This window comes from Cornus florida, unplaced genomic scaffold (assembly GCF_030987335.1).
Source record: "Cornus florida cultivar Cherokee Brave unplaced genomic scaffold, ASM3098733v1 CherokeeBrave_3.0.0_Hap2_Chr03, whole genome shotgun sequence".
NCBI classification, from domain to species: Eukaryota; Viridiplantae; Streptophyta; class Magnoliopsida; order Cornales; family Cornaceae; genus Cornus; species Cornus florida.
Window position 1 is genome coordinate 800,867 of NW_026775573.1, and position 69,834 is coordinate 870,700.

Below are 69,834 nucleotides of genomic sequence, written 5' to 3' on the forward strand. Positions count from 1 at the left end.
GGGGTTGATTAAATATTCATTTTTTATTAAGGTAAAAACTATTTTATTTACGCAAATATGTGTTCAAGACAAGTACTTTACTAGTTTTAAGTAATACTGTAAAGAAAGGAATATAATGATATTTTAATGTACAACTATATAACAAAATTAAGTTGTCTGGAGCTTCAAAGTATGTAAAAATTTGATTTGCGGTGTTAATAGTCACTCACTCACTCACTCTCCACACTATGAAAAAGGGTATAGTATAAAATTATAGTTCTGCTTTAAGAACCAGCTATTGCTTCAGGTTTTATGTCTTCATACCATTTTCTCTTGCAGGGTCCCAAACCCAGATAATGTTCTTGTTGTAGACACTCCTTCAGGGGTTTTCTCTACCAGAAGCTTGCTTCAAAAGAAGAATCATGCACAGTGTTTTAGGGGTTCAAGACTAGATTCATCTAAGAGAACAGAACTTGCTGGTTCATCAACTGATCCTAATGAGTGCGAACCACGCTCTGCTGCAAGGTGCCGCATCTTTAAAAGATCAAACAACAAGGTAATCTACTATTGCACCTTGCGCATATACAAACATCTTTTTGTTGGATATTTTTTAACTTCTTTTTCTATGTACGTCAAAAAGTTTGCATTTCGTTCTTTGTGAAGGAGAAGAATATTCTAATTGTCTCCTCAGATTAGCTTTATTTAGTGGTACAATTTATTTTTTATTTTTTTCTGTTTGTTTTCCTGTTTCTATAGAGGGCTGGAGAAAGGCCAATATTCCACCGACTGATGGGGCCAAGTCATCATTCCTTAGATGCGATAGATTGCTTAAGCTCATACGAAGTAATTTTATGTTTGTATTTTTTTATTTGTTTTTTATATACTTCCAAAACATGTTCTTTTTAGGATAAATAAATATGTTATTTTTTGCCCCCTACAGGAAGTTGAATATCCAAAGACTTTTTCTACATTCAAGGAAAGACTTAACCACTTGCAGGCAAATATCTTTCTCTATGAGCAATGATTACTGCCTTCCTGATAGAATTTTCTCATATATCAGTGTTCTTTCATTTCCTCAGAGAACGGAAAATAATCGGGTTTGTTTTGGTAAATCTGGAATACATGGATGGGGCCTTTTTGCACGCCGGAACATTCAAGAAGGAGAAATGGTACTTCTCGATACCATGAAATAGTCTCCTATAGTCCTCCTCGTTTTTTAAACCCATAATATTTTAAAAGTATTTCAAAGATAGCCCCTTACAACTTGCATATTTTGAGACAAAATATAATATTTTTGTCACTTTTCCATCTGTTTGATATGTCCCTTTTTTCCTGCCATTCTTTGAAATATTAGTTCCTTAAAGAACTACTATTAGGCTGGATTTTGAGTGAAAGAATTCTTCCAAAAGGCCATTATTCACGTTTTCATGCTTGGTAGCCTGAATTTTCACCAAGTTTTTATTATTTGCTTGGTACTGATGAAATCTTCCATGTTGCTCACATCTTTCTCCAGGTTCTTGAGTATCGTGGTGAGCAGGTGAGGCGCAGCGTTGCAGATTTGAGGGAAGCACGCTATCGGTTGGAAGGCAAAGATTGCTATGTGAGTTGATCCTTTGTGATTGTACATTCATGTGCCCACCCATCAATTGCCGTTCTAATCCAATGATTTCTTTGATTTGATAAGTGCTTTAAACTTTGATGACTTTGATTCATGACTAGGCCAAGTTGTTAGAATAACTCATAGATTAGCATTACAAAGATTGGTTTGAAAGTTATCAACATTTTAGTAATTTTTAAGTACTCTGCGGCAAACTTTCACCTACTAACCCACTTTTTCTTTTTCTTTTTTTTTTTTTTTTTTTTTTTGCCATCCTTTTTTATGGCTTGAAGTTGTTTTTGGTCTGGTTCAGATGCTACAGCTTCTTTTTTCCTCTCTAAATATCTCTCCCTCCCTCTCACCAGCGGTACTTCCTCACTTTCCACAGTAAAAGGTCGAGGGTTCAAGTCCCGTTTGGGGCAAAGTGGGTGTGTGAGTTTCAAATAGGAAAAAGAAAAAAAGAAAAGTACTTAAGAAAATGCTTAAGCTCAGATAATTTGTATCTGTCTGTGGTACTGCAAGTTCCATTCCCCTAAAAGTTGAAGAAATTTTCTGTTGGGGCAGCTACATCCTTGTGTGATGCACAAGATCATATGGGTGTTAAACCTGACTGGGCCTTTCCTTTTGCTTTTTCCTAATGCGATAGTGCTTTTTTAGTACACGGAGCTAGTTTTTAGTTGATCATCTTGTTCCAGTGATATCTTTTTTCTGAGTGGATTCATTTCTGATGATTACTTTGTGACTGCTGTTTTGTCTCAAAAAAATGTTTCTAAAGGTTTGATTAAATGCTTTCTGCAGTTCTTCAAGATCAGTGAGGAAGTTGTAATTGATGCCACAAACAAGGGGAATATAGCACGCTTAATCAATCACTCAGTAAGTTAATATAGCAGATTCAAGATGTGTATAAGGGATGACTTGGGGCAGATTTGATTGAATGTAGGCATATTAGTTATGGTCTGTTTATTTCAACGTAAAACATTTTCCTGAGAATATAATTTTCAATTTCCAATGTTTGGTTGCATATTAGAGGGTAAAACATTTTCCGTAGTAAATGTTTTACTTCAAATGACGAAAATAAATCACGTGTCTGAATTTTGGTAAGTCAAATTTGGCGCTCTGATTTAAGCATGGTCTATAGATCCTAGGCTCTATGATTCAATGATTAACAGAGTTATTACTGGTCTAGAGTGAGCCAGCGAGGTGGTAAATCTCAGTCAAACTGGCATTCTGGTTGACATCTAGCGTCATTAACCAATGACAGCAGGCTAGAATCTTGTTCAAATTGTTTATTTTTATAGCTGAGGTGGCTTTTCTTCATTTGCAATTTGCCAAGGAAATGCTATGGTTTTAGATCAACACGTCCATTTGTTTGAGCTAGCCCTTGAGGTGGATGATACTTCTTGGTATATTCTAACATGCTTTTGGATGTAACTTGGCGGTTAAACTCTGCTGTGGTGACAATACTGCAGGTTAGGTCCTGCGGAAAAATACGACGCAGTATAATTTTTTTTCTTCTTTTAATAGAATATTCACTGAAAATAAGGAAAACAATTCTATTTTACATATAAAAAAAAGTTTACATTGAAATATTTTCTAGTGTGTAACATTTTATGATGAAACAAGCGGAGTATTAGTGCTTGCCCGTTGTTCGATTTGATGTAGCCAGTAGCCCAAAGTGCAGGTTTGGTTGTTTAGGTCAGGCTGGTCATGTCGCAGTGATTTAGGTATCCTTACATGCTGACATAGCTTGTGTTATAATTTGCAATCAATCCTGTCAGAATGTGCAGTTGGAATACACAACACTTAACGTTTTTACAAAATTGGAGACCAGCATAAGTATTTATAGTAGGATAGAAACGATGAACATGCATTAGGCTGAGTCTGGTTGCATTTAGCAGCCAAAAACTCATCTAGACCCAGCTTTAGTTATGTACATCATATTATGCCTGTCCCTTGAGTGGGTTCCACTGACTCAAGTTCTATTTATCCTATGCATTGATAAATCTTTTGGTTTCTTCCATGACCTATGTAACTTGCCTTTTCATTTACGGGGTTGTGATATTGTCATAATTGTTGTGGATGTAGTCCTTCCTTTTAATTTATTACTTGCATTGAGAACTGTATATATTGGCGTTCTTCACACATGCGTATGTAAATTTATATTTACTTGTAGGCCACGAGCTTAAACATTTTAATTCCTTTGCTGCAGTGCATGCCCAACTGCTATGCAAGGATCATGAGCGTGGGTGAGGAAGAGAGCCGGATAGTTCTCATAGCAAAGACTAATTTTTCTGCTGGTGATGAGTTAACGTATGATTTTGTGGCCTCCCCATCTCTCTTGCTCTCTCACGTTGATTTACTTTACATTTATCTGCGTTGTTTCTTCAGTTTTTATGTGTTTGTTAAGGAATTAGTATACTCTGGCACTGACCACTAATCCTGAGTGACAAGTTTAATTTTTGTCTCACAGGTATGATTACTTGTTTGATCCCGATGAGCGTGATGAATCTAAAGTACCCTGCCTGTGTAAAGCTCCTAATTGCCGGAAATTTATGAATTAGATTACCAGTAGGGAAAAAAAAAAAAAAAATCTATAGCCAATATTCCTCTGTTGGGAGCACTGAACCATCTCCCAACAAATGAGGATCTCAATTTTTTTTTTTTTTTTTTATTATTATTTTTTTTATTATCATAATGAGCTTGTAATTTCTTTCATACTACCATTTGTAATCTTCTGGTTGCAAATAAAATGTAAAATCACCGGTGTCTGGCTGGTATTTTTTTTCTTCTTCAAGGTTTTGCTTCTTGTATATCTTTAATGTAACATTTGTTTCTTTTTGTTGATGCTAAATATAATTTTTGCGACCATATTCAAGAATTGCCTATCCTAATACTCAAACCACACATCAAGAATGTCTGGGCTAGGCTTGAGGCGGGAAGGATTGAACTACTGATCCTTTTATCAGGAGCGTAATCGTGATGGGCCGGCCAGCATTTTGGTGTATGTAATAGTGTGTGTATTTTGTTGACCACCATGGTGTCTGCTTTATTAAGATTGACGATTTTTTTTTTTGTTTTAATTAATTAATTATTTATAATTTTTTATTTATAATAGAGAGAAATGGAGGTCTATATCGAGCCCCTTAAAAGCATCTCATAATTTATCACCTTGACACATGAAGTTCCTGTCCTACATGTACTAGGCAATTACTAAACAAATACTCTGAAATGGTTCAGTTGTCTGGGATTCGGACTTTTAACGTAAGTGCGTTTAGAGAAATTAGTTCATGCATGGAAAGTGCCATTGCTGCTGCTGGACGCACCATTAATGTGTCCTTGCAAGAGTACTGGTTCGCCTCTCCCGATATTGATGACAAAATATAAACGATTACTTAAGTCTCGAATATCTCCACCCAATCCCGTGCTTGTAGTTTGTTTTCTGCAACTAGTTTCTTCCACTCCTTTATAAAAACTGGTTGTTCTGTACTAGGCCAAATTTTCAATTCCATCTCATATAAATTACCACTCGGACCAACCACACTAACCACAAGCTGCTGCTGCTGCTGCTGCTGTGCGTCGTCTATAATCATCTTTTCTTCATCAGTTAAAACCTCCGGCAATGCTTGGCAGTTTATCTGAATAAAAAGCCCGATTTAGACTCGGATTCACGTCCGAATCCTCAACCGGGTTGGAGACTTCCACCAACCGGATGGCAAGCTTAACTTGCCTGGGCAGTGACCGTGGAGGGCTTTGCATGATCGGCTACAACCTTTTCTTGTTCTCTCTTTATTACAGTACTGATTTAATCCATGCTCCAAAAAGTTTGAAACCTGTTATAGAACTTTTTGTTTTTTTTTGTTTCTAGTAAGCATCTAACGTTGATGATTAATGTTACCTCTCTAACATATTTTTGTCATCACCAAGTCAACAAATAAAGAAATAAATTTACTCAATTACACTTTCTTTTATCATATGTATTAATACCAATCATTACATTATACTTTATACAATATATTATACAGAGTATATTATTATACCATTTAACCTTACATTTTGAATGAAATTAAAATACTTTTTCTTCTTTTTTGCATCAAGAAAGAAATCATTGGTAAGCTTTATTTATTATTTTATTCTTCTCATTAACTGGTATATTATTTGTTTTTTTTCGTCCCCAAATCTTATCAAAAGTTGAAGGATTGTTCGTATAAAAAAGAAAGATTCACAAATTTACCTTTTGATCAAAATAAGAATTTCTTTTTTAATTATTCTTTTTTGATCGGGATCGTTTTCATGTGGTTCCTAAATATATTGATGCATATTACTTTCCTAAATATATTCAAATTTCATCCTAGGCTAAACCGTGATTATTAGTACATCCCAGTATCACAATTAATCCCACACCAATAAGTCAGTCTTTCCTTTGATGAAATTAGAAAACCTTAGGCCACTTCCTTTTTATGGTGTGGTTAGTAGCTAGGAGTGTTGGCCAGTAGCGACCAAATTAGGTTAAGTTTGCACACAGCAAAAAAATCTAAGAATATCCCGGGAGTAAGTCATACCCCTAGATAGAAATGGAAAGTGTTGGTATTAAGTGTGTCAGGTGCATCATGTATCGAGCTCATCTGAGCAATACTTGCACAATACGTAATTGCGCATGCACAATAATTATGGTTCGGATGAGCCAGGTCTACAATATTAATTACGGTTCGGATGAGCTAAGTGCATGTTGTGAACGTACAGCTCGGATGAGCTCAGTGCACGATGCACTAGGCACACTCAATATCTTCTCATATATAGTGTAGAGAGTTTTCATTAGGGGTGACTACGGATTAGACTGGATCGGATTATGCATTAAACTTAATCCAATTCAATCCCTACATATTGGTGAAAATTGAATCCAATCCAATCCGGATTGAATCGGATTGGATTAAGTTTTATTACGAATCGGATCAAATTAAGTTTTATTATGAATCGAATTAAATTGGGCTTTTTCCAAATAGCTCAATATTTCTAATTCATAAAAGTAGGTCTTTTAGGGTTAAAATTTAGTAGGTTTTTAGGGTTAAAATTTAGTAAAACTTAAATAAATAAAAATAGAAAAAATGTATATATTCTATTATATACCTATAAAATAGAATTGGATCGGACGGATTGGTTTTTTAAAGACCCCAATTCGTAAACAATAAAAACTCATCCTAATGGAATTTTACTTATTTATTTTTTCATGTGGGCCTTATATGAGTAGTGGGCTTAACTTACCCCCACCCCCACCAGGCAAAAAAAAATTGTAATGGCCTTAATTAAGAAGGGGGGGGCTTATACCTTATGGCTTTGATTAACGTATAAATTGGTTTTAATCTTTTAATCCTAACAGTCGTTTGAATAAGAAGGAAAATAAAGAATAGCATTTGCTAGATGAGAAGAAAAGAAGATATTCACCATTATTATTATTATTATTATTGTTGTTGTTGTTGTTGTTTTCCTGATAACTAGGGCAGGAAAGAAAGAAAAGGAAAAGGAAAAGGAAAAGGAAAAGGATTTGGGCCAACCTAGCCGGGAAACTCTTTTTGTTCCCTTGCTGGTTCATTATTGGGCTTCTGCCCTTGTCTGGCCTGGTTTTTACCTTGGCCCACCTGGAAAATACATTCACATGTATACAAAAAATATTACAATTGTTTCATCGGAAAAGAAAAAAAAAAAGAAAAAAAAAATTAAGAATTGGATATTTGAACTATGTAATGGAGCTTAGCCCATATTTCTCTTTTTATCCTATTTTTTCTTGGCAGGAAAAGGAGATTTAATTTGGGTATCATGCAAGTCACACACTGTTGTTGTTATATTTTTCGAATCTGGTCTTCCCGCGCCTATATATAGCCAGATGTGGCTCTTTCCATTAATTTATTCATTCCGAATTTCTGTTTATCGCTGAAGCACGAAAGCAATGGGGAAACGATTGCGAAGGGAGAAATCAATCTGCTGCTGCATCTCTCCTCGATCCACCTTTCTCACTCCTCACTCCACTTTCTACTGGTTCTCTCTCTCTCTCTCTCTCTCTCTCTCTATTCTATATACATATAATATAGATGAACACAAATATATATATATATACCTAAGTGCGCATAAATTAGAATACAAATCGTTTTGAAGCTTGATTTGAATTCCGTTTTTGACGAATTTCAAATCGAGTTTGAATTTTTGCTTGAATTTTCGACCGGTCACTGATCCGAGTGTAAAAAGCTATTGGAATCTCTGTATTGATTTTTTTTTTTTTTTTTTTTGTTTTTTTATCCTGTTCCTGCTGATCTCAGCCTCATTTGATCTTGTATCGTTTTAGATTCAGACTATTTTTGACTGTTAATCTTGATATTCTGATATGTAATGCACTTGACGTTTGGTCTCAAAGTCTAAATTTTAGCTGATTTCATGAATTTTGAATTAGTTCCTTCTGTTAGATCGATGCATTGTTTGAACTGTTCCCGGGAAATAACTCTACTTCTTCTTCGCTTCATCACATATGCAGCTCAAATGTGTGTGTGTGTGTGTGTATATACGTACACATGTATGTATTGATTGCTCTAATTCGATTTACTATTCAAACATTTTCGCATTTAACAGTTTTGATCTGAAGATCAATTCAAAAAAGAACAGGTAACCTGTTTGTGTACTGGAAAGCTCAATCTGTGTGTGTTTATAGATCAAAATCTGTCTCTGCTCCAAACATGCTGATCAATATTGAAATCTAAAGCTTGATCGATCAGAATTAAGTTTGAATTAAAAAAATATGAGATGCTATTTGTGCTTTGATTGTTCTAATTCGATTTACGATTCAAACATTTTCGCATTTAACTGTTTCTATTATTTGTACGCAAAATTACAGTTACGAAGAGGACGTGTGGACGGAGATCGCCAAGTACTTGGACGGAAAATCTCTGGTGATGCTCGCAGCAACGGGCAAGTGGTTCCACCGCATTATCATGGATGAGAGTATATGGAAGTTTGCCTGTTTGCGCGATCTTCAAGTCCCTGATCCTCGCAAGGTGTCCTTCAAATGGATCAAGCTTTACGCTTCAGCTTTCGGTGATGATCATATCCTTCAAATGACTTGCCACGTGTCTATTTTTGATATAGTGTTGCAACAGTTTAAGGTAGATTAGTGTCCGATTAAGTCTCGCCGTCTGATCAACTCTGTTTGCTTACTGTGACGCAGATGGAAGTCACTCTTACATGTTTCGTCAGCAGGAGAAACATATTGGTATATACTCACACACACTCACTCTCTCTGTTTATTTTCTTTTATTCCTATTTTTTATTTTTCTGGTGATTTATGATTGTTGGGTAGTGTGAAAATTCTGATGGTCCTGTGATTACAATATAATAGGTGATTTTGTAACTAGTAGTGTCAATTTTTCCACACTTTTTTAATATTAATTGGGACTTGATTGGCACGAAGTATCTGTCTAAATGGTCTCAGAACCACCTTATCATCAGCAAGGATCTCAGGCTTGTTACTGTTGCTTTTATAAGTATATTTAGTCCCTTCATTGTTAAGTTGTTACTATTGCTTTTACAAGTATATAAATTGCATTTGCCTCAGATTTTGGTGGAATTACATTTGCCTCAGATTTGGATGGAATTGCATTTGCTTTACTATAGGAAAATAACAAATTTATCTACATGATGTGATTCAGATTAGTTTTGTGTTTGGATGGTACTTCAGTGTTTTTGATGCCTTATGTGAAGAACAAGCTGAACAATGAGCGGAACACTAATGAATATGTGTTGCATTGCCTCTGCATATGACACTTCTTAATACCAATATACATCAGCCTTTAGTTACATTGGAAGTTAATAGTCGCATGAATTTCTTCAGCACTTAAAGAGGGAAACTAAAGAGAGAACTATATATGTTCTACATTTTCTCAAGCAGAAAATAAATACATTCCATGTAATATCTCATGTCTGAACTCCAGACACATAAATGTTCTTTTCTTTTTTGATGGATCAACCAGATTGGATGCGGATCGGGGCATTTTTCTTTGACTCACCAGTTGCATTCCTGACAGAGAAGCTGATTGCTCCAGCAAAAATTCCAATAGAAGAAGGCTTAGATAAAATGTTGCAGTCGAATGGCTTTTGCGTGTTAAACAACATTAAATCTGGCATCTGGATTGCTGGTACACTTCACTGTCCTGGAAATTCCTTAGGCCGGGTCAATATGTTGAAATTCATTACCATCCCTTTAACTGTATTCTGACCAGGAGCATGTTTTCAGATTTACAGCTTGTTCGATGCCCTGTTTGTGACCTCAATACATGTGATGGTGAGCAATGGAATTGCCTTCTTCTGTCCATAATGTACTTGAATGAGTATTTTAATTAAGATCAATAGACATTATTAGTGATTATGGATGTGATTAAGGAGGTAAGAGTTAGTTCCACTTCGTGTTCTAATCACTCAATGCATTGAAAATGGCAATCACTCAATCTGGAGTGAATTACATTTTTTTTTTTCTGCATTGATGAAAGAAATAGCATTCTCCTGCTCAATGTTAACAGTTTCGTGAATCATACCAAACATAGTAAAGAGAGATGATGCACCTATTTGAATGTTCCTGCTCGTTTAGTTGGTTTAATGACCAAAATATTCCACATAAACAACTTCCAATTATGGATGTATGTTACATTCTTCCATTAAGAACACAAAACTCAGAAGGTTCACCTATGAAGGTTGAGGGACATATAGACGAAAAATTTAAACTTGACTCTATGCAGGAACAATGCAGACACTGGATGCAAGGCATATGGAGCTCTTCCTGAATGACAAATACAAGGACGGGAGCTGGGAGTACAAGCTGATAGGATCCCATGATGTCAAAAAGCATATAGATGGAGCTTGTGGTGCCATTTTTGACATTAAACACCTCAAGGATCCCTCAACATCTGGTAATTTTCTTATTCCATGGCTAGTTTAACATACTATATTCTATAGCATTTTTTCTGTTAAGTGGAAAAAAATTGAAACTGTGATCAACATCCATAAGGCCTAAGAAAGAGGACTGCTTAAGAGGATCCCTCGTATACAGAAGTTTAATGGGGAGCATAATGATATAATTGTTGTGATTCCTCATATTCTTAAAACAAACCTAGGATTTGTGTTAAAAAGAAAAGAAAAGAATAAAATAGAAAAATACTTCATCTTCATGGACGGTATGACAAGAAATTTGAGATGTTTCAGGATTCGGGATGTAAATATAAATATTCTATGATATTGCTGAAAGCACTTAAGACGAGAAAAAAGAACTTGTTCTTCTAAACTTAAGGCTGTAATTAAAATGGTTGTTCTATAACTTGAGGTTTCTGTTACCCTTTTAACTCTAAAGAATTCTTAATCATTGATGGACCATTAGAGAAATTCTTTCTGATAAATTTTCACGAGAACATGTAAATTTATAACGTTTTAATCTCATTAGGATTGTCATTGTCTCAGTCATGCGGCTTGAAGGCATTCAAAAGTTCCTGGGTATTAGCACAGAAATGTAAATAGATACTTTTTTTCTTTTTTTCTTTCAGAAATGTAAATTGAATGTGATTGTCCAGCATTATGATCTGAAAGCCAGAAATATATGCATGAGGATTCCATGATGAAAAGAGAATGCAATCAATTGATATGCACCTGTCACACATAAGAATTGATGAATTAAAAAAATATTGAAGGGATCTGATTTACTACTGATCACCCCATTCACTTTCCTACAGTGGCAAGTGATATGTTGGTGAAATGTTTGGTTGGTTCCTGATATTTAAGATATGAAATGATCCTCTAATTTCCAAATGGTATGGCAGAGGTATTTGATCTCAAGTCATGGGTAGGGAAACCCAAAGACTGGCAGCCGAAAGCTATGATATCACTCCATGCAGTCGCCGTCAATACCAATTTGCAGGAAAATGAAGGTAAAAAAACACCTCCTCAGTATTTGCATCCTTTATCCTCTCGCCCATCACGCTGAAAATCTTATATGAATCACTATTTTACAAGTCTTGAGCATTCAGATATTTGGCACTTCCCTGAATTGTCTTTAAATGGTTATAAATCAGTCTGCAACTCTACAATGAAGCTCAATTGTGAATTTTTTTTTTTTTTTAAATGCAATTGTGAAATTTTATATTATAAATAACTATTTCGTTATTTTTCTTTCATTTTTGAAGCAGGCCTTCACGTAAAATACCATGCCATGAGAGATGAAGCTGATGGGGAAGCTGTTTCCATCCGAATCTCTCAGCAGCTCCTGTAATTCTGTTCATATCCCTAAAATTAATAGCAAAAACTAGATCCACTTTCCTCTAGATTTTTTCTTTCTTTCTTTGTTTTGTTTTGTTTTTTTCCCTTCAACTACGCAGATACAGCTAATTTCGTGCTTGAATTCAAAGGGTAGTTATGTACCTCAAGATGCAATAGAAAGAAATAAATAAAATGAAACTTCTTACATCCATGGTGTTTCCATTTGGTCCCTGAGCGCACACAACTAAATATACAAACTGTTACTTAAATGGTCTATGTTACGGGTGCAAGTTGGGTGTGAACTTTTGACTTTAAAATAGCATAATTGTTTGGTGGAGTATCAGATCAAGCTATTCCTTTTGCTTCCTAAACCTGCCCATCCTTGCAATCAATACTTTTGAACATATGGGTGTCTTGAAACTCCTCCTCCTCTTCTTCTTCTTCCTCTCTCCTGTTATTTACGCAACAAATCATTGCCCACAAACTTCCATGTGTGCCAACAGCAGCTTCAGTATTCGATTTCCTTTCCAGCTAAAAGGCCAGGAGTCTCAAAACTGTAGCTATCCCGGATTCGATCTGAGCTGCAGTAGTCAGGGTGTCACGGTTCTAAATCTTCCTTATTCAGGAGAATTTTTGGTACGCGATATCAACTACCAGGCACAAGAAATACAACTCTACGATCCATATAATTGCCTCCCAAGACGGCTATTGGACATCAATCTTTCAGGTTGTCCTTTCAGCCCCTCTTATTATCAGAACTACACCTTCCTTAGCTGCCCATCTGAGCTCACGAGGTCTCGATTCACTTCCATCGATTGCCTCAGTAATTCCACAAACACTACTTTAGCTACATCTTCATTGACTCTTGTAACATCGATGACCAAGTGCAAGATAATGGCTGCTTTGCCGATTCCAGTATCGAGGCCACTTCAATATCAGGATGGGTTTTCATCCAACCTCAGTGACGATCTTCAGTTAACATGGAATGTGCCTTATTGTCAAGATTGTGAAGCACAAGGCGGCATGTGCGGGTTAGAGAACGACACAAGCCTAGAAATTACATGTTTCTACAGTTCCAGGACAGGTAATGAGCTCTCTTATTCTTTGGGTTTTTTTATGTCCATACCACAAAATTAATAGTTCACAACTCCATTACTGCTCAATTGAGATATTTGAAGAACTGATAAAGGTCGAGATTAACTTGAGAATTAAGTAATTTGTTGGTTATGTAGAGGTCAATGTTAGAACGATAAAGCAGATGACATACAATAATCTTATATTAGTTAAAGGTACTTTGACTTGATCAAAGATATGCTTTTCATATTCAACTACGGGCTACAGGTTTTGGAAGATAACACAGTTGACTAACATAAACAATGTCAACTCGACCAAATCCATTGTTTAACTAGTCTACTGTATCTCATTTCCCCATCCGAATGGCTTGCTGAGCTACTTGTTATAGTATTAAACTACTATTGTATTTGTAAACCCTTTGCACAGCCCAAAGCTGACTTTCGATTTGAACAACCTACTCTCAGTCTCTCTCTTCAATTTACCTCTCATTTCACTCCCAAGGTAAAAAATAAAACAATCCATGGATGCGTGTCTGCCTGCAGTAGAAACGTAGAATGAACATTATTTACCACTGAAATCTACTTTCATTTATAAACATATATATTCTCCGGGATATATCTCCTCTACGGTTTCACCTCCCAATTCGGATACAAAAGAAAATATACTCCCTGGTTGTCTAGGGATTTATTCTTTAATGAGAGACTAAATAAAGAAAGATCGCGTTGCACCAGTTAAGAATATTCGAGGCTCAAACCACTGGTGTTTCTTCATTGAAATTGGATTTGGTTTTGTTTGCCGTGATTCAAACTTTATAGTAAACTACAGCAATATGGCTTAGCCACCACCACATGTGAGCTACATTGTCAACAATAAGTGTTCCACTTTGATAACAAGTACTCACAGAGCATGCTAGCGTATGAATGCTTTTACATCTTTATCAGTGTGCAACATGGAGATATGGTCTTACTGATATCCCAAAATAATAATAATAATAATTTTGCGTTCCCACTATCAGAGAAAGAACATCTGATACCATAACAGAATGGTGAACATATATGACAATAAAATCATGAAGATCAAATTTTGGACAAGTCTAATGTTATTCTTCATTTCCAGGTAGGACTAACAGCCTCAGAGTTTTCAGCATCATTGCCTTGGTCATTGTCCTTCCATCCATCACATGTGCATTTGGTATTGCATTTTTCATGTGTTGCATGGACGACAGAAATCTACGCAGTCCTGCGACCAATACCACACTCACCATAGCTGCAGTAACACCGCAATCAACCAACTTATCCACAGGCTTGGATGAATCAACCATTGAGTCCTATACCAAAGTAGTCCTCGGTGAGAGCAGACGCCTTCCATGGCCAAATGATAACACTTGCCCAATATGCTTGTCAGATTACAGCCCCAAAGAGACAGTCAGGTGTATACCTGAGTGCAAACACTGCTTCCATGCTCATTGCATTGACGAGTGGCTTCGGATGACCGGCACATGCCCTGTTTGCAGAAATTCTCCATCCCCTCCTGCTCATCACCATGTTTGATGTCCTATTACTTTCTTGCTTGTGTTCTTTTCTGTTGTATAGCGATTGTAGGGCCCCCCTTTTTCTTTTTCTTTTTCTGTGGGAAATCCACATGTTCAATTTTCAAGTTGTAATCACAATCTATTTTACCCTATAGACATTAATATTTTATTAGCATGTTTTTTTCAATCCAACCGTGATAACTTAAAATTAGGCTGCAAGTTGGGCTGGCCCAACCCAACCCAGCCCCAACATCAACCCCAACCCGAATCGGGTTGATTTGGGCCAGCCTGAATTGTACTCAATATGGGTTGTGGTCATAACCCAGACCGAATATTTTCGGACGGGTTGGGTCTGGTTGATGGGTTGAGGTTTTTTTTTTTTAAATAATTTTTTTTTTTTTTTTAGAAATTTATATATATTATATACATTTAATTATATTATTATTAAAAATATATATATTTTTAGGGCAAATCATTTTAGCCTCCCAAATCGCCTCCATCTCATCGAGAAATTCATTCCACTTGCATTTCAATTGAATAAATCCGTAAAGCAGAATAATGATGTTCATCGGAAGTGGGGATATTTCTAGGGTTGGGGAGCTCCGCAACCCGACTAGTTGACTGTTAGTGCCAAGCCAGTATCAAGACTAAGATTTGTCGTCGAAAATTGGCCCATACAGATCAAGATTCTTGTTTGAACGAAGCCCTTTATGAGGGGTTTGGATACGCTCGGGTCAGAAAGGACTTTGTCGTTCGCTCGCTTAGCTGGCTATAGCAGCAAAATCAGTCAAGCCTCTCGTTCTCAACTCTGAAATTGCTCCCTCTCTCTCTCTCTCTCTCTCTGTGCAACTACAAACTACAAAATCAACAAGAATTAGAAGTTCAAAACCCATATATTTCAGTTTATCTATCCGTCTGCAAGAATCAAAAGTTCAAAACTTATTACCTATATCAAAACCCATATCCGCATATCATTTCAGATTGTTCAAAAAATCAAAACCCATTTCTTTCGGTTTCCATTGCCCGTTGTTCCAATTCGGGTTCGCCGTTTGCAAGCTTCAGCTGCTGTCTCTCAACTCTCAAGCATGCCCCCCTCTCAACTCTCAAGCTTCGCCGTTCGTTTTAGGATTGCAAAGAAGTGCATGAACGGCGGCGGGGGAGAGAGAGAGAGAGAGAAAAAAAAAAAAAAAATAAATAAATAAAAATTATTTTGGGTTTTGGGTTTGGTTCAGGTTGAGCCCGAGCCCATCCTGAATTTGTCTGGGTTTTGACAAAACCCAATCAGAAGCTTCGCCGTTCGTTTTAGGATTGCGAGAAGTGCATGAACGGCGGCAGGGGGAGAGAGAGAGAGAATAAATAAATAATAAATAAAAATTATTTTGGGTTTTGGGTTTGGTTCAGGTTGAGCCCAAGCCCAACCTGAATTTGTCTGGGTTTTGGCAAAAACCAATCCGAACATGAACCCGATTTGTGAATATAAACTCCAATTTCAAAATTTCTGGGTTGGGCTTGGGTTAGCCCGCCCAAGTTGCTGCCCCTGTGCAACAATTAAGCATTTAACACTAAATAGAGATTCAGATACTGTGATATTACAAATGACACTTGAATCATGTTAATCGTCTGTTAGAAAATTCACTTTTTTTTTATCCCCAGTGCTTATAGTGGCAAATTCCTTCCCATTCTCTAAAGATTTACTTAACTATAAACAAAGAATAGCAAGTAAAGATCATGTTGTGCCATTGCTAATTATACATATATTCATTATGTCAGAGAATTTCAAGGCATAATGAGGAAAATCTCATTAAACTGTTTCACAGAGTTGCAGCTTTACAGCAGGAGTATCAACTAATAACCAGTAGTACAACAAACGATACACACTTCAGCATGGATCTCACTAATTGTACAAATCGACACAAAATAGAACCAAGTCAGATGAAGCATACTAGAAAACCTCATTTCTTGGCAAGCAGCTTTTTTGGAAGCATCTCCACGGGCGTGGTCTTGAGCAGGAAAAGCCTGGCAGCTCGCTCTCGCAAAGTACCCCCACATTTAAGCCCCCGAGCTTGCAACTCAGATTTCAATCTTTCCATGCCAAGAACCTATAATTCCGTTGGAAAAAAATACAATAATATTAGTTGTTGTTGCCAAAACCTACCTTCAGTTTTATACACAATGGAATAAGACAATGATTATGATGATAAGATGAATGATGACACAGGCCAAAATTTTGGTTGCAAATTTATGAAATTAGACTGTTCAAATTAAAAGCACAATAACACAACAAATTGAAGTTAAGTGTTCCAAATCATATTCCACTTTTCAAATAAAAGCAATCATCACATACAATGATCCTTCCCTTACAAGGAATCATTCAACTTAATATTGAAAGAGAATCAGCCACCTGGTGTTTAAGCAGATAACATAATCCAAAAGTGTATTTTATCTGTTCTCCCTACTCTCCTCTTGAGATTAGGCATAACCACAATGACATCTCCTATTGTTTGGGACAAGAACACACTTACCTTCCATTTAATATTTGCTTTGTGCCCAAATATCTCAATTTGACTATTACCTACATACCTGATACACACAGGGAGTGGGTCCCTCTGCAATTGTGTATTTTATTCCTGCCCCAGAGGGGTGGACACCTCCGTGTTATCTAAAAAAATATGACCGGACTATAGTGATTTTTTTTTGATAAGTACTAATTGAAATAAAATAGGAGTTCAAGAGGGGAACGCATCCCTTATACAAAAGTGGAACTAGGAATTAAGATCCCAAAGAAGCCAAAAAAATAATTAAATCTTCGAAAGAAGAACAGGACTTCCTCTTCACAAAACTGAAAAGAGAGCGTATGATGTGAAGTTTCAGAATCGCCGTGGACGATTCTTTCCCTTCGAACATTCTACTATTCCTCTCCTTCCAAATACACCACCAAACACAATGTGGTACGACTCTCCAATAATCGCGAACAGCACTACTCACACGGCATTCTCTCTATATACAAATCAAATCCTTAGGATAACAAGACATAACCCAACGCATACCAAACAGACAAAAGATAAGATTCCAACAATCCCTTGCCATAGGACAATGCATGAGAATGTGAGCAACGGACTATAATGATGTCATCATTTAATATATCCAAATACCTATTTTACCTCTTTTTTAGTAATAAAAATGCATAATCAATTTTTCCCATAAAAAGAAAGGCAAACGTCTATTGTGCCCTCGGTGAGAGGGAGAATGGAAATTCTGATTTAACTTGACGAGTCGCAATCAACCCTCACACAAACCCAGTATAAATCCTATTTAACTCAAACCCTCAAACCAAGTTAACTCAATGAACTATATAACCCGCCTCCCCAAATATCACCTTTATCTAACACCACCCAAAATAAATTCCTTTCCTACATCTACCAATCTACTACCATAAGCATCACAAAGTCTACCGACACAACCACAACTCACAATATCTCAACCACACCAATTGTTTGGCATGGTCACCATAGATAATTTACCCTTTAAATTATTTCTGGAATCCAAATGTCTCCTCCACCTACCAACACCTTAAACACAATGGCTGCTCAAACCAATAGACAATTCACAGATTCATCAACCACAGGTAAGCCTGCCAATTTTTATCAGCATCTTAGGCCCATAACAACAATAGTGGACCACAACCACGACCACAACCCGCGTATTCAATCAAATAAAAAAGGAAAGAAAGTAGTTCTATAAGTTAGTCAATCCAAATGACAAATCAGTAATGATGGAAGAAATAAGATATTCGAAATAATTTAAGGTTTTCAAATTTGAGTTTGTGATTAAAATTTGTGTTTACATTCCACTGAAGATTGAGAATTCTTTCACACTGCTTGGTGCTTATCGAATTTTTCTGTAATCAAATCAATTTGCAAGGTAGGTTTTGATTAGAAACAAATTAAGAGTTATGTAAGCTTACTTTTTCTAATTACTGGATTAGAGACAGAAATTTATTGGGAAGAAGAACACACAGTTAGAAAAGATACTAAAATGGAAACAACTCCTAATAAACCGCACTATGGAGATTGTGGTGGTGCTACTAGGCTCATCAACAGTCAATTGCAGCTGTATTAATTATGAATGAAAAATAGTGAAGATGGATTCTGGATTCTCTTTTTCACAGATATTTTTGTGTGTGTGAAAGACGAGCGAATAGATTTAACATTGTGGCAGCAATGGTCAATTGATCAACTTTGTGGCTGATGAAAGTTGTGACATTGTCCCCTTTCCTCCTTAGTCACTGTAGAGGGGCTTCTATCTCATTGTTGTTGTCAGATAAATATTTTGTGTTCTCTCTCCATCTCTCTCACATTCTTGATGAAGGTGGGGGCTCATAGTGCTATGGTCATGGACTGGTACTAATCAATGTGAAAATGGTTATTACCAAAATTGAGAAAAATGGTGATGGTAGAGATTATCGGGTGGACTTATTAGAATACCATGGTAGCAGGCGGAAAGGATCCTCTCTTTTGCCCACTTACAGAAATTTTGTACTTCTAAAATTAGTTAACTTTTATACTAGAAAAAAGCTACATAAATACAAGGGCTAAGATGTATAACTCAATTACTGCCAACTGCCTCTATCAGACAGGGATGAAAGGAGAGGTAAATGTAGTTCTCAATCAAAATAAATTACAGCTTCTTGAGAAATAAATTTGATTAATAAACTGGATAAGTTTCAAAAGATGGAGTGGCAAAAGAAAAGAAAATAAATCAAACAACAAAATTTAACACCAATATATGAAAATAGTAGCACTAGAAAATTGATCATCGGGAGCATACCTCCATTTCTGTTTCAGAACTATAGTCATCGAAGTTCAATGGCTTCTCTATATCAGACACATTTGTGCTTGTGACCACTGTTTCCTCAAGAACTACTAATTTGGATTCCGAATCCCAGTTAATTTCTGAATCAGTTTCTCCGCTTGAAAAATCCGCCGCCTCTGCAGAGCTCGAAGTTATAGATGGTTGACCAAAACTTCCCTCCACATTCCCAAACACAGATCCATCAGATTCTTGCTTTTCAGGCTGAAATGCTTCAGTTGCAGAAACTACTGCCCGCTCCTGGAAAGGTATATCCATCTTTTCTTCATGAACCTCTAAATCTAGGTCAGCAGCCACATTGCCTTCACTGTGAGCTGCATCTCCACAAGGACTTCCATTTGATTCCAAATCTCCTGCTACCACAGTTCCCTCACCCTCAGAACCGCTCTCAGATGAAATCCCATCGGAAGATTCTCCACCAAGTTTCCCACCAGTAACAGAGCCAGGACTTCCTTCTGCTTCCTTATTCGAAGATGAATGATTCATGTGATTAATAATGATAGACTTCTCATTTTCCTCCTCATCATCAGAGCTGTCATCCTCATCCATATCATCACAGTCGCTATCATTCTCACCCAATTTTCTCTTTCCCATCCTAACAAAATGAAAACAAAATTTTGACTGATAAAGTTTCAGTTATATTCTATGATAAGCTACAGTTAATGTCAGGAAGATAATTCAACATAACTATCCCAATTGGTTGAGCTAAGCATATTTGGTTGGAGCTCCCCCTTACTTTAAATAGGTCTTGGAAAAAAAAAAAAAAAATCAAAAAGGAAAACCCACAAATGAGCTTCATTCAACTATTTGCCTACAGATCAAAAAAGCAGATTTCTCAGAAACCAAACAAAACATTTGCCAATATTAATTCAAATTAACCGAGAATCTCTTGATGCAAAAATTCAAATTTCATTTCTTATATTAAAATAAGTAATAACATAGAAATTAATAAGTCTAGAGCCTAATCATTACCATATCTTCAATCGTTTTCCTTCCGATCCATTCACCCCGGCAGCCTTGCGTTTCGAATTCACCAAACCGGAAATGGATTCTCTCACTGATCTATCTACCTCCTCCATACACTTGGCAGATTCCTCTCTATACTGCTCCACATATTTATCCGCCTCCCCCGATCCTCCAGCCTTCTTCACCGTTTTCGCCTTCTTCTTGATAAACTCCTCGGCGATCTTCTCGAGCCGCCTCTCCTCCTCCTCCGCCTTCCACTCCTCCAGCTTCTTCTCAGCGTTCACGTGCCTTAGCCGCCGTCCACTCATATCACGACAAGCATCGAAATTGTTGGTCTTCTTCTGTCCGGCCTTGGTGGCGGCGCCACGGAGGAGCGAGCCAAAGCCGCCCTTGCCACCGCGGAGGCGGAGGAGGAGGTGCACCGTGGGGAACAAGCGGGTGCCATCGTCGGTAATTAGGGTTTGGTCTTCGAGTTGCCGGCCGTTAGATAGAAGCCGTTGATTTTGGGTAGGGATGGTGGTGATCTCGCAGAGACGGTGTTTGATAGAGTTGGCTGATATTGATGGAGACGCGAAATTGAGGATTCTGTGCTTGCCGTCTAATAGTCTCACCAATACTTGATAGATCTCCGCCATAATCAAATCTCTCTCTATATCAATGACAGATTAACCAGTCGATTCCTGAATCTTACTATGATATATAAACCCTAGAAAGTTTATAGAATCCTATCTCCCTTAGGTTAATCGATTTCTGAATCCAAGCCGTAGAAAATATAGATCCCTCTCTCTTCCCACTTGTAGACCTGTCAACGGATCGGATCTGGACCGGATCAGAGTCAATCCGATCCGAATCCGATAAGCATATTAAGCGATCCGATCCGATAATCCGACGGATTCTTGCATAGTCAATCCATATCCGGTATCCACTTTATCGGATGTCCGATCCGACAAATCACTTATACCCCTTTGCAATTTAGACACAAGAGATTAAGCAAATTGATCCAATATTAGGGTAAGAAAAGAGAAGATAAATCAGTTTCTGTAACAAAGAACTACAAAATGAGTAAATAAGACCTTACTAAATATAATGCATGATCTGAGCTTCTTGGCCTCACGATTCCTTGTTGGATTTAAGTGGGGGAATTGCTTTGAAAGATGAAAAATTAGGGTTTGCATGATCTGAGCTTCTTGGCCTCATGTAATCTGACGACGTTTGGATGTTTGAGGAGCTTCAATGTGTCAATCTCTCTCTTAATCTGCAATCTCCATTCAAAATACATTCACTGAGTTGAAGGAAGGACTAAAAGATACAAATTACATATAAATATATATATATATATATATACACACACACACAAATTAATCTGGAAAGAAGGAAATGGTGGGAGCACTACAAAAATAATCAGTATAATAAAAAAAACAAAGGTAAATAATATATTACCAAATTCACCTTCAAAGAAGTCCCAAAAAAAACCCTAATTAAATCGATAATTACATAAACATATACTTGCGATGGGTAAATTTAATGGTAAGAATTAGAAGATCTGAGAAGGAAATTTCGATGAAGATGAAGATTAATGCCGATCAATATAAAAACCTACATAGATATATATATATATATATATATATATATTGAGAGAGAGGGAAAGATATGGTGAGAATGGTGACCTGATCGGTGATAGAAAAAAGAAAAGAAAAAATAGAATAAATTACTCCGCAAAGTTTGACAATCGATCGCTGACTCTCCCTTTTTGCTTCTTGCCATCGATCTATCATACCATCACTCTGCTTTCACTCATGGTTTTTCTCAAGTCTTCAAGCCGAATACAAATTTTCTTTCTCGTGTCTGGTATCAATTGAATCAGTGATAGATACTTAGAAGATTTATTACTCTATGGGTGAGAACACCCTAATATATGTACCTGGAGCATTGTGATTCCTTTTTTGTCATTACATCTAATACAAATATGGTGTTGATGTATATAAATATATATACTATTATAATCGGATTGAATTATTAATGAATTGCATTAGCTTAATTTATATCTAATTTGTTAAGTTAACAGTTTATCAGATTCGAATCGTTATCAAGTTATCAAATATTTTATTCAATCCATATCTAAATAATCGGAATGAAATCAATGACAAGTCTACTTTCCAGAACGATAATCAATCAGGAGCTCCGAATATTCCTTTAAAATATGTAAGCGATGGGTTTATATTAGAATTGTACCACTGAATTGTTTGGGCCATACGGGTTGGGCCGTTGGGGCTTGGATAGTTTCGGCCCGTTAGGGATAATAATATTCAAACTGAAGCATTTGGGCTTATACTTGGGTTAGGCCGTTGGGGCTTGGGATAGGTTCACCACTGAGCATTTAAATCTTATTTCAAACCAATTTCAATACAAAGGACAAATGTGTTAAAACATTATTTAGCATTGACGGTAAAAATAGTGACACTGAAAACAGATTTCAATATATTTAAATATATTTTTAACACATTTGCACAATTTTCAACACTGAGAAAATTTGTTGAAAACTAAAATAAATATGTTGAAATCTAAAACAAATGTATTAAAAATGGATTTAAATGTGTTGAAAAATTTTACATCACCGCTAAAGCAGGGCTATTGCAACAAAGGATTCCAATACTTGGGGCTATACATAGGGATAAAAAAGTTTGCGATGCACGAAAAATTAATGCCTATAATAATGAGTTTAATCAGATAGCCTAGTACTCTCCTCTTAAAATGGAAGGATTACGGTTGAAGTCCTCATAAAAGCAAAATGAATGTATGAAATTCTTGTCAAGGTAAAAAAAAAATTTTAAAAGTTACATATACTCGTCGAAGCCTTGCATAGTAAATTTAACCAAAAAATAATTATTTTATGAGGTCAATCCAAATTGTTAAGATGGTAAAAATCTCTCCACTAATTATTATTATAGGCAAGTATTTTACATAAAAATTAACTTTAATGGAAACCAAAAATCTTGAGAGAGTGGTCAATGGGGGATAATTTCACTGACAATGTGTGAAACTGTAGAGCTAACATACTCGTTCTACATCATTCTTCTGTTAATTTTCAGAGTAGTCAGTCATAACTTGGATCATTGGACTCTCTTTAGTCTTTACTGGATGGACCCTTGACTTCGATGGGGGCATCCAAACAAGCCATTGAGCTGATGTATGTTTCTTCTTTTTGATTACACTATTCTTTCACTAAAACAAAATTGCTTTCTTCCAACTTCATTTTAGTTTCCAAATAAGATCATCAAATTTGGTAGCATCCCCAATAATGCATTCCCATCCAAGGAAAGGAGTTCGTTTCATAATTGAAACGAGAAGTTAGTGATTATTTGTTTTTCCTCCATCTTATTTCCTTTCATACAGGAATTACGTACACTTATTCTGCACGCACTTGTATCATAGTGCAACACAATTATATTGAAGATACAACATCCATGCAATATATTATATCTAGTTACAAAGTTCTAACATAACACCATTAAACCATAAATTTAACACATTTGAACAATTGTTGCATTCACAATGTAAAATTGTTGCATTAGACACAAGACCTGGAAAAAAATAGATAAGAAAATATATTAGTTCCATAGTAAGACATTCAATTACTCTTTTTCTATATTGAGGAAAGAAAATTGTTTCCTTTCTTTTCCTTTTATCTCCCAATGGTTTTATCCCCCTCTTTCTTTTCTTCCAGCTTTTCCAAAACTCAGTCGAACGAATCAAGATGATGAAATTACGTGCAACAGTGGAATCAGTAACAGAATTCTGACATGAAAATTCCATTTGGAGCTTCAGCCTGAATCACTTTAAAACTAATGACCACATCTGCAACAATTAGAGTAATAACATACAAACCATATCCCAAAGCCTGCCTCTATATATAACTCCCATCCTTACAACTAGTATTGAAGCTTTCGCAGAGACTCCGAAGTTCTTCCCAGAGCAATCATGATTCGCATACTAGGGTTTTTTGCAATCTTCTTACTAGTCTCAAGGTCAGCCATGACTGCACCTTCATGCCCAACTGTCGTCAATAAACTGACGCCGTGCTTGACCTACATAAAAGGTGGCACCAACCCATCCAAGAATTGTTGTAAAGGTGCTAAGGACCTAAATGATTTGGCAAAAGCCAAACCAGACCGCGTAGCTATCTGCAATTGCATAAAGCAAATATTGCCTGCCATTGGATCTTATGATCCTTCTCGCATTGCTAGTCTCCCCAAAAAGTGTAACTTGTCTATTAATCTTCCTCCTATAGACAAAAACTATGACTGTTCCACGTAAATCTCTCTCTCTCTCTCTCTCTCTCAACCACACACACATGCATGCTTACAAATATTAAAGAAACTATCTCATCTTGTTGTGCAGGATTTCTTTCCAAGGTTAGTTCCTGTTGCTGGCTAGAGTTTCACTGCAAAAAACTACAAGTATTACAAAATAAAGAGTTGCGGTGATTGGTTGATGATTAAGGAAAACATCAAATGGTACTTATGAATTACCAGTAAGTATTTTATGGAGAATCAGCTCTCTTGGGATGTATGGAAAAATAAAAAGAATAAACAGAATGGCGGTTAATAAATAATATATTCCATTTACGAAATCAAACCTGTCTCTCTCTCTCTCTCTCTCTCACACACACACACGTCCGGTAACCAACTACTGGTGCAAAATCTCATGGTTTTTTTGATAGCTTATGATCAAAAGTTTCAACATCATCTCTTGGTGCAGCTGCAGCAGAAACCACATGCTGCAATTGCAGTAAAATAGCTAGACTACTTGGTACTTATTGTAAACTTTACAAAAGTTATCACACAAAAGTAATATCAACCAATTCTTTGTACAAAATGGAGTGGAGCTCTCTCTCCAAATATGAATAAAGAATCTAAACAATTATTACCCTATACAATCACACGGAATCAATTGTCACTCGTAAAAAAAAATGTTCTCCACTAAATGGATACTGGGCAGAAATCAAGTAATAAATGAGAATTGTCACTCGTAATACACTGATTCTTCACCCGGTCAAGCTAACAAATGCACTAAATAGTTTCAACTTTTCGTGCTTTATTCAAACAAACTTTATCATTGGTGAACAAATCAATCTAATTTTTTAATGCGCATCATGTGCTTGCATGTACTTCCTCCATGGGTCAAAATTTAAAGATCTTAGAATGTACCAACTCAAAGATTTTATTTCTTTCTTTTTTCCCCTTTTCGGGGAAAAGAATACATGGTAAGATTCTTGTGCTTTCCAAATGATTGTTGTGTTCAGTATCCATCATAACACCAAGGATTATGAAAAATGAAACTAATATAACATAAATACTACCTGAAGTGCAACAACATCACTACAAAGCACAACTCTTCAAAATCATTAATAACTAAGACCCTGAAATTACTAGTGAAGGAAACTGATGATTCATTATTTTCTTTTATTCTTTATTGTACAACCACCTTATCCTACCCTAAATAATTAAAAGAGATGGAAAGGCCTCACCTTAAATCTAGGACTTCTCTTCATCTGATTGAGAGCATGGTGGGCCAGGGACAGAATCAGCAAAGAACTCCTCTACTGGGGGAAAAAAGAAGAAAGTGAAATTTTAGGCGGGATTATAGAGTGGGATATCGCTCATGGACAATAAAAGTTGATATGCAAAGAGACCATGATGTGTGACTGATATAAAAAGTCTTAATAGATCTATCACCTAACTGTCACCAACACGTGTTATTTAAAACTGGAGACCCAATGGACCCAAAAATGACCCCATAAGAGGAAATAAAGACTTCCACTTCAAAATGCTTAATTTTTCAATTATTAAAATTCAGATATAAAAGCATTATCTGACCCAATATTCAACTCTAATTCAAATATTTACAATAACAAATCAACACAGTCACTTTACTGGGAATAAAGATGAGCGCAGACAATAAACAATAAGAGTTTTCTTTCTCTTTGTTTCTTACTGTTTTGATAATTTCCTTAAATTATTCACCAATGTGAAAAAAATGTATACAGGTGGCACAAAAATTGTGTGACAAAAAGAAATAAGTTTATATAGGAGATTTTTCTTTAGCGGCTTCCATTCATGTCAATTAATTTTTGAGGTGTATAATGAGGACCTGAGCATAAAATAACTAACCACTGTTTAAGGAATTTCATTGGTCGATGTTACATACATGTCAAAAGAAAACTTCTACACGATTTTAATTCTGGAAATCAGGAAGAATACGACATAATGTTAAGTAGGATATGCTTAAATTACTTTTGCTAGTCTTTTGACAGCATTAGGGCAAATAGAGTGCTTGTCTAAATATTTTTTCCACTGATGGTGTATTGAAAATAAAGTTAAGTAACATTTTACAATTTACATTTTACATTTCATTTATGGTAAAAATTTCTCTTTTTAAGCATTTGGGACTAGTTTGTTACGCAGAAATGGAATGAAATAGGAATGGGAATGGAATAGTCATTCTCATTCTATATTTGGTTGCAAATATGAAAGGATGTAGGAATAAAATGATAATCACCATTCTAGGTCGTGGTGGTGATAGAATGTGGTAGCAGTGGTGGAAGGCGGAAGGCGGTGGCGGCTGCAGAAGGTGGGGATGGTGGTTTTTGGACTTGGAACATGATCGTTTATTGGAATTTTGTTTTTTTTTTTTAAGTTTTACTTGGGAATGGTCATTCCCACTTTAAATTTCATACCAAATAAAGAAATGGTTGGAATGGGCATTCCATTCCATTCCATTCCTGCGTACCAAACTAGGCATTGATTCATTTTCACATAGAGAACCGAGTAAATTGGATGTCATCAATAAATGACACATAATGGTTCCAGCAAGATGAATTCTATGGTAATATCATATAGAAATCCAAAGAGAAACTGTTTTCCATTCCCATCTAACAGTATATTTATAATACGTACCACCAATAGGGATGTCTAAACTTTCTGCCATATATATTTTTTTTGAGAAGTAATCTTTGTACCATATTTATCTCATTAGATCACTTCAGGGAAAAATTCTATATTTTGAAGTATTGGTATCTTTTAATTTTCGAAGATCTGGTTCTGATTTATTATTTTGATGCTCTTTACTACCCTAAATATCCAACCCGACTTAAGTGTGACATTAGGCTATGTTGTTGTTTCTACAACCTTTGAGCGGCTTCTAAACATTTCTTTTAAGTGCAAGGAAATAAATCTCCTGAAACAGAAAGTTAGCCCTTCATTCCCTCAAAATCTAATCATTTTCACTCAAATGCCCCAGAAACCTAAACAAAATTCCAATCTGCTTACCTATGTCATCTTGCTCTGGCGAATCAAGTAAAATATCTGAATCAGAAGGCAGAAATGGGGAATCAGAATAGTTCTCCAAGGCTCCTAGATCTGCAAACAATTTGAAGGCATCAAGTACAATCAATGAAAACATTATAAAATGAAGGCTAAGCTAAAGCAGCATTACACTTCTTTTAATATTCAGATCTAGTCTTAACTAATACTATGTGTCTCCATGCACGTAGGACATGGCATTTGCTTAAATCCACTATCATCTAAAATATTTTAGAATGCCATCACCATGATAAAACTATCGTATGTTGTTCAGAAGGCTAGGGCAAGTCTATTAATAGAAAGAATCTGAATGTGTGTGAAGGGATTTGTATAAGATGAATTAGCAATAACTATGTTTTATTAGAAAGACAAGGTAGTAACAAGCATGATTAATTTTCCAAAGATGTCGATATTTCCAAATAACAAGCTTGCATCTTGTTGACACTCCAGCCTTCTTTTTAGCATAAAATGTTAGTTGCTTCTAAATAAAAACTTTTCGGCTATTAATCGTATTTATTTTCATTAAGTTATATATATCAAATCTTCAATTAATACTTACAAAATAACTATAGACATGGAATTATTGAAGACTTAAAAATTTGCTTATAGGTCCAGAAGAATTGTACCAAGGATACTGTTCAAAAATTATATGAAAGTTTAGTTATTTAACAGAGCGGGTAGTTATGGTGTCATTGCCAAACAACATGACAACTCACATTATAGAGGCAATTAAAAGCCAAGAATCTTGCCAATTATAAAGTCCAAATTACCTCCTAAGTTTGACAAGTCTACTGTCAGATCTGAAAGACTGAAATTCCAAGGAACTTGAGCCAAAGATCCATAAGAGTCTCTAGAAACCCCAGCCCCACCATCAGCTGAAAGCTGCAATTCTACTGAACTTGCCACATCTGATGTAAATGCTATGTCAAGTGCTGATGTGTCTACTTCCATTTCTGACGCTGTAAAGGGGAAATGCCCAGTGGGTGCCACCGGTATTTGACTCACTGGCATCTCTGACATAGATGACATGGCACTGCTTGGTGGAATAGCAGGTGCTACATCTGCTGCATTGCTGCCCATTACCATACTTCAGAAAGAACAAAAACACTAGCCATCAGCAGAACTAGAGTGAGCAACATAAGTAGAAGATAAAAGAGAAACTGGAATCTTTCTTTTTTTTTTTTTTTGGTTAAGCAATAAGATTTTTGACTGTATAAAATAAGACAAGCCAATATATTGGCGTGAAATGGCAGCTTAAATGGCTACTTTTCACATTAAAGGCGTCATGAGTTTTCCCAAGTTGTGATGAAAAAAGAAAAAATAAATAAATGATTGTAATAGGTGTTATGGAATTAAATCATTTTCTTTCTTTCTTTTTTTTTTTTTTCTGGGTTCTTTCTTACACGGCATGTTAAATAAACCCATTCAGCTGATTATATTACTGATTCAAAGGGCATATTTTTCCATTGAATCTTGTTGAGTGCCACAATCCCAACATAACATTAAACATGTGTCCCCCCATGCTACGGTCCCCTGCAGTCCGAACACGGTGCCCTTAGTCAGCTAACCAAGAATCACAGGAATTTGCCCTGGAATCCGAATTCCATTCTGAGATTGGTTTTCCCTGCCTTACTCTGGGCTGGCAGGTGGGGTGAAGTGGATTCCATGGAAATTCGGGATCAAAGGGTATTGGATAACTTGCGATAGCGTATCGACAACCCTCCTCCTCCTCGAGGTCCTTCTTTTCCGATTTGGAGTTTGGCCAAAAGGCACAATAGGGTTTGGTGTGGAAAGGGACAGGGGCAACTCTAGGTTAATGAGAGCTCGTTCAAAGTTAGATGGAGGACTTGCCTGATTGTTTTGACTCTCCACACCCCCTTATCCCCCCTCCCCTGCTGGCTTTGAATATTTTTATACAGACATTTACATACATGGTGTACACATAAGGTTCATCAAGTAAGGTGTTGTCAACTAGATTTCTCCGTTGGGTATATGCTAAAATTGGATGAAACAACACTAAAAGTGGAAATACATAAACCAAGTTTACATCAATAGTCAAAGAGTGAAAAATATATGAAAAAGAGGAAGAAGCATGCCTTGTGATATAATCCACCATTTGTCAAATGCTTAATCAAAGGAAAACAAGATGAAGATGGGAACAGAATTCTCACTCATTCCCAGAATTCATCCGCATGGGATGGAAATTGCCCGGTGCAGGAACTCCATTAACCACATGGCAGCTAGAAATTCCAGAGCCCATGGAATCAATATGAGGATGACCTGTGGCTGGAACTGAAAGTTGCTGTTGGACGAAGTACCCCATAGGTAAGTTGTTAACTGCACTGCAAACAAGTGGTACTGAATAATGATGATAACAAATGATCTAAGAATGTGACAACATTCTATTAACCAACGTTCTTCGCGAGTAACTCTATACTCTCTCAAAAGACCCATGCTACTTCTTTTCAAATAAAGAAATATAGGAAAAATCAATTCTCAAACAATTTGAACTTTGCCAACTATTACACTGTCCCTTACAACTAAACAAAGGTACCCTACCCAGAAAATAATCCAAAAGGAACTGGCTGGAATCACCAGATATTATTTAAGGATAATTATAGATTAGATAAAGAGATGGGTGATATAAGGGGATGCAAATAGCACAAGTCAAGAAACGCATTATGACTTTCTTAAAAATTTCAGCCACAGGATTGCTATTCAAAAAATCAACTCAATGATCACACTTTTGAAACCCAGTTATTCATGGGAAAACAATTCAGTCTTGACCAGAAAATAAGAATAAATAAAATATGAGCTCAAGTTCTCGGGTGAGATTCAGTAAAAAGCTAAAACTGCAAAAATTTCCCAAAAGGAAAATATCTAAACAAATAAATAAATAGAACAAAAAGCACATATGCAAAGGACTTGATCATGAACATTATCATCAACAAACATTAGGCAGTCCCACAGTCATTTCCAAACAAATTTCTAAGACAATATTTTATTGAACTGATGGTTATTTAGGATCCTATAGAAGGGTTAAACCCTATATCTTACTTCTAATAAGCTTCATTTAATTATAATTGTGGAATTGGAAATGGAGAGATCTCATATCTTCACTTCCAAAATAATAATAATAAGAATAAAAGAAGTGTGCAATATTTCATGGTCGTATTAAATGATAAAAAAATGTATTGTGTAATATGTATCACCTCCAGGCAATAATCTGATAGAAAAGGCAACACTTGGTGATTTTTTCACAGTTTTGGTATCTGCCAAATTCGCATCATCCAAAAATTTCATTAATCACCATCCGTATCATGAGATAGTGTACCACAGACAGTTTGTATATAAAAGCAATGTAGTCTTCATCAAGGTGAAGATAAACAAATGCTAAGGCTGCTAATCATTTTAATCCCTCGGATGAAAGTGATGTTTCTATCTCATAAGATTCTTAATCCCTAAAACAGGAGAGCTTTAAACCCCTCAAACAGTAAACAGCACGCAGAAGGCAACTTTCAATAAGAACATCCTACTTGACTTGAAACTGAAAAAAACAATCCCTCTAAGTACCAAACCCACCAGACCTCCCTGACAACCCCTCCCAACACACGCAGAAAGCAATTCTATTCTCATCAATCAATTCCGTAGGAAGTGCAACGCATCATTCTTTAATATGAGACCGAACTACAGTAAAATAATGATGGCATTTTGTGCTTTTCCATGACAATAAGTTCAATAACAACATAAAGTGAGATTTTACCTGGCATGGAATGAATCCCATTCTGTATGGGAGCCAAAGAAACCTTTGGCTGTGTTAGATGATACTGATGCTCTAGCAAATGATTGAACAAGATAATTTGTTTCTTCAATTTTAGCCTTATATAATAAGCCCTGAAAAATTCTGCATTTTCTTCTTCCAACTTCTGCCATACTGAAACGACAGATAAAATGATAAATTCTAAAGGTATAGATAGCTGGGATGCCTAGAATGGGTTTAAAATACAAAGAATTAAAAAAATAGTATATGACTTTGTTAGTTACTTTAGAAGGTCATTTATACTTCATAAAGAAGCTGATGTCATATAACCGTGGAAATAATGTCACCACTTTGTCATCACATCATATTTGGCTAACGGCTCATGAAATCATTGATCAATTTTTAAAGAGAAGTTGAATGTTCCTTATACCAGCATAAATTCAAGTACGAAACTGATGAACCATTAAAACAAACTCATCTAATAATATGTGGACTAGGATGACAGAAGACATTTACAAAGGTTTGAATATGCCTACCCAAAGTAGTAAACCCGGGGTCTATTTTTGCACGATTCAAGAGGGTTTTTACTGCCTCATCTCTATTCATATACAACTGTAGACACCGTTCTATCAAATGCTGGACCTACAGAAAACCATATAAAATAAAAATTGAGGCTGAAATAGGAAACATGTTATCTGAGATTTGTTAAGTTAGTAAACACATATATAACGGAACAGACTGCCTTACAAGTTCAATATCGTCACGTGAAACTTTCCTGTTTTCATTGCTCGAAATGGAAACTGAACCTGAGTCTGCTATGGGAGGCTCTGCCTTCTTGTTATGTTGGTCACTTTGGGACTCATGTGAAACTTGGGTCAAGGATTGTACTCCTGGTGTGTTTTGTGGATCCTGTGACAACTTTTCCATTTGGTCTTAAACATCTAAAATAAAAAATATATCAAAAAAAAAAAAAAAAAAAAAAAAAAAAAAAAAAAAAAAAAAAAAAAAACGAAAAACCAACTTGGAAGGAGAATTTTACTATGCCTAAAGTTGAAAAGGAGGCTCCAAAGCTAAACAACCAACTTGACTCCCTGTTTTCAATGACAAAGCTAGCAATGATCCTTTTTTCAGGAAAGTACTACACATAAATCCGTGTCCTAACTATAATTGAAAACTGACCTCCTTGAGGGTGGCAGGAGATACTACTCAATCTAACGGATAGTGGTAAGTTAAAGTGCTTGTAATAATTATTTTTTTTGAACTCTTCTAAAACCACAATATACATGTGTATAATATTCAACACTCAAGAAAAGACGAAATTATGGAGCAGTGGTGAGAAAACAGATAAAAATTTCTGTGAAGATACTACTCAAACTAACCTGTTCGTCCTTCATTTCAGAAGAGTATAAACTGGCTGCAAGTCTTCATTAAGCTCTTCTATCTGACAGCTACGGCTAATATCATCTGATTCATCATGGTTAAATCTTTGCTTCTAAATCTACAGCATTTAAATAATTTGGTGTAGATTTCACCTGGAAAGAGGAATATTTCCATACAAAAGTTAACCATGCAGAAATTTGAGCCCCTCTATGTGAAATAAAAGTCAATGCCAAGTACTACGCATTCAGATAAAGAAATTTCATAGTACCAAAATCACAGTATGCATTCTGAATGATAATCCCTCAATTATGTTGACCTGATGAATTAACTGTAAATGATGAAAAACAAATACAGGAAACATTTCTAAATTTAATCAATTACATAGATACAAGAGAAAAAGGTATGATTCCCATATATATGAAATACAAATATGATATGTGTCACTGGTTGTCTAAAAGAGTTGAAGACAACCAGGAAATCCTTCAGGTACCAGCATTCTTGCAATACTTTGACTATTGAATTTCAAAGCAATTCTATGTGATTTATATATTATTTACCATGAAAACAAAACAACAAAATGGTAAACAAATTGTATGATGCACAAATTTCAGAATCAGAAAACTCCTGCTTAGTAATACATGCAGTCTGTTGCCATCTGATCGATTTCTTGAGCTTGGAAAGCTCTCATTTTTCACAAAATGTGCCTCGTCCCAAAGTACAGATTTATGTATTCCCATTGAACAAACAATAAAACCAGTCTGAAGATTCCCTCAGTTATCATTCCCATATCAATATTTAATGCAATCAAAGGCCTTCAATCAAAGTCACTAATTGTAAAAGAAATTATAATCACATTAATATTCTAAATTTATAAGTTGGTTCCTGCTTTCAGGAAAGATGAATGGTAACATACCGAATCCAATTCATTCAAAAATAAAAAATAAAAAATCCGATGAACAGGCAGATTGCACTTTTACCAATGCTAATCATAAGTGTTGCTAATACAAATTACAACTAATACCAAAAAATACAAATGATAAGGGCCACGATCAGTCATAAAATTCAAGAAGCTAAAATGACACCAGCACTAAACTTAGAAATCTGGTGTTTATCAATGAATCGATTCCACAGCGTGATTACTGATTAGCATTATCAAAACTGAAAAATCATATGTTGTTTCAAATATACAGATTCAACTGGGCATGACTAACAAAACAACTATAAGAATAATAATTAATTCATTAAATTGAGCCCTCTGACAAGCTCATCAGCATAACTAGCAATAACCAACTCCACATATATATAGGTTTTTTAGTAAAAATTTGGAGTAATCTTTTTAAATGTACTCGTTCGTTCTAAAAGTTCAATAAAAACTTGAGCAAAATTTTAAATATACAGTAGTTGAAGTCTATATAGATAATGTTTGAAAATGCGAGTTACACGCATACAAGCATCCATATATATACATATGTGTGACAGCGTGTGTATATATACACACAAACATAAATATACGCTCACACACATGAATACAAATGCCAAACGAGATTTGGTGAATAACTACCTTCTAAAGATATTTTAAGAACTCCAAAATGATAAAAACTCACTTGGTGTCGACGAATTTTGGAATCCCACCTGTTGACAGCTTGAGATTCAAGAAAAAAAATTGAAGGCCCTACGGAAATAGCTTCACGAAATTACAAAGGAAAAAAAAAAAAACAAAAAACAAAAAACAAAAGCGTAAGAGATAGAGTGTAATTACGAGTTCAAGAACATTTGGATGTGTCCTCCATGGAAGCTAAGCTAAGGAGCATTAAGAGGTTTCACAGATATATATATATTTATATATATTATTTGATGATATTTGCATGAGAATATAGAGAAATTAGAGTGGTGAGAGCTTCAAAAGAAGTGTGGAGTGTGTAGGGTTTGTGTGATTGAGGTGGCTGAAGAGTTCGTGAGAAACATCATTTGAAAGGTGAAGTGGAGGAGACGTCGAATGGGAAGTTTGAGAAACAGGAGGAAAAAGAAAAATATCACCTAAATGAGTATGGTAATTTTAATTTATTTGTTTTCCCTTTCCTAGCCAATAATATATGAGCCGAGTGACAGATAAATAGAAAATTTCTGCCGAAAAGAACACCGAATCGGACTTAACCTAGCTGCCTCAGACAATTTCATTACAAGTACGATGCTAACTTCTTTTTCTCTCTCTTCCTCTTTGTTTCTCTCTCCTGTTCTTCGTTAATTCTTCTCATCTATCTTCTTTTTATAAAATTATTGGTCAAATTTTTCTAGATTAATTCTAGTTAGAGATTGGTCCAAATGTTTAGATAAAAGTATTCACGTATCAAAGCTTTTGTTTGATTTTCATGAATACAAAATTTAAAGAAATAATAGTTGTTGTTTTTTTTATTTTGTATCTTTTATATTGGCGAAACATGAAAATTTTAATTTTTTTTTATCTTCAATTTTGAATAAAGAAGAAAAACTCAAAATTAGAAGAAGCAAGGAGAGAGAAACAAAGAGGCTCACACGTTATATTGACCAAATTCTTTGGAAAATCAAATCAAAAAACATTCAAAAAGAGATTTGAAAAAAAAATTAAGAATAATTTTTTATTATTTTATCTTAATTGCAATATTATATTTTATTAGAAAGAATAGATAATTAGATAAATTACAAACTCTTTAATTAAGCAATTTACAAATTCTATCAAATTTGAGTTCACTGTATTTTGGGATTTCAAATCTGATGAAATTCAACTCCTTTTTAGATTTAATTCAATCCAAATACTAAAATTTTTATTTTGAATTCCAAATCTCACCAAATCCTGACATTTTTAACACAATCATCATTTTTTAAAATGCATACAAAATGTATTATCAAACGTCTTATAATTGAATTCCAAATCTTATAAGTATCATGTTGTTAAGTGGTAGGATTACTTTTAATAGTCCGCAAAACCTTGCAATTTTTTTTCACTACTCCAATAACTAATCACTAATATCTAACATTGTTACATAAAATATATATATATATATGGTCCACTTCCTGCTTTTATTAAGCCACCGCGTCCTTTGTTGTGTTCACTGTATCAATTTTATTTACTACGTAGCAGTAATTATATAGATACAATGATGTAAATAATGTTACATCATTGTATAAAATTGATACAGTGAACACAACAAAGGACGCAGTAGCTTAATAAAAGCAGGAAGTGGACCCTAGGATATTTTTGTAATGGTCCCTACGATATTATTAATTATTAGGCATAAGACGCCTGTGTTTCACTTTCCCAGTAAACAGTAGTAGTAGTAGTAATGAACAGGAGGTAGAAAAATGATGGTTGTTGACCACAATAAGTTGAATCCGTCACTATAATATTGTTCTTTTAATGTGTGATATATATAGCGGATCAAAAATATATTTGGAAGGGTTAATATATTTTTGGTTCGGAATGTTTAAAATGTCAATTTCGTTTATTTGGACGTAAATATTTTTTAATTTTTTAGTTTTTGGTATTTGATTGTAGTAGAATATTTACGAAAAAGAAAATATTAAAATTTAACAAAAATTACTTATTCATCAATTTTTGATAAGTTATTTTATATGGTCCGCTCGATGAATTTGACCTCAATTTCGACATAAATTTTTATTAAATATCTACAAAATAAAAATAAAAAAATATTAAAATATTTTTCAAAACAAACAGATTATATTTGTCAAGATGGTGTTATGTGAAATGATATAATATGCGTATATGATATATATGCAGCAACAAAAGAAGGATATAGTGGTGAATTGAATGAACGTCTCTTAATCGTTAATCGGGCTTCTAAGATAATGAGGGGACGACTAGTGTAATTCAGAGTTGTGACCTCCCCCACAATAGTTTATGTGGTGGGAGCTCACTTGCTGCAGTTATAATGGTCCCTACTTGAGAAATCTTCTTGGCCATCGACCAGATCCTTGATTTGGAGATTTTGTATTGTCCAGTGGTCACCAATTTGTCTCGCATATATCACACTCATATCTATAATAATTGGGGTGTTTGCCACTAGGAAGAAGTTGGGGGAATTAATATTAATAATAATATTAATAATAATATAAGCATGTTTATGGTGAATGGATTGCTTATTTTCACCGCATCCTTCTTCTCACCATTAGATTTCTATAAAAATTATGATTTTGTTTGGTCCATTTTTTTTGTTTTATAAATATTGAAAATTAAAATTTGCTTGGCTAATAGTTTTTAAGAATTGTTTTTTAAATATTTAGTTAGAAGAAGTTTTTTTTTTATTTATAATTTTTTATTTTCTGATTTGACATACCAACCACTGCCTCTAAAACACTTGGTCTTATGCATTTATGTTCCTAAAATTTTAAGTACGGAGCTTCATTGCATGTTGACAATGTTGGAGTTTATTTTGTTTGTTATTTTTCTATTTGCTAAATCATGGGATAAAGTTGTTTTTGGGAATTTCATTGTGGAACGTTGGACATCCAATCAAATCTATTTTTTCAAAGCTCACATTATTCACAAAATATCTAAAAATATCAAAGTCAAAAATTCTAAAAATATGAGGGAGGAAGTGGGAATAGAATCATTTAACAACCCTCTATTTTTAAATTTAAATTGCAACAAAAAAATATATTCTATTTATATCGAGAGCTCCCTTATGACAAAGATATGATTTTTTTTTATTCAATTATACAATTGAGACAGATTTTTTAATTATGTGTAAAAATCAAATTATCTCTCGCAATTCATTGATTGGATAGAGAACTTACATGATAGGCTAAACAAATGCAATACAATGAACAACCAAATAAGTTCTCTAATTTTTATGGTGTGTGTATTTATTTGAAATTTTAAAAAAAATATATATATATAAAGAGAATATGTTAAAAAAAAAAAAAAAGTAAATAGGGAAAGTCATTATTAATAGGTTGGTGACACTTGTGACATGCTAGTGTCTGTGTTTGTAGTACACATTTCCCTATGAAAGTGAATCACACATATCCTGCAATTGAATGTCAACGTAACCACGAGTCACAGTCAGCTGTCGGTGGCACACGTGTCGAGATGGATGTGGCGAATCGTGGCGAATCGTTTGGCCGTTCAAAATCCCGCTACGATTGTCTTGCCTCTTTGACATTTATATGGCCCGATCGGCTACTAATAAAATATCACACTCTCATTGGGATCCACTCAGAGCTCCAACCCACCGTTTTTCTTCCTTTGTCGACATGGGCATTTCGATTACATTCTCTCTCTACAATATTTCCAACCATCACCATTTGTATAACAGCGCATCCAATGCTAAAATTTATTTTCCCATGCTAAATTTATATTTTGACAAGTATTATAATGACAAAATATTATCAATTCAGTTCTAATAGTACATTTCACACAAAATATTATTTTTTAAGACAACCACTATTCTTTTTCAACAACCATTCTCACCATTCATATTTGCATCAATAATATTAATATTAGGCCCATTCCAAGTCAAGTTGTAAACATTAGAAGAAACTAAAATTAAACCTAATTAAAAAGAAGTACAAATCTAAAATATCTGGTCAAAAAATGACAAAAAAAATAAATTTTTTATAATTTTTTTTACCACTATTTGTGAATTAATTTTTTTATATAATTTTTTTCGAAAATTTATATATATATTATATATATAATATATATAGAGATGCGAGTGGGTGATGACTGGTGAAAAATGGCACCGTTTTAGGAAACGAGAGACTTGCCAAAAATATTTGACAGCTGTCATATATTGGAAGAAATTTGGGAACCTCAAATTTTTGAGAGCCCATTGGAGAAACTTTTTTTTTACCCAACTCTCGTATTTTGGTTTAAGAGGCCCAAATGAGAGAATATTGGAGTTGCTCTAACAACTCATTATATTTTGTTTTATACACAATTTAATTCAAATAAAAATAATGTTGCGATGTTTTTGTAACCCATAGATTTAAACCCGGAAATACTTTGATAAATAAGATAAAATAATGGAGTCAGATAGAAGAATATGCAAAGACATCATACAAACAATTAGTTTGAAAATCAAGTTCTAAAGTTTTACTAGCAAATTCAAGCCATTATTTCAGGAAACTGATTTTTCTTTGCATTTTGATTTAGAATTTATGGAGGTGCAAATAAAAAAACATTATTACAAATGTTATTAAATTCCCAAAAAGAAAATATAGGTAACTAGATTATGGAATTTACAAGAGTAGGCGGTGGATTGCTGCCACTCAACTTCCCAAAAACATTTGCATATTCTTTTGGTTAAGTAACCTGTGAAATACTCTCACGTCCTTTCAAAAATAAATAAATAAATCTGTAATGATCGGCATGAATTTTTCCATTTGAAGATCAAAATTTAAATTTACCAGAACAGCCAAAGCTACAAATCTATTTAGAACGCAAGCCAGGGATGTTTTTGAGGCCCATTTTGCCGAGGACGAGCTTGGGAATTGCTGGAGGGTTGTCGAGCCCCATGCAACGGCTAAACTCGTTTGCAAGCTCCACAAGTTTGCACTTGTCGCGTCCAACATTCTTATTGGAATTGTAGTAACCAAGCCATGCCTGGTATGCTGCTTCTTTGCTCTTCATCTCTACATGGGATAATGCTCGTTCTACCTGTTCAGTTTAAGATGGTATTATTACTTAAAAGCTCCCTGTAGTTTATTCGCATCAACAATGAGATTTTGCATATATACTGCACCTTTTTATTGGAAGACGGAAACAATAAAGTTAAATTAGACACATGGCAAATGCATAATGTTTATGCAAAACTTTGTTAACTTTGATTCAGGGAATTACTGAATGCTTGATGGTGAAAACCCAACGAAAGATACCAGATAATGAAGTGTGAATTTTCATCTATGCTCACCTTTTTCCTCATGTCTGGATCAACTGCAGGTACCAGAGCCTTTGTAACTGGCAAATCCTTAATGGTAGATAGAAAGAATTCTTCCCAAGGTGCCAATAACAGTATCCCTTGTCCTTCTTTACCTTTACGCCCAGTTCTACCAAGCCGATGTATATACTGCTCTCTATCAGACGGCACGCCCACCTATAACAGCAAATATAATTTTGTCAATCCATGAATTGAGTGGTAATTCATATATAACCTCAACGTGGCTTACAAAAAGCTAAATTCTAATTTAACCATAACAAGATAGCTGAATTTATAGAACAGAGACAAGTCTCTCGCTCATCCTAACACTATGTTTGCCTCACAAAATCCCTACACTAAATTGTGTCGTTAGGGCTACGGATGATTAAATCAGACATGCAGTTAGGTTCCAATGAAAGGTACACAAATGCCTCTGTTCAGCATGAGATTATACACACAATATCTAAAGTCCTACTGCAAACTCCTAACATAAAGGCTCCTGTTTCATATGAGGTGAATACACAAATGCCTCTGTTCAGCATGAGGTTATACACAATATCTGAAGTCCTACTGCAAACTCCTAACATCAAGGCTTCTATTTCATATGAGGTGAATACATAACTGATAGTATGCAGAATTCAAATTTTTAGAGCAAGGAGAAATTAGTGTGCTACCTGTATAACAAGGGTAACATCCGGATAGTCTACTCCACGTGCAGAAACATCGGAAGTCACAAGAATAAGACTCTTTGACTTCCGAAATTCATCAGAAACCCTGGTTCTGTAACTCTGAGGCTTTCTAGAATGGATTTCTCGAACATTCAAGTTCAACTCACCTAGAAAGTCAGCTACAAGTCTAGTCACCATTGCAGTTGTGCAAAATACAAGAACCTGCACAAAATAGTTCAGAACAATGATGAAGCAGATTGTGATAATGTTGATCAAAAAAGTTTTAGTAATTTTGAGTATCACCAAAATGTTAATGCAAAAAGGAAAAATAATAGATGTTCAATAATCCAGACTTACGAGGCACTTCCAATATTTTCATCTTCCATAAACATTTACATTTTCACATAAACTCAAACAAATGGAAGAAATACTTATGGAAAGTGTAATGAAAAATATTTCAGAAAATACAATTCTGAATTACAATCCATACCTTATAATCAAGGTCATCTGCAATATGCTCTTTCAACAGAACATAGAGCAGTGAAAAGTGCTTATCTAAAGGAGCAACAAGATGCATCTGTCTGACCTGAAATGATAAAAATTTTAAAATTTGAGATGTCATGATATTCATATTATTGATCAAAATACACATAAAAAGCAGTTAACAAATGTCAGTTACCTGTGCGTGTGTCTCCTCAGTACCCTCTTGAACTGTATTGATAAATTCATGATCTCTTTTCAAAGCAATATTGCAGATCATACGGACCTTCACCACCAAAAAAATAATAATAATAAATAAATAAAATCTTGTTCAGAATTTTCTTCAAATTTACAACTCATTACAACAGACAAATGAGAAAGAAACCTCTTTTGGGACTGTGGCAGAAAACAGAAGCGTTTGCCTCTGCTTTGGAACTGCAGCTATGATTTTTTCTATGTCTTTACGGAATCCCATGTCTAATAAATGATCAGCTTCATCAAGCACAAGGACTTTCACACCCATCAGCCGAGTTGCAAATCCTGCAGTATTCTCAATATGATCCTTGAGCCTTCCAGGTGTAGCTACAAGGATCTGAGTTAAGATGAAGTTAGTTATTGCAACATTACGATAACAACATCTATACAGCAAGTCGCGCAGCAATATATGCATACAGTGAAGAATTAAAAGTAGATCACCTGTACCAGGGGATCCCTTTAAAGTGAAAACTCAAAATGGAGTATGTTCACTTAGGGCCAGTTTGGCAACCCTTTTTGTTTCATGTTTTGTGTTGTATATGATGTACTGTACCAAAGCAAAACACCAAAACGCATTTGGTAACTTTTGTTGCAATTTCAATAGTACCGCATTTGTGGCCAAAGAGAGACCCAAATCGGAAACACTAAATTGGTGTTTCCTAATGTTTTCGCACTGTAGCAAAAGTCCTGTAGTGGTGAACTGTTCCCCACAAAAAAACTCAAGTTGGCCTTTTTTAACTAGCTTTTTGTTTCCCAATATTGCAACATTTTTTTACCAAACATGTTTTCACAGTAGCAATGAACAGAACCCCCAAAAAAAACTCCAGGTGGCCTTTTTAACTAGCCTTTTTGTTTCTCAATTTTGCAACACTTTTTTACTTTAATGTTTTTGCTTCCAAAAATCTTAGAACATATTTTACGTTACCAAACATATTTTCAATCACTAATGAACACAATCCACAACAAAAACTTAGATTCTATTTTGGATGAAACAAAAATTTAAAACGAGGTTGCCAAACAAGCCCTTGGTAACTAGTCTGTGGTGTTATCTCTCACTTCTCCTTATGCAAGCAGTCATGATACTCAGGTTTTGTTATGTTTTATTGAATGATAAGCATCATTAACCCAATTTAGTGCGTGGTTCAGTGGATCACCTGAGTGGATGATGATACATGCATTGTCTCTTGCAATGAGGGAAAAACTCACCTGGCAAGGGTTGGCTTGCATACGTTTCTGTTCCAGCCCAAGTCTTGTACCTCCTATCACAACTTGAACACCAAGAGAAGGATGATACTTCAAGAGGGTGTTAGCCTCAGCAGCAGCTTGACTAGCCAACTCTCGAGTTGGACATATTACAAGCACAAGAATCGGGGGTCGCTTTTGATCGCGACTAAGAGGTGGTGATTTTACAATTACTTCAATTGATGGAAGCTGAAATTAAGAATTTTAACAGTAAGTACACTAAGAACTCCCTATTATCTTTTACATATGATGAGTTAAATCAAAGACAGTTAAAGGAAAGTTAACTACAGGTCCTTCCTACAAATTCTCTAATGAACTTGTACAGTTGTACTCCAAACTCAAAAGTTCATTCTAAATTCAAAAAGATAGCCAGATTAACATCGCTTCCTTTTTTTTTATCTAGTAAAAACACTATTTTCTCTAAAATAAAGGAAAAAATCGACAGAGCATGAGTGAATGAAAATTTTATCCCTATAATTTAACTTTCTTCCTAAGGGTAAACTCATAATTCAGTGGAATTCGTTCCATGTAAACAGTTTGCTATCTTTACTGTTTAATTTTGAAAAAATAAAAATGATTCCTTACAAAGGAAATTTTCATGATTCTAAAAACAAAAATGCCAATTAACCTTTACATGATACATAAGTCAACATGCATTTGTGAAATCACAAAAGATGAAGCATTTTACCAAAAATGCTACAGTTTTCCCAGTGCCAGTTTTTGCTTTGGCGAGAACATCCTTACCTAGAAACACAATTAATTACAACAGCCATTGTTATCATATAAAAATTACAAAATAAATCATATGAAAATAAGCATATTGAGGACAATGTAGAAAGGACAATGTAGAAAGAAGTATGATCTTTGATGCACACATGATTGGGTTAGAATGATGGGGTCAATATTTTCTAGTAACATCCTATGTAACACTGTTGAATACAGGATCATATTCACAGGATCTACGTGATTCAAATCAAAGGAATTTACATATCAACAAAACTTCCATGATGCCAACTGCACAGTCCTATAAATCAACTTTTTATCTATCTAATTCTAATTAACTTATAAGAGTCCTCTTTTGAACCCAGTTATCAGGATGCAAATTCATGTCTTCTTTGTTAAGAAATGAATTCTTATAATCCATGTTCACTTAATCCAGCAAACAAATGCAATCAATGGCTGTTGGAAAATCAATAATAAAATGTTAGTTGATAAATACCCATAATATTATAACAAAATTATCATAATATTCAACCATGTAATTCTTTCATTATTTTGGAAAAGAAACTGAGAATTAAAAATAAAAATATGGCACCGAGTCGGAATCATTTACTTTCAGATTATATGTTTTTGGAAGGAACAAACCTTTGAGAATGACAGGAAGTGTTGCCTCCTGTACCACAGTCATCTTCTCATATCCAACATCCTTGATTCCTTTTAATGACAAGGGAGAAATCGAACATTGATCAAACCTGTGGACATTTACATAAATCTACAGGTCAGGTGAACAAGCCCTTTGTCATTTAGTTCTGCCCCAGTTATAACACACTCCAATGTATGTTCTTATTGTCTCAACACACACAACTTTTTGCGGTTCTCTTGTTCTTGTAGTGCTGTAAAATGTAATCAAATAACTTTTCCACAACTAAATGCAACGATCTTTGTTGTACATCACCAAACTAGCTTAAACCACTTTCAATCATTATGTTTTCAAATCTCAATGAATAATTAGTTTTTCTAATATGCCATTCATGATTCAACAGTTTCAACATCCTCCATCGGGCCACATTTATTTCTTGAGACAAACTGGTTCTCATTCACCAAACATTTTACACTAAAGAGTAGACACTTCATTATTATTATAAAAAAATTCCTTTCATTCGGCTTACAAAAATAATAGAACAAATTGCTGCTATAGGCATCCAATATTCAAAAAACACTCATTATAAATTTCTACAAATGATATTATGCCGTTGCTCACATTCCATGGCAATGGCTTCCTCACAATCGAATTGCAACCGAATATGCTAGGAAAAAACTACGCAGCGGATTTTTCTGTTCATATGTGACTATGTAATAGGATTAAGTAAATGCATATATATAAAGAAATAGGTTGTGGAAAAAACATACCTGGTCTCACTAAGGTAGGAATCACTCTTTCCAGGTGAAGATTTGGGTTTAATGGACCTACTATCTTCTTCATTGGTAGATCCAGAGAAAAGACTTCCATCCTTAAGCTCGTCATCACTATCATCTTCTTCTTCACTATCTTCTTCACTATCTTCCTCACTAATCAATTGGCCAAACCTAGCCATTGACTTACCTTCCTCCTCCTCCTCCTCCTCCTCCTCATCATCATCAGCATCATCATCATCATCATCAATTATTTCTTCATCCGATGTAACAAAACCTCCCCTTTGCTGACCTTTCCCGCTTCTCTTTAATCCTCCTCCACCACCACCACCAGCCCCTCCTCCCTGCCCATACCCAGATTCTGAACCTCTCACCCCTCCTCTCCTCTCCATTGAAAAATTCTTCCCCGCGCTTGAATCATTCTCTCTCCTCGGTGATGTAAACCTCTCATTTTTTCGATCAAGTTCACTACCAAACCGCCCTTTCCCTGTAGAATTCCGAGGAAATGACTGGAATGAGTCATTCTCTCTCCTCGGCGATGTAAACCTCTTATTCTTTCCATCCAATTCACTACCAAATCGCCCTTTTCCTGAAGAATTCCGAGGAGATGATTGGAATGAATCATTCTCTCTCCTCGGCGATGTAAACCTCTTATTCTTTCCATCAAATTCACCACCAAACCGCCCTTTCCCTGTAGAATTCCGAGGAAATGACTGGAATGAGTCATTCTCTCTCCTTGGCGATGTAAACCTCTCATTCTTTCCATTCAATTCACTACCAAACCGCCCTTTCCCCGTCGAATTCCGAGGAGATGACTGGAATGAGTCCCGGGGACTCCTCCTATTTGACACCCTGTAGTCATCCGATTCACCCTCCCTTCGCCTCTTAAACGATGAGCCTGCATCCCTCCCGCCTCTCTCATCTCTAGGCCTACGCCTATCTCTGCCTGAATCATTGTCACCGTCATCGTCGCTCTTTAAGCGAGTACGAAACGAGTCAGACTTCAGCTCACTAACCCAGTCACTGAGTTCAGCCTCGTCCTCAATCAGACTCTTGGAAGCCCTAACCTCTGAGCTCGAATCCGCCCTGGGTCGGAACGAGCGAGTCGAGAATCGACTAACACCAATTTGTTGCGGTGGTGGTGGTCGCTGGGTGGATAAAATGGGAAGCCCTCCAAGTTTTTTCGAGCGGGATTGATACCTGAGCTTCAATGGAAAGATCCGAGAGAAAATGGGGATGACCCGGGAGGGTTTGATGGGTGTGTTGGGATTCATGGCAGAGAAACGGGTCACCGGAAGAGATGGGTTGAGTAGGCGGAGGTGTGGGAGGAGCTTGACTGGCATGCTAGATATATAGGGTAAATATGAAACGGAAATGACTTAAAAACCTGTCTATCCGAGTTAACGGTAGTAGGTTTGCAGTGAAACGAGCGGCATCAAGGGGAACTTGAACTGGGTTTCGCCGGAAGTGTTTAGGGTTGCAACGGCGTGAATGGAAGGGATGAGAGAGATAGGGTTTAAGCTCTCTCTACTCCACTAGAGAGAGGTTTAGGGAAGGTGAAATGAATCGCTTATATGGGATTGCAATGCGAAAATTAGGTCGTTATTACAATTCTTGAGTCACTCCATTATTTTACTACTTTATTGGTTGGCCCAGTTTGGCCCTTGGGCTTGTTAGGGGTTTTCCTCCTCTTGTTGGTCCGAGGTTTAGGGAAGGTGAAATGAATCGTTTATATGCGATTGCAATGCGAAAATTAGGTCGTTATTACAATTCTTGAGTCACTTCATTATTTTACTACTTTATTGGTTGGCCCAGTTTGGCCCTTGGGCTTGTTAGGGTTTTCCTCCTCTTGTTGGTCTGTATTTTGTTTGGGCTTTTCTACCTTAGGTCTTTCTAATTTTCCATTGATGGAGCCTTGTTTTCATTTCCCCTGTGTACATATATTTCTTCAGTTTATTCCTTGCTTAACAACCTCTCGGTTTGGTTTTGACGGAATTTTATGATGAAAAGTGAAAATAAAGTGAATGAAAAGAAAATTAAATATGAGAAAAGTTTTAGCCATCTTATTTTCAAAATACACAGTCATAATGGGTGTTTTGACTTTTGATAATAATAATATAATTACTTATATTAACTTTTAAATTGTTTATATGCGAAAAGTTTTAGCCATCTTATTTTCAAAATACACAGTCATAATGGGTGTTTTGACTTTTGAGTTATTGTCATATACAAATCTAATAGAAGTCTATAAAGGGTTGGGCTTATTTAATATAAAAAAATTCATTTGGACTCAATGCCTCCTTTATAAATTCATGTGTCTATATTTACAAATGTGAACACTATAAAGAGCTAAAATGATGGTCAATGAGATTGGCATTTGTGACGGAAATGAAAATTCATATCTACCATAATATTGAAGAAATAAAAAGTGTGTTAAAAAAATAATAATAATAAAATAAAAGTAAATATATAGCAACAGATTGGCTTTTAGTAAGGCAAGGTCTTAACCAAAGACGCTCATCCAAATGAGGAATAAATTAGCGCCATCAATATATTTTTATTTTGTCATTGATACTCTAATAATGGAATAAAATCTTTTAAACACACAGACGGCATAGGAATGTATTTTGAGTGAGATTTGTATATCTTTTCGATCAACTCTTACATGGCAAAAGAGTCACAGTCACAGTCGTCCTCCTGTTTCTTTGTGTGTATTTCCCACAAGAAAAGTTGCGTGGAAAATAAATTACGTTCCCTCCACATTTGATATCATTCACTACATAGTAGACTAGACATTACTGTTATAAATCTCAATAGGCCCTTGTGAAAAATATTCAATTCATCAAACATACAACTGAAACATTGCCATTGGAACAACAAACATGTTACCCTTGCACCAGATATCTATCAGAAATTGACATATACATAACACACACACACATATAAATATACCAACAGGATTTTCTTTTATTAAATGAAGCACAAATCATACTACATGAGAGAGAAAAATTCAAGCCGGGGGTTGGGATTTTTCTTTCCAAAAAAAGAGAGAAAGAAAGTCTCCTTTCGGCTCAAAAATGCTCAGCCTCTGAAAAGTGGTCTACCTCTATACTGTCTTGATTCTATATACTAGATTGCGCGTACTTCCATCCAGTTAGCACTCCTCTATTTCATATCATGCTGTGTGTTACGAAAGTTGAATCCAAATATGGAGGCAACTTAAGTATACATAGCAATAATAATGGGCACGGGATCACCAAGGGCTGGTGGACTGATGCACCATTTTCTTTATTAGTCTCTCTCGAAATCTAGGCAATTTAATTGCCCAAACAATAATTTTTGCTCCACCTCACTAGGCGTAATAAGAATTTATTCACCTCGTCTGGGTTACGCAAAGAATATAAAGCTGCAGTGTCCTTTGTAATGGAAGAAACAACAATAGGAAAACCTTGTCCCCTGCTCCGAATAACCTGCAATTATTCATATACAAACAACAAAAAAACCAAAACCAATAAGTTATACTAAATATTTGAAAATTACATAATAGGGGGCAACTATTTTCTTTTCTCTGGTGCCATCACATGTGGATGTGGCATCAAAGTATGAAATTATGAATGCCACATTCTTATGGAGTTTCTGTGCATCTGAGTAGTCCCAAACAAATAAAAATTAGGAGTCGTAGACGATACATTGCCCTTCTTTGTTTGGAGGATTACGAGTCACCATCAAACAGTCCCAAACATATAAAATTCTCCTAAAAATTTCCACAGTAATGTCACCATTCCTTAAGCGGAATCCACATTTAAGACATAGAACAGCAATGAATGAATTACACAGATACTATCTTTCCAAATCATCTGCCAGGATGATTTAGTCAATGGATACCTTAAAAGCATCTTCATCGGTTCGATCATCTCCAATGTACACTGGAAGAACATCGCTGGAGCTGCCAAGTCCAAAAGTGTCAAGTAAGTATTCCAGAGCATGACCTTTATCCCACTCCATATCAGGACGTATCTCAAAAACCTATAAACACAAGAATTCCCAGAAAATACATGGGTTATTCAGAATATTGCATAGAATTCAAACATCCATAACTAAAAAGGCCTTAGAGTGAAACTCTTGCTACCTTTCTGCCATTTGATAAGCGAAACTCTTGGTAATCTGCTAATACAGACTTCACCAGCCTTTCAAGGGTGCAAAAATCCTGCATTTAAATCACATTTCAGTTTAGCCATTATGCTTAATTATTTGAGGAGTTCAAGTATTAAATTTTGTTGCTCGATGACTACACTACATACCTCATCGCGCACGTGCCTGAAGTGTACGGATATGCAGAACTTGTTGTTTTCAATCATGACACCTTTTATGCTACTAGTTTTGTCCTTCAATGTGCAAAGTATCTACCAGAAATGTATAAATGTGAGATGTAAAGAGAATGTCTAAGTAAATCTTCAAACAAAAATAAACCAACAATATGACCAAACCTGTTGAATTGCAGGCAAGTACTTCTTTGCCGGTTGGAAGAGAACAACTTCATTACCCTACATAATGGAATTCATGTTATAATTAATCATAGGAAAAAAAACAGCCACTATATGGATGAGTGGTAGCTTCTTTCTGGCTAGCACACCCTTGGCTAATTTGAAAATCTGTGTATGTTTATAATGAACAAAATGGTGAACAAATGATAAACAAAGGAAATGAGTTGTGCCCATTAGTTGAAGCAGAGAAAACTACCTTTTTATCTACAACTTTAGTTTGATGTTTGGAATCTCCATACTTGGAAGACTCTAAAGGAGCCACTATATCCAAACCGTGACTCCCAGCATAGTAAACATTGTCTAATGTTACAAAGTCATACACCTAGAACAGGGGAAACAAAAAAAAAAAAAAAAAAAGTCAGAAATCTTACATGCCTTTGAATTACTTTATAAGATATTGTGAAATGAATTTGATGGTAGAGATGTTGATACCTTTTGTCGATTCCTTCCACTTATAATTGCAGTGGGAAAACAATCGGCAACATCATGTACTGCCATTCGCATCTGCAATGCTCATTGGGATTAATCTGTTATTCTAAGTACAACTCCAAAAATTTGTAGTTCAATACAATTGATTATGTATGATATATATGATGTTTCTGCAGAAAAACATTACCTTATCGGTCATAAAAGCCTCTTCAGGGTTGTCTACAATCTTGGAGAGTGTACCATCATAATCCAAAAACAAAACTATCTTTTTCCCTCTTGCTAAGCTCAGCATTTTGTCGAATTTATCTAACGCGGATGGGTGTTTCATCTGTGAGACAACAAAAAATAGGAGGTGCACTTGCTTCATAAAATTAATTTTAGAAGGTGATTATCAACATGTTCCATATATTACATTCGTGTGTCGATTTGAATACAGATGATTAACCATGTGAAATTACCAGCCAAGAGTTATATGAAACCGAAACAGTATCCCCATTAGTTGCTGATAATTGTGGCAATCCCATCTCTAGACCCACACTTGTAAAATTCAGTTCCAACTGCAACACATGTTATCCCATTAGATGATAAATTTTAAAACCAATATTAGTGATCCTTGCAAAATAAAACGTTATTTATTATACACAAGAATTTGTGTGTGTGTGTATATATATGGTATAAATAAGTGACAATTATACCTAAGAAATTAGAAATAATGTAAAAGTACTTTGAAAAATAATTGTAGAGTTCTGTACAAACAAAAGATTATTGGGAATCAATATTAAGTTGACCGCTCATACCAGTTTCACTATTTTTCAGAGAGGAAATAGTACTAATACAATGATAATGGCTTGCATTTTCATTCTCTTGTTTCTTGCATATCTAACGAGAGGGTGTTGGGTTCGAAACCCGAACATATTAAAACCCAACCTTTTACCTTACCACCATTACCAAGCCACAGGGCGGCTTGCATTTTCTTGTGATAGCACATCTAATACTCTCAATTTGTTTTGATACATTTTTTTTCTTTTTAAAAATAAAACAACACTGTGCATTGGGTGTGGTACGAAGTATAAAATCCACCTCCTTAGCCAAGAAGCAAACTGTTTAGAAAAACTAAAAAGGAATAGTCCCGAATGATAAACTCTCAAACTCCACCAGAACCTACCAGGCACCACAAACCCGAGAAAGACCAAAATCACCCGTGACTAGAATTAAATTGAAACTACAATATATATGAGTGTAGATATATATACATGTATATAATGGAGCTCTTGACAATACAACTCATGATCATGCTTATAGTGAGAATTCCAGTGAATGCTTAATTTGAAACTAAAATCTTGAAATATAAATATAGATTGTTCAGATAATAGATTGATTGTGTATATATGAGTACATGTATTTGATGGTCATCAAGCTAGCTAGTAACATAAAACCATATATATATACACACAAAACAATACCATAACTAATTAAGCAGATCGAAAAGAAACTACACTACCTTTGTGCTGCTTTCGGAGAAACTGGTCGAACCGCCTCGACAAACTCTGAAAGCTTATATATATATATAAATGTATGTTTGGACTTTGGAGGGAGAGAAAGAGAGAGGGTTTTAGACAGGAGGGACAGTGGTACTATTTATAAAGTCGGGGGAAGGAAGGGGTGAGAGTTATGGCAAGCTTTGCTGTCACGGGATCCTCCTTGTCCCGGAAAGTTTCAAACCCTTTACCAAATTTGGTGGACTAAATTACCCTCACAATATAGAAAGCAAAATGATTTTTGCATCAAATAATTACCGTAAATTACTATACATACTCTTTTAATTGATCAATTATACAACAAATAAAGAAATAAAACTCTTTTGTATTTAATATAAATAGTCAATTAAAATTTATTTGGGTTGACAATTCACTGCAAGTGCCTGGTGTTAATATCATTACTCGTATAAAAATTGATTTATTTTCGTATTTCAATTTAAGATTATTTGGAAAGGATTCCACTCATTATGAAATTCTTTTAATGACATACATTGCCAAAAATATATATATTTTCTTTCTTAATTTCACATGAATATGAAAGAAAATGAGGCTAGTAGAATTTGGGTCGACACACTTAAATGGCAAGTCCATTGACGAAGGATTCCCATCTTATAAAATCAAATGAAACTTGAGGGGATCTTTGAAAATGAAGTATTCTTTTAATTCGCAAAATTAATAGCAAGTAAAATCTTTCTATAGCATGTTAGGGTCAAAGGAAATTTAGTTAGGGCAAAGTCCGAAGTATCCCGATTACTATTACAGTACTATTATTATTGTTCTAAATTTATTAAAAAGGTTGGGTCTTTATTAGTCTTTTAACAGTTACACCTTTCGAAGACATAGCATTGATTGGCGGCGGAAACCATTTAAGTACCCTCCTGCCGTTAATGGACGTTCTAGTTCCTGTTGACTGTGACTCTCTCTCTCTCTCCTCCGGTTTGTCATCAAACACATGGATGACCTATGTGATTTCTTCAATTATATACCCTTTTAATGTTTTGCGTGTATATATATATATATATATTCTTCTTGGGGAAACAATGGGTAATAAGCTTGCTTTGATAATGTATCAATCAAATTGAACCACACATATATATTTTTTTCTTTTCAATTCTTGAATTGCATGTACTGAATTATTATTATTATTATTATTATTATTATTAGTGAATTTAATAGAAAGAGCTAGTAATAGACTTCATTATTAGACATTCAAAATTGAAGTATGAATTAGGATATTTTGTTCCATTGTTGAAATTAGGTGCACCCTCCATTGATTCTTAATTTTTTTTATTATGTCAATGACAAAAAAGAATCACAAAACCAAACAACAATACCTAAAATCAAAATGATAACTCAAAATTTTACCCTTTGTTTTTTTAGGATACTCACCTTTTTAACAAGTAGTTTTGAATGGCTCAAAAATGTAATCAAAAGTTTGAACCTCGTCTAATTAATCTATATATATATATATATATATATATATATATATATATATATATATATATACTTGGTTAAATGATTAAACATCATCAAACAAATGCCATATATGTGTGTGTGTGTGTATATATATATATATATAGAATCCTTATTTCTTGCTTCTCATGGAGTAAAAATAATTAATCTGCACTTTTTATATAAATCATTCGATTAAATAAAGAAGAACAGAGGCTAGACTATATTAGTAACAAGTAAACCCTTTGTATGTGTATGTAAAAAATCTCCCAATATTTTGAGGATAAATACCAATTGCAAGGTCCGAGACGACCCAGAAAGCACTTGATCAGGTTACGGGCAACTTTGTAAGCCTACTTGGGTATTGAGTATTTACCTGTAAGAACTGAATTCTTTGCAATGGATAGTTGTAAACCTAGAAAAGGGAATCCAGTAAAAAAAAATTCTTACATAGAACCATGCACTTTTTATATAAATTATTCTACCCCGTAAATTAATTTTCTTGCTCCACTGGAACAAGAGATCAATACTCTATATATGTATTATAAATAATGATTTAATACAATTTTAAAATCAAATTTTTTATGAATATGATCACCATTCAGTCCTATTAGCTAAAATAAATAAAGGTGAGGATTTTTATGCATGAAAATGCTCATCATGCTCAAAATCTTTTGCATAAATAGGCTTGAAGTAAAAAAATTGAAAAGTTAAACTTTAGGTGATAAAGTTGTGATATTGAAGATCTTGAATATCTTGTGAACACTTTGGGGTGATCACTTTTGGATCTAATGAAGATTTCGCCAATATTAAATGATGATTAATTAATGAAAAAAAAAATTTTGATGATTAATTTAAATAGTTTGGTTGAATTCCACTTTTAAAAACATGCTTAATTACCCAATATTGTAGCACAAAAGTACATTATTATTTATTTGTTTGTTTGTTTAGATAAATAAGTACACGCGTAACACACTATCACAAATGTCTATTAGGAGGTTCAAACTCTCTCGATCATTCCCAAATGGGGAGATTATACGTCTGAGTGGTAAAGTACGGTACTGTTGGGAGCACATTTTAAAATTAATTGTTATTTAATTTTTCTGAAATTAAATTACTTGTCATTTGCATGAAGAACAATGGCATAAAAAATATGTTGGAAATTAAGTGGCAAGTTCCTATTATGGTTGTCCGGGCGTGGACGCTTTATCATTCGAAAGGAAAAAAAACATATTCCTATTAGAGTCAAGTATTTACTCATCAATTGCGTTAACTATGGCACTATTAATGACAAGTTTTGAAAAGTTGTACTGTCATTTCTGTCAAATCAAAACAGTAACATACTGTTGAATTTTTGAGAAGAGAAATTATATTTTGTAAATTTATTTTTTATTTAAAATTGACTCTTTTATTTTATTATCCAGAGTGTTAGAGTATAATTGAAAAATAATTAAATAATATTTTAATTATTAATTCAAGTATAATTGAAAAATAATAAAATTGACTCTTTTATTTACTATTGGTGTATAACTAAAAATAATAAAATAATATTTTATTTACTATTCAAATATAATTGAAAATTAATAAAATAAAAAAATTGACTCTTTTATTTAGTATTAGATTATAATTAAAAATGTTTATTTACTATTCAAGTATATTGAAAATTAATAAAAATAATAAAATAGCATTTCTCTGATTGTGAAAAATAATAAATAATAGTATTCGAAAACCAAAACTTCAATTTAGAGTTGTGAGAATTGCGAAGGAAATGACAACTAGTTTTCAAAAGTTTTGAAATGTAAAAAGTCAAAATAGAGTTATCAAATTAATTTTGTCGACTTTTTAAAAAACATTAAAACCAAAATTAAATTTTTTACCAAACATAGCCTACTAAGGCTTTGCTTGTGTGCGCGCGCGTATATATATATTTGTTTATTTTCATTATTATTGGTAATTGAATCTTGACTTGTGAATGCACAAAAATACATATTCTATTGAAGAATATAAATTTTCAAATGCTATACAATTCCATGAATAAAATTAAAATGTTCTGGAAGAAAATCTTATTAATTCAAATCATATAGTCTATTCATTTGACCAAAACAATCTGGAGAATTCTAACCTAAGTAATGGGAAACTTCCAAGCTTGTTTCCTACAAAAACTACTCGTTTACTAATCGACATGCACAATTAATCAACATTTTCTCGTGACTTCTGTTTCAGTAAATGTTAAATAATTAATCCAAGCAAAATATTATATTCAAAGTCTTTTTTGTCTATATCGTAGAAACTAGGTTTTCCATTATAATTAAATTGGAGTTTTGTCCAGCTAGCTAAACTCTCTATAATTGATCGTGTTTAAAGTAGTTTCCACGAAAAAACATTGCATTTAAGCATGTTAATTATACAATTACACAGACTTAATAGTCGTCACTCTACTAGAAGCTTGCATGTTCCCACCTAAAACAACACGGTTTTGCATTGAATTTTAAGGCCAACAAGACTTAAATAAGCACTGAATGAAAGAACAACCACACAGAAAACACCAATTTTTTCTCATAGTTTTGGCATATATGCACACACTTATAGTCATATACACACACAATAACAGTCCGGCTCGGACTTGGTTTGGGGGACCCCCTTTAGATCCGTCCCTGATAACATCCAATGATATTGTTTTGCGTTGTTCTGAACTGTGCAGACATGTTATGAGAAAAATTACGACAACTGAGAAGAAAGTGTGTAAAACGAATAATATCTACACGGGTTGAATGGGTTAATCTTCTAAAGAGGTATATCATGTCCACAAAAGTTTAGAGAATCTGAATACCTCTTTAGTGTATAAAAAAAACGTTGAGTCCCAAAAAAAATTCTGAATCTTAAAGTGTACAAACATGTTTTTGAAGAAAACGTGAATACTATGCATATAGATGGTGACAAATACCATGTATCATTCTTTGTCAATCAAAATTAAATATATGTGATGTGTGTCATGTTTGAATGATGAATCATATAATATTGATACGGTGGCAATTGGCTGACAGGTTAGTTTTCTCCACTTAACACCATTAGTTCCGACAGACCATGAGTCCTAAAAGACTAATAATTAATTAAGTTGCCATACCAAGGCGATGCATCCACATGTACCAATTGATCATAGTGGCCAACCACATCTTCTCAAAACACCATTTCTTTAATATGTTTTAATTTCTACATATATAAATTTTTAATAGATCCATTTAATTAATTAAGATACACATAACCCTATGGTACACCAAAATGATTAATTAAAGTACATTAATAAAAGTTTAAGAACACACACAAAAAAGTGACTCTTAACTGCCTTTAGCCGTTGGATTATCTATTTATCGCAGGTAGATGTTTAAACTTTTTTTCTTTCTTTTCTAGGCTAATGGATTGTGTGTGTGGACACCTGACGGTTGTAGTGGACAAACCCAACAGCTCTTTTTTGCACCCTATCCTGCTTTTGATTGTGATTATACGGAAATGATTTAAAATAACACAAAGTCCTTATCTAATAAGATATACAATAACTTTAATTTCGATTTCTTTAATTTGTTTAATAGTTATGATTAAAAAAATTTGTTTAATAATTGGATGGGACAATCTTAGGCCTAGTCAAGTTTAGCAAAGTACATGGGAGAGGTTACTTTGAAAAATAAATAATATTACCATGCATGCGCACTTAATATTATACCATATATTTTGCTTCTATTTTTTTTTTTCTTGGGGAGGTCGATTGCGATTTGTGGTGGGATGCACCCACTATAAGAACCAAAATTAAATTGTTTAAGAAATGTAGAGCTAGCTTTTTCCTAGTAACTACTAAGTAATTGGTAATAAAGTTGTCTTATTCTTTAAGTTATTTACATACACATATATGTTGCAGATTTGACACAGAAAAGAAAACCTTGTTAGTTCAGATCTCCAACTCTAAGTGACTAAATAGTTTCTATTTGGTAAACATGAAACGTTTTGTGTTTATGTTTTTATTGTGTCAGAAACAATATTTTTGTTGTGGCAGCGTATTTAATGGTTTTCGAAAGCATATTTGGTAATGTAAAATTAATTTCAAGATTTTTGGAAACAAAAATATAAAAATATATTTGGTTAAAAAAATGTTACAAATTTGAAAATTATAAATTTAAAAATATCATTTTCAGAGTTTTTTAATTTTTTATTTTTGAATATTGCTGATAGCTTGTTACAACAGTGCATAAATATGTAAAAACATCAAATTGGTGTTTAACAACTTAAGTTTTTTTTATTGGATTACAAAGTACCTACGGTTACACTAAGTTGTTACCTTGGGCTATTTAAAATTCTGCTTTTTGGGCCTTTCCACTGTATATGAGCCCCAATTGTCTCTTATTCTTGTTGGGCTATACTTTTGTGTTGAGCTTAATGCTCTAGATGGGCTTTATGCCTGCTCGGCCCTCTTGTACAATAACCAACCGTTAAAACCATTTTCTCTTAAACCGTTATTTTAAGAGAGAGAGAGTTTTGAATGTAGCTGAACACTGGTTTTCCATTTTCTATTAGATGTAGCCCAACACTTGTATGGGACATGAGGATGTGGTCACCTTGACCATGAAAAGCAGGGCGGACCCAAAGTAAGGGAACTAAAAATAATTAAACTCATGATTACTTAGTGTATCATTCATACTCTAAATACATAATTTAAATGCATGAGTCATTCAATTAAACCCAATAATTTACAACATTCTAACATATCTATAGTACTCTAACATCTTTTCACAATCAATAATCCACTGAAGTTTGCTTCATACAAGTATTAAAACGAACATCTACAAAAATGCAAGATATATATATTCCTTATCAATAAATTCACATTAGAAAGTAAGACATATGTACTCCACCCCTGACTAGTTATTAATCTATTATATAGTAAATTACCCTAATTTAACAAGAAATCATCAAGTCATCAACCCCCCCCCCCCTTATAACAAAAATAAAAATCAATATTTTATTGGATTAACAATAATAATCCATGATATCCATCCCACCTATGTCTTAGTGCCTTACACACGAAGAGTTTAGGTTTTTTTTCCATAAACTAACAATGTGTTTGATTTACTAGACTGGCCTTGTTATGTTTTATTATGGTTTATTTTGTGATTGGGTTTGTCTATGATTCGAGAACTTGCTCATATTTAAAACTTGGCCTTTTGTAAATTTTATAACTCTTTTTATTTATAGAAACACTATGGATTGGGCTGGACTAGATTAGGCTAATAGTAAGAGAAAGAGTAGTACATAGGCTTATAGGAACAATAATACTAAATTTTTTTTTTTTTGAATTGGACCTGAGCTATATCCCAGGTTAGCCAATTCCTCCCTGAAAAGGGTAGTGGATTATTAAGGATAAATTATATTGACTTTCCATCCATGTTATCGAAAAATAATTTTGACTGTGAAAAGTCAATAGTGTCTTTATATTATATTACATTTTATAAAGGGAAAGACAAAATTGTCATTTAATAAAAATTTGTCAACATGTGTGAAATAAAAAATTAAGTGTGTTGTTAACAACGCACAAATAAATCTAAAGAGAGGTTAAAATAATAAACGAGGACTTGATTTGTGCAGTGGGACTACACACTCCTCCTCTTTAAATGAAATTATATCAACGCAATGTTTGGTAGGTTCTTTCCTTGTATAACTTATGGAGAGAAAAAAAGAGTCATGAACAAAGAAACCCCAGGGACAGAAAATTCATGAGTGTTTGTCATAGAGAGTGTATTATGGTATGAAAGGGCCGACTGAGTCCCTTGGCAGTGAGGAGAACTTTGATGGAATAAAGCAATTCTCGCAAGTTGACTCAAATATATTGCAATCAAATCATTTGTGTTGGTATATTCAGATGTTATTTTTCGGAGGGTTCTCAAGCACATCACACCCAACAAATAAATATTTAACACAATTTATTTATTTATTCAACTCCCCCAAAATTAGTATAATTACAGTCTAAATTAAAATTTTGTATCTTTTGTTACATATATGGGTCATGTGAGAAAGGGAACGTCAGAAACTCATATAGTATAAAAAATATATGTTCAGACAATTCACTGATCTAAACCTAAATCCACAAAATAATCCCGCATTCAACAGAATTTAAGGGACAGAGAGATGATTTAGATATCTCCATATATATATATATATATAAAGGGAGATGAGTTGCATCATTGCATGAATGCGGTTCTTTTTTTTTATTATTATTTTTTTTTACAGGTAAGTAATAAATATGAATGTTATATTGTTGGTAGAGGGAGAGAGAAAACTATGCTAGATATAATATGAAAGGAATCCTAGTGTAATTGAGAGAAGGCCAAGTGGACATTATTTTTTTGGGTGTGTGGTTGAAGGATTCTTTTGTAATTTTATTTTAGAAAAATTAAAAAATAAAGGGTCTTAGTATATTAGTAGAGCACGAATACCAACTCCCAAAATATATATCTCCTTGCCAAGTACATTTATTGCATTTTGAGAAGACTTAGTAACATGAGAATGCGTTGCACTTGTCACAAGGAAACAAGCCTAGTGTTGAAACTTCCATATTCCATGCATTATCACAGTGGAAAATGTTTTGATTTTCATAAGTGAGTCTCGATGCAATGATTGATAAAATAGTTTTATTGTAATTTGGAGATTACGTTTTCAAATTCATAGATAGTTTTTTCATGTGGAGGTGTAACATCGGGTCATGTCCAAACTCCGCAATGCTCCTGCACTGAGGTTACGTGTTTAAATCCATATTCCATGCACCATCATAGTGGATAATGTTTATAGATATATATATGTGTGTGTGTGTGTGTGTTACTTTGATTTTTATAAGTGAATTTCGATACAATAATTGATAAAATTATTTTATAATAATTTGGAGATAACGTGTTCAAATTCATAAATAGTTTCTTCATGTAAAGGTGTAATGCTCGTGCACTGAGATTGTGAGAGATTCTGAGGCTCCTTTTAGATATGGGTGAAATTGGATGTTGTGAAAATAAGTGTAGCTTTAGACTTTTGTAAGTGCTCTCCTTTCATGTATGTACAAACAGTCTGAGCAAACCAATTGTAATTTGACAATCGAGACACCCAAACGGATAAGAGAAAAAAAAAGAAAAAGAAAAAAAAAGGTGTGATTTATTGATTTGCAAAGGGGTTGTACCAATTGCCAACATGTTGTAGTTGGTTTCGTAGTCCTCTTTCTTCTATTCCTAATTCCAAAAGCAAAAGGAAACAACGTTTGTGGTCATCATGAGTCGGTGAAACCAGTGGGGTGCAGTAAGATTTAACACACTTTCTATGGGTCACTTTCTTTAGTTGGTGGGTTTGGCGGTTTTCACTGATAATTGCGTTTCTTTTCTATGTTGCTGTTGTAATTTTTTTATTTTTTATTTTAAATATGGACACGAAAGGAATCAAGGATATGATTTACATAAATAAATGTATTTTAATTTATATAATAAGATACAATTAATTGATGACATCAATGACATAATAGCACCCATGTAACAAAGTCTTTATCGTATATCATATTGTGGGGTTTTACCCGTCAATTCTTGTCTAATTTAGGTCTCCACAATATCAATTTTCATCCTGTATATTTTGCCTTTCATTTTTCCTCAATTTGATTTGTATTTTGTTAAATTGGGTTACAGAACATGATGTAAATTTGTCACATTTTTCCAACCAAAATGAAAATTATGTAACATTTGTCACATTATGTAAATTTGTACTAGGTGTTTAATCTCATGAAAAAAGCTACAGTAACCGGGACCATTTAATGAAGGTGGTCACTTATGTAGTTATGTACCCATATCTCTTTACTAAGAAAATGAGAAAAGAATAAGAAAAGGAAAAATGGAGACTCATTATTAGATAGTTTCAAGGCTTTGTTTGGACCGAGCGTTTTGGAAGGAAAGAAGAGAAAAGAAAGGGATAATATAATTCATGTTTGGTTTTAAAATAGGGGGATGGAAAGGGGAAGAGAATGAACTTCCTAAAGTGAAAGAATTTGGTATCGAGTATCTTGTGGTCCTGTTCTACCTTTTAAAGTGGATAAGGAGGGTACGAGTATCAAAGAAACAAAGTGGGTGTGTATGAATGATTGGAGTGAGTTTTTGGAATAATTTGGTGAAAAATGATTAGCACTTTTCTTGAAACTTTCAAGATACCAACTGTATTTTTAAAATTATAAAATGATAAAAAATTAAAATAAATAAAAATTCTCTCACCCCTGGGGCATAAAATTTTTTTTTTTTCCCTTCTTTTGTGCTAATTTGTTTAATACAACTTGAGCTGTTTGTAAAAAGCAAAAGTATTTTGTATGCATTAATATCTATTTTGTAATCTAAAGAAAAAAAGGTATAATAATAAATTCAGTATAATATAATTTTCTTTCTCTATCATGTGACTTCACTTTTTCGATTAGAGTGAACGACACAAGAAAGACTAGCGCGAACTAAGCAAGAAAGGAAAAATAAATAGAAAATATTTAATTTTTAACAATTTAGTTGGCGTGAAAAGAAAATTTTTCAATAAAGTAATATTCTCGCAACTAGTTAATTTTCTTGAAAATGTTTCTTCCAAAAAATACTGCAAAATTCTAGTTTCCAGTGAAAGTTGCATAACTATATTTTGGTTCCTTATTATGCCCTTATTAATTGTTTATTCATTCATCTCTTTCTTCATCGATATATTAGAATTCTGTTATTAAGTTGCAACTTTATGATTCTTAAAAATAGGACTCTTCTCCACACTCACAAAAGAAGTGAACTAATCTAATACAGTAGTAGAGTCATAATATATATTGCAACCTTAAAATAAAAAAAAAAAAAAAAAATTAAATTTAAAAACTATTCAATTACCAAATTTGTATTTGGACATATATATATATATATATTTATTCATAACCCGATCTTATATTTTTTTTTTATGCTAGGTATATTATTTATATTAAATTAGTAAGGGTAATTTTGGTATATAAAATCATTTTTTTTTCATTTTCTTGTCATCCAAACTAATGAAACAATATTTTCTCACAAATTTTTTTTTTTAAAAAATTCATACTAACCAAATGCATAATAAAAATTATTTTTTTTCTTTTACTTCATTTTATTTTTTTTTAACTTTCTATTATCAAATTCTGGCTAACCAAACAGACCCCAAACAAAATTAAGGGTCATTTTCTTTGAATTTCTGTTACCTTTTTTTACTTAGGAAGATAAGGCCAAAGGGGAAGGAATAAAATTAAATTGTTTGTGGACAGAGGTGGGCCTAGTCATTCCACTTGGCACGGAGCCTCTAGAAATATGGCAAATGGGCTTCTGTCAACCAACCAATTGACCGGTGAAATTTGGATTTAGTGGGATTGAAACTTTTTTGTAATTGGTTAAAGCAGTGTAGTGGGGGTGGAATGTGGCCCAAAAAGAAGAAGACTGCAATTTTTGATTCCCATACTCAATTGCAATAACCCTTCCACCTTTTTCTTTTTTATGAGACTCTCTCAGTCCCGTTTGGTGTGCCCTTTTTGTTAAGCGATTTGGTTGTTAGCTAAAACAAAAATACTATTTTTATTTTTTTTTTAAATTAAAAGTATATTTAAAAATGATGTTTTGTTATAAAAATGTAAGAAACAAATATACATAGTTATAATTTTGGTCATAAACAATTGTCAAAACAAAAAAAAAAAAAAAAATTTTGGTGTTTTGATTATGGATCACTATTCACGAAGTGCTTTAACATTGTGTAAAATAAAATAAAATCGCATCAAACATATTTTTGTTGCCAAAATCAACATTATAGCAATCCAAAAAAAATAAGGCCTCATCCTTGCTAACCACTGTTAGATGTGAGAGTCTAGTTTCATCCGGTCCAATTGTAAATTGAAATTATATAAACGTCATAATTTAAAAATGAATTATTTAAAAATTAAAAAGAATTCATTCTTATATTTTACTTTTTATTTTTTATTATAAACGTAATTAAAAATAATCACCTAATAGTTAAGACAAAAACTATGAAGAGTTGACTCTTTAATTTAAGATAGATTTTATATCACATCGTTTTTTTGGACACTGGACCTAAAATATCAATCAACTTAATTAGTATAATTTTTTCGCATTCATACCAAATATTTTATTTTATTTTTATTTCTTAAATATTTGGCACTAAGATATTTCAAATGTAAACCATGATTTCCTTCTTCCGGTTTTTTTTTTTTTTTTTTTTTTTTCAAGAAAAATAAAGAATCGACTAACAGAGAGGACATAATTGTGGACTATCAATTTGCATAAATATACACTAAAATCTGCAAAAATTTATATTCACTGTAATTTCAGTTTGTTCAAATAAAATGTGGTAATCTTTTGTGAACTACAATTATCATTGAGAGCAACAAATTAACAGAAAAAAAAAAAAAAAAAAAAATTTGATACATAGTTGAATGCGATTATTACTATTTAATTCGAAATATCAAGAACCACTAGATGACAAATACAGTGGACCAGTGCTTGGTTTGGTCCAACTTAAAAGCCCAAGTAAAAAATATAGATGGAGCGTGAGGGTGACCGTGCATATAGTGACAAAAATAATAACAATACCCTGACTTTGAAAACTATATATATCACTAAGAAATACCAATTAGTTACATATTTAGTCTTCCTAATTTATAGCAAGGTTCCTTTGTATCAACTATATCTTAATTATAAAGCTGAATAAACCAAATGGTCGGTGCAAGTCAAATAAAGTAGGTCCCAATGCCAAGAATAACCAACCGCGCGCACCTTCAACTTTTAATTAGTATCAACTTGGGATAAGTATTGTTATTATGGAATAATCCTCATCCATCCAAAAGCATAATTGAACCTTAAGACCGCGTCGGCAGAGACGTAAAAAATAAATTAATAAAGTTTCACTTTCGAATTACACTTCTAACTTCTCATCCATCCGAAAGCATAATTGAACCTCAAGGCCTCGTCGGCAGAGACGTAGAAAGTAAATTATTAAAGTTTCACTTTCGAATTACACTTCTAACTTGATTTCGAATTACACTTCTAACTTGAATGGTGCGTATATTATGGGATAGATACACGTGCTCTAAAAGACCAAATAAAAAATAAAAAAATAAAAATTTCAATCTTTTTAATACATTAATTTTAGGGTGAAATGCATTAAACTCTAATTTTCTATCTCCTTTTTGCACTAAACTATTTTTTTCTATTTTTTTGTCAAATAAATTCCCCTCAACTATCCGAGGGGGTGATTTACATGAAGGAAGTTAGTTGAAAGTGAGTGAGTTGGACATTAAGTTTTCACATATATTTTTGAGACAAAAATGTCCCCGTACCTATTTTAACATACCCTACATATATATCTACTTCATTAATACTCCTACTCACACATCCTCCACTAGTGCAACAATATATACCATTTTTCTTGCTCAACTTTTTTTATTTACTTATCACACACACACACACACACACATATATCATTATAATATTATATATAATATGTACCATTAAATATTATTTATACTATATTTGCATTTCCATCCAACATTTAGACCTATATGAATCTGGGGTTTTCCTTGTTCATCTTATATATATATATTTATTGAGAGTTATATTGTGCATTCATCTTTTTTGTTTTTATTAATTTTCATTTTATATAGATTTGTTAAAAAGGTTTACTACGAAAAATAATGCCTAATTTTTTTTATATTATTTATGCCTCCATGTTTTTTTCTTCTTATTCTTCTTTTTTTATTTATTTCAAAATAGTTTTTTCTATAAAAACTCTATTTCTTTCATGTGACTAATGTGAACTTGACAGTCTAGTAAAATGTTAACATATTAAAAAAATAGAAGTGTCAATTTATATGAATGATGTCGTTTAGGTTATTTAATAATAAAAAAATCAAAATGCACCCACAAAGTAGATTTTTAAATAGGTCTAATAGGTATTTAAGTCAATTTCTGTTTCAGTTCCCTTTCAGTTAACGTCTATTTGCTAAGTCACCCCCTGTGATAGTTGAGAGAATTTTTTTTGACAAAAAAATTGAAAAAAAGAGTTTAATGCAAAACATAAATAAAAAAAAGAGAGTTTAATGTAATTCATCCTTAATTTTAAAATTTTTTCCATCCAAAACTCTCTATTCAATTGATTGGAATATTACATTATTGACATTCTCAAAATACCCCATATATGTTCCTAACACTCAAGTCATGGTAGTAAATTGAAATTGCAACAATATTAAATTGCAATACCGATGTAATGAATTGTATAAAATTATCATTTTCAATATAAATGTGTTGTATTGCATGAGTGTTGGATTTTTAATATAATGAATGATTTTGTTAAAATGAACTGGATGATTGTTAGTTGTTCTTGTTGCGCTTTGGATTAAAATAGAAAGAATTTTGAGCTTACAATAGTGTCCAGACATTATCATGCCCGCTTGGATGACTTGTTTCGAAAGTCAAAAAATATACAACACTTTATACTAGCGGTTATTAAAAAATCTGACTAATCAAAACATCTCATTTACCTTGATAATAAAAATGGAAAATATTTCGCCTTCTTATTGTGGATGTGATTCAATTACAAATGCATACAAAAACTCTAATTACAAAATCAAAAAAAGTGATAAATAAGAAAATTAGAGGAGATAATTTGAATTATTGCAAGAAAAAAGTAATTATTCTTATTTATCACTTAAAAATTATGTATGCATTTGTAATTGGATCACATCAGCTATTAGTAAGGATGACTTATTTAGAGTATCTCCACCAAATTCATTTGAGGTATGATGTGGTAAATTGACATGAAATTTTGGCATATGTATATTTCCGAACTCCAATGATGTGTCAAACTATTTAATATTTGGGTATATATTTATACAAGTTTTAATGATATGTGTGACTTATATATTAAAATAATAATAATAATTTATTTGGCTGACATTTGAGTCATTTGATATACCCGTTAGAGGAGTTATTCGTGCTAAAATTAATCGTTGGAGGGGCAGCCTAGATTTAACGTATTGATTGAAGATGCTCTTACTCAGTAAGCAAGTACCAATGATGTCCACTAAATATACATATTAGTAATTATAAAATCAAAAAAATAATAAATAAATAAAAAAAAAAACATAGAGGGTGACTGACAATTGTGTGCATTTGTAACTTCTTTGTAGTTGTCGAGGATCCCTATAGTACGTGCTTAGATGCATTTGTGAGTAAACCGCATTCAATAACCGTAGTCCATGACTACCCAATAACTTTTTCTAGTTGCGGAGGATCCGCGTGATAAGTGCTTAGGTGGGCCACTAGTGGGGTTTTTGGGGATTTCAGTAACGGAAGTGGCGCTGACGCGCTGTCGGTGGAATATATATATCTAGATTATGTACATACATCTATTTGCATATCTCTATCAGAAGTAGATAGATAGATCTTTTGTGAGAGATTGATATGCCAAGGCTGAACCACAGAGAAAATTATAAGTGAAATAAAACTAATAAATAAACTCTCTTTGCCTTGAAAGAGTGGTTTCGAAGAGTAGTTACTAGCTCTGGTTGTTGTGTGTGATTTTAATCGATTTGGAGAGGTTTTGATGGTTGCGGAGAAATAATGGAGACTCAGTACATAAGTAGACACCACAAGCACGATCCTAAGGAAAACCAGTGCACTTCGGTCATCTTCTTACACATCAAAGCCCCTATTCATCTGGTAACAACACTCCATTTTCTATTTCTCTCTCTATAAATGTACACACACACACACACACACACACACACACATAATTATCTTTGTTCTTATGTAGATTGAATGTTGAGAATTAATTTTGATATTCCTTTCTTGGTTCTGTTTGGGATACTATTGATTTCCTTTTTTCTGAATTATGTGCTGTGCCTGTGTGGTGGCTTAGGAAATGCAGAAAAAGGAAGGAACTTTTTATTTTTAAGTTATTGTTCCTAATTTTTTTAATCAAAATTCTCTATTTTCTTGGCTTATAAAAGGATTGTTGCTGTTTGCTTTTTGGGTTTTTGATTTAAATTTGATTTTTTTATTTTTTATTTTATTTTTTTTATGGAAATTTGATATTCAAAGCTCGATCTTGAGTGCATTTGTTTAATTTTTTTTTTTTTTTATGAATGTTTGTTGAATTTGAGTCCTGACGCTTAGGTTAGGTTTGGTGGATTATTATTATTATTTGACAAAAGGTTTGGTGAATTAAATGACATCTATATTGCTGTGATTTTGTGTTGGACTTATTTTATTGTTATTATTATTATTTGACAAAAGGTTGGATGAATTAAATGCATCCATAGCTGTGGTTTTGTGTTGGACTTATATTATTGTTATTATTATTATTATTGAAAAGAAAATAAATTATCTGAAAGAGAGATTATAAAACTATACCTGAAATTCTTTCACTGAATGGTATGTATAAACAGCATAACCCTATATATTAAAATGCACACAACCGTTACCCATTGAACCATATGGATCATAGTTCATAACCTATTAACTATGTACAAAAGCTAGTCCACTAATCCACAGTCCCTTAGCCGAACTCAGACCTAATTAAGTGATTAATCAACCAGCTAATAATATTGGCTCTGTTCCCCTGCAGTTTGGAAAATTCCACACCCTGCAGCCTAGGCAATTGGGTTCCTGTTATTTGATTGGGTTATTTTTTTAATGTGTAGCCACAAAATATATTGAAATTTGACTTGGTTGCCAATAATATGCACAGATTGTTTGTTTTCAAGCTTTGTTGATTGTTTTTGCTGCTAAAATGTGTTTCATCAGGTTTGGTCACTGGTGAGGAGATTTGATCAGCCACAGAATTACAAGCCCTTTGTCAGCAGGTGCTTTATGCAGGGTGACCTTAACATTGGAAGTGTCAGAGAGGTGAATGTCAGGTCAGGGCTTCCGGCCACAACAAGCACAGAGATGTTGGAACTACTTGATGATGAGGAGCATATCCTTGGCATCAGGATCGTCGGTGGTGATCACAGGCTTAAGGTATGATTTTCTTTATTTTCTTCTTCCTTTTTATTTATTCTTTTTTCGGGTAAATTTGCAATATATTTGAAACTGGAATTGCATGATTGTAAGACGAGAAAAGTGTTGTTGCTATTTACTAGAAATCTAGTGGTAAAAAATGACATAGTCGAAGTACATAGTATATGTTCACTGGTGATGACTTATTTTCTATTTGTTTAAATTAAAGTTTGGTAATTCTGCATGCATTATTATGCATAGCCTGCTTTAATGAGAAGTCCTGTATTCTCTATCCCTTAGACCGGTGAAGGTTATATGCAGATGACCCATATGTTTGGATGCTTATTTCCATCTCAATTTTGAAGTAATCAGCAAACTTGAGATTTTGGCTATTAACGTGTCTCTCCATGTCCCCCATTCATATGGGACAAAGGCAAAGATGATGATGATGATGAGTGTGTCTCTCATGGATTGCATACATCTAACCCACCCCAAACTCTGCAATGGCGGGAGCCTCGTGAACTGGACTAGTGCTTTTGCTGATTAGGCTAGCCATGTTGATAGCAAAATTCATCTTCATGGATTGCAGCATAAAATCTTTCATAAGCCTAACACCTGTGAATTACACTACACTGGCTGCAAGTTGTTAGGTTTTGAAGGTATCATCTATCCTTTCCAACAGACCTCCCAAAATGAAATTTGTTCCAAATCAGATGTTCAACTTCCTTAGTGAATAAGGATGAATTTTTTTCTTATATTGTCATCATCCTTTGTGTAAAGAATTTGTAGCATTGCTTATACTTAGTAATAGCAGCAAGCTGAGTTCCTGGGTGGACATGTACTTGCTGTTCTCTTTTGGAGTATTACCGTCATACTGGTTTCTCACGGAAATGGATGCTGCAACAGCCTATGACAGGCCTTACCATTAGACAACAAAGCCAATGATACTTGTTATAAATTTCTTTGTGCGTATAGGTTATTTTGCAGGCTGTTCCAGATTGGATTTTTTACTACTAGTCTTTTTTAACAAATTCCCCTCAAACATGCAGTCTGCTGGAAAATTTGCCATTAACTTCTCATTTTGATAATTTTGCAGAACTACTCTTCAGTTATCACTGTCCATCCAGAGATAATTGATGGGAGACCAGGGACGTTAGTGATCGAGTCATTTGTGGTTGATGTGCCTGATGGGAACACTAAAGATGAGACTTGTTTCTTTGTCAAGGCCCTGATCAACTGCAACCTCAAAGCTTTGTCTGAAGTCTCTGAGAGGATGGCCATGCAGGATCGTGCTGAACCCCTTCAACGGAGAGTTGGTGAGTTAGGGTGATAACTGTTGTTATACTGTTCAAGGTTTCAGTTGGTTGGGGCAGATCTTCAATCGCCAGAAGTTCTGCATCTCTCTTGCCTTATAAGTGATACTGGGGTTTTCCTTCTGTTTGTAGGCCACGGATTGTATGAAAGAAAGAATTAGGTTCTCTTCTATTGTTGTATTCCTGGGTTTTGAGCAGTTTAGTATATGTTATCTGCTTTGTTTGCTTGTTTGTAATATGCATGTAAAAAATATAATGTTGGGTCTCTATTGACTGGATTTTGACATTGTAGGATTTAGTTTGAGCCCTTTCGATAGCTGTGTTGATTTTATGTGAGTCTTGTATATACTATGTATGCAACTCGTCCTAGTCTTTATAGCAGATAACTGTTATTGCTTTCATTTTCTTGTTACTATCCCAAGACTCAGTGTGAGAAGAAGCATACCCTACAAAGAAAGAGCCAAGGAGGTACCTGGCTAGTCTGTCTTCTTGTTTTGACAAAGTCACAATCTTCGATTGATTCCATCCTTATTGTTAATACTCCACTCCTCCTGATATTGCTGATCTTTCTGAAAGTCTGATCTCAATATAGTTGGTAGTTTGAGCATATGTATTTTGCTCATTTTGGTGGTTAAAGCAAAAACTGAATTGGGAACTTGGGCTTGTAGAGTCGGTGGTGTTTTTAAGCCTGAGGCATATGTAAGATGGATTAATGCCCGCTCAAATGGAGTCAAAAGCATTCTGGATTTTGGAAATACATTTGGGAATTTAAATTGCAGCATAACTTTTAACATTTCCCCAACTTTTACAAGGGATGCCAATCCAAACCCTACCGAGTCTTGTAGTTTATTGTGTAATTATTTTTGTCGTTGGGTTCAGGTTAGGCATGGGTTGTTGAAACTATTTAATTTGAATTTGATCTTGGCTTGTATATATGTCCGCTGATGCATGGCAAAGGCCTCTTCATACTTTATCGGCAGAAAAATTATGGAAATACCCATGTTAGTGAATGTCTCTAGTC

At 34.1% G+C, this 69,834-nt stretch overlaps 9 protein-coding genes across 21 annotated transcripts in view; 5 read left to right on the plus strand and 4 right to left on the minus strand.

Moving 5' to 3' along the window:
• Positions 1–4,386, plus strand: part of LOC132298906 (histone-lysine N-methyltransferase ATX4-like) — a 16,170-nt gene extending 11,784 nt beyond the window's left edge. Inside the window, exons 16-23 of the mRNA XM_059795259.1 lie at positions 319–535; positions 736–822; positions 920–976; positions 1,059–1,148; positions 1,493–1,579; positions 2,375–2,449; positions 3,786–3,886; positions 4,047–4,386. Coding sequence (XP_059651242.1) covers positions 319–535; positions 736–822; positions 920–976; positions 1,059–1,148; positions 1,493–1,579; positions 2,375–2,449; positions 3,786–3,886; positions 4,047–4,137 — 805 coding nt within the window. The 3' untranslated portion in view covers positions 4,138–4,386. The remainder of the gene's footprint in view (positions 1–318; positions 536–735; positions 823–919; positions 977–1,058; positions 1,149–1,492; positions 1,580–2,374; positions 2,450–3,785; positions 3,887–4,046) is intronic.
• A 2,720-nt stretch (positions 4,387–7,106) lies between these two features.
• On the plus strand, positions 7,107–11,868 carry LOC132298909 (probable F-box protein At3g61730). The gene is made up of 8 exons (XM_059795264.1): positions 7,107–7,606; positions 8,454–8,653; positions 8,784–8,828; positions 9,586–9,750; positions 9,849–9,896; positions 10,348–10,518; positions 11,419–11,526; positions 11,785–11,868. Exons 1-8 carry the CDS (start codon positions 7,518–7,520, stop codon positions 11,865–11,867), a joined length of 909 nt encoding a protein of 302 aa, XP_059651247.1. The 5' UTR covers positions 7,107–7,517; the 3' UTR covers position 11,868.
• A 357-nt stretch (positions 11,869–12,225) lies between these two features.
• On the plus strand, positions 12,226–14,634 carry LOC132298908 (putative RING-H2 finger protein ATL21A). The gene is made up of 2 exons (XM_059795263.1): positions 12,226–12,938; positions 14,045–14,634. The coding sequence occupies exons 1-2, from the start codon at positions 12,260–12,262 to the stop codon at positions 14,476–14,478; spliced, it is 1,113 nt and encodes a 370-aa protein (XP_059651246.1). The 5' UTR covers positions 12,226–12,259; the 3' UTR covers positions 14,479–14,634.
• Positions 14,635–16,233: 1,599 nt separating this feature from the next.
• On the minus strand, positions 16,234–22,162 carry LOC132298907 (uncharacterized). Of its 3 annotated transcripts, none has more exons than XM_059795260.1 (5): positions 22,007–22,162; positions 21,373–21,549; positions 20,301–21,257; positions 19,287–19,923; positions 16,234–16,558 (listed from the first exon to the last, which is right to left on the minus strand). In XM_059795260.1, exons 3-5 carry the CDS (start codon positions 20,927–20,929, stop codon positions 16,412–16,414), a joined length of 1,413 nt encoding a protein of 470 aa, XP_059651243.1. In that variant the 5' UTR covers positions 20,930–21,257; positions 21,373–21,549; positions 22,007–22,162; the 3' UTR covers positions 16,234–16,411. The 3 variants fall into 3 exon arrangements, with proteins under 3 accessions (XP_059651243.1, XP_059651244.1, XP_059651245.1); XM_059795261.1 differs by having other exon boundaries at positions 21,962–22,152; XM_059795262.1 differs by lacking the exon at positions 22,007–22,162 and having other exon boundaries at positions 21,373–21,556.
• A 2,164-nt stretch (positions 22,163–24,326) lies between these two features.
• On the plus strand, positions 24,327–25,091 carry LOC132300914 (non-specific lipid-transfer protein-like). Its single transcript, XM_059798221.1, has 3 exons — positions 24,327–24,604; positions 24,693–24,706; positions 25,015–25,091. The coding sequence occupies exons 1-3, from the start codon at positions 24,327–24,329 to the stop codon at positions 25,089–25,091; spliced, it is 369 nt and encodes a 122-aa protein (XP_059654204.1).
• Positions 25,092–25,498: 407 nt separating this feature from the next.
• LOC132298910 (uncharacterized) lies at positions 25,499–35,002 on the minus strand. 11 transcript variants are annotated; one of them, XM_059795273.1, is made up of 11 exons: positions 34,555–34,996; positions 34,400–34,427; positions 33,064–33,111; positions 32,795–32,947; positions 32,163–32,356; positions 31,952–32,057; positions 31,419–31,589; positions 29,827–29,992; positions 28,426–28,742; positions 27,623–27,712; positions 25,499–25,896 (listed from the first exon to the last, which is right to left on the minus strand). In XM_059795273.1, exons 5-11 carry the CDS (start codon positions 32,340–32,342, stop codon positions 25,829–25,831), a joined length of 1,098 nt encoding a protein of 365 aa, XP_059651256.1. In that variant the 5' UTR covers positions 32,343–32,356; positions 32,795–32,947; positions 33,064–33,111; positions 34,400–34,427; positions 34,555–34,996; the 3' UTR covers positions 25,499–25,828. The 11 variants fall into 11 exon arrangements, with proteins under 11 accessions (XP_059651256.1, XP_059651253.1, XP_059651250.1 ...); XM_059795270.1 differs by having other exon boundaries at positions 33,064–33,123; XM_059795267.1 differs by having other exon boundaries at positions 34,400–34,467.
• A 3,954-nt stretch (positions 35,003–38,956) lies between these two features.
• LOC132298912 (DEAD-box ATP-dependent RNA helicase 31-like) lies at positions 38,957–46,061 on the minus strand. Its single transcript, XM_059795277.1, has 10 exons — positions 44,485–46,061; positions 43,720–43,826; positions 43,043–43,098; positions 42,319–42,543; positions 41,243–41,449; positions 41,057–41,143; positions 40,868–40,963; positions 40,384–40,599; positions 39,704–39,886; positions 38,957–39,450 (listed from the first exon to the last, which is right to left on the minus strand). Exons 1-10 carry the CDS (start codon positions 45,828–45,830, stop codon positions 39,223–39,225), a joined length of 2,751 nt encoding a protein of 916 aa, XP_059651260.1. The 5' UTR covers positions 45,831–46,061; the 3' UTR covers positions 38,957–39,222.
• A 1,257-nt stretch (positions 46,062–47,318) lies between these two features.
• On the minus strand, positions 47,319–51,058 carry LOC132298585 (trehalose-phosphate phosphatase B-like). The gene is made up of 10 exons (XM_059794985.1): positions 50,962–51,058; positions 49,919–50,017; positions 49,648–49,788; positions 49,464–49,535; positions 49,228–49,353; positions 48,975–49,031; positions 48,789–48,890; positions 48,617–48,694; positions 48,373–48,513; positions 47,319–47,957 (listed from the first exon to the last, which is right to left on the minus strand). Exons 2-10 carry the CDS (start codon positions 49,982–49,984, stop codon positions 47,805–47,807), a joined length of 936 nt encoding a protein of 311 aa, XP_059650968.1. The 5' UTR covers positions 49,985–50,017; positions 50,962–51,058; the 3' UTR covers positions 47,319–47,804.
• A 14,852-nt stretch (positions 51,059–65,910) lies between these two features.
• On the plus strand, positions 65,911–69,214 carry LOC132298916 (abscisic acid receptor PYL3-like). Its single transcript, XM_059795283.1, has 3 exons — positions 65,911–66,219; positions 67,306–67,521; positions 68,597–69,214. Exons 1-3 carry the CDS (start codon positions 66,121–66,123, stop codon positions 68,828–68,830), a joined length of 549 nt encoding a protein of 182 aa, XP_059651266.1. The 5' UTR covers positions 65,911–66,120; the 3' UTR covers positions 68,831–69,214.
• The last annotated feature ends 620 nt before the right edge of the window (positions 69,215–69,834 follow it).

What these genes read in the sequence shown, in the direction of transcription:
- LOC132298909 (XM_059795264.1), top strand. Translation starts at nt 7,518, where the DNA reads ATGGGGAAACGATTGCGAAGGGAGAAATCAATCTGCTGCTGCATCTCT. An exon ending in GCTTTACGCTTCAGCTTTCG is followed by an intron (nt 8,654 to 8,783) that starts GTGATGATCATA and finishes ACTGTGACGCAG; the next exon opens with ATGGAAGTCACTCTTACATG. An exon ending in ATCTGGCATCTGGATTGCTG is followed by an intron (nt 9,751 to 9,848) that starts GTACACTTCACT and finishes GCATGTTTTCAG; the next exon opens with ATTTACAGCTTGTTCGATGC.
- LOC132298908 (XM_059795263.1), top strand. Translation starts at nt 12,260, where the DNA reads ATGGGTGTCTTGAAACTCCTCCTCCTCTTCTTCTTCTTCCTCTCTCCT. An exon ending in TTTCTACAGTTCCAGGACAG is followed by an intron (nt 12,939 to 14,044) that starts GTAATGAGCTCT and finishes CTTCATTTCCAG; the next exon opens with GTAGGACTAACAGCCTCAGA.
- LOC132298907 (XM_059795260.1), bottom strand. Translation starts at nt 20,929, where the DNA reads ATGGCGGAGATCTATCAAGTATTGGTGAGACTATTAGACGGCAAGCAC. An exon ending in GGAAAACGATTGAAGATATG is followed by an intron (nt 19,924 to 20,300) that starts GTAATGATTAGG and finishes TCATTTTGTTAG; the next exon opens with GATGGGAAAGAGAAAATTGG. An exon ending in GTTCTGAAACAGAAATGGAG is followed by an intron (nt 16,559 to 19,286) that starts GTATGCTCCCGA and finishes ACGGAATTATAG; the next exon opens with GTTCTTGGCATGGAAAGATT.
- LOC132300914 (XM_059798221.1), top strand. Translation starts at nt 24,327, where the DNA reads ATGACTGCACCTTCATGCCCAACTGTCGTCAATAAACTGACGCCGTGC.
- LOC132298910 (XM_059795272.1), bottom strand. Translation starts at nt 32,342, where the DNA reads ATGGAAAAGTTGTCACAGGATCCACAAAACACACCAGGAGTACAATCC. An exon ending in CCCCGGGTTTACTACTTTGG is followed by an intron (nt 31,590 to 31,951) that starts GTAGGCATATTC and finishes CTGTCGTTTCAG; the next exon opens with TATGGCAGAAGTTGGAAGAA. An exon ending in TGGGATTCATTCCATGCCAG is followed by an intron (nt 29,993 to 31,418) that starts GTAAAATCTCAC and finishes TTTGCAGTGCAG; the next exon opens with TTAACAACTTACCTATGGGG.
- LOC132298912 (XM_059795277.1), bottom strand. Translation starts at nt 45,830, where the DNA reads ATGCCAGTCAAGCTCCTCCCACACCTCCGCCTACTCAACCCATCTCTT. An exon ending in ACTTCCTGTCATTCTCAAAG is followed by an intron (nt 43,099 to 43,719) that starts GTTTGTTCCTTC and finishes TTGTGTTTCTAG; the next exon opens with GTAAGGATGTTCTCGCCAAA. An exon ending in TGCAAGCCAACCCTTGCCAG is followed by an intron (nt 41,450 to 42,318) that starts GTGAGTTTTTCC and finishes ATCTTAACTCAG; the next exon opens with ATCCTTGTAGCTACACCTGG.
- LOC132298585 (XM_059794985.1), bottom strand. Translation starts at nt 49,984, where the DNA reads ATGGGATTGCCACAATTATCAGCAACTAATGGGGATACTGTTTCGGTT. An exon ending in GTGGAAGGAATCGACAAAAG is followed by an intron (nt 49,354 to 49,463) that starts GTATCAACATCT and finishes CCCCTGTTCTAG; the next exon opens with GTGTATGACTTTGTAACATT. An exon ending in CTAAAGTTGTAGATAAAAAG is followed by an intron (nt 49,032 to 49,227) that starts GTAGTTTTCTCT and finishes TCCATTATGTAG; the next exon opens with GGTAATGAAGTTGTTCTCTT.
- LOC132298916 (XM_059795283.1), top strand. Translation starts at nt 66,121, where the DNA reads ATGGAGACTCAGTACATAAGTAGACACCACAAGCACGATCCTAAGGAA. An exon ending in TCAAAGCCCCTATTCATCTG is followed by an intron (nt 66,220 to 67,305) that starts GTAACAACACTC and finishes GTGTTTCATCAG; the next exon opens with GTTTGGTCACTGGTGAGGAG. An exon ending in GTGGTGATCACAGGCTTAAG is followed by an intron (nt 67,522 to 68,596) that starts GTATGATTTTCT and finishes ATAATTTTGCAG; the next exon opens with AACTACTCTTCAGTTATCAC.